Source organism: Phalacrocorax carbo, chromosome 3, assembly GCF_963921805.1.
Source record: "Phalacrocorax carbo chromosome 3, bPhaCar2.1, whole genome shotgun sequence".
Taxonomy (NCBI): Eukaryota; Metazoa; Chordata; class Aves; order Suliformes; family Phalacrocoracidae; genus Phalacrocorax; species Phalacrocorax carbo.
Window position 1 is genome coordinate 116451850 of NC_087515.1, and position 72089 is coordinate 116523938.

A 72089-nucleotide genomic window follows, 5' to 3' on the forward strand; every position below is an offset into this window, starting at 1 on the left:
GATATATTGCTGTGTTCCAAAGCAATCATACAATGTCATAAGGTAAATTAACCTGTGTAAACCCCAAAAATCTGTCTACTCTCAGCAATTGCACTGGTGGCATATAAAACCTGGTAGAAAAATGTACCATCGTAAGAGCCTGTAGACAATTGGGATTTTGATAAGTTTGCCATTGATGATATGCTTTTGTTTGCTAAGCAGTAGCTTTTCTCAGTGGTACTATATGTATACATACCCATATGTACTTTTAAAACAAAAAGATACATTAAGATTTTCAGGAATGACATAAAAAATATATATAATATTGCACTGAGGTAATTTGCTCTCTCTTAAAGGCCAGTTCTAAGAAATGTTTCACTGGTAGGAGTGGATAATAACAACTTTTTTTTTTTTAAGGGGTAAGAGTAAAGTATAGAGTAAGAATAAAGAGTAAATTAAACTCATTTATTTAACAAAACCCCATGGTCCTGACCTAGCTCCCTCTATGACAGACTGCACACAACCGTATAGCGTTGCAGTAGGCCACGTGTCTGCATCTGATGGCCCTGTGGCCCAGAGGTAACATTTTAATAGAGTTTTTCTCCTGGTTCAGAGTGCCTGCAGCACGGCCGGGAACAGCAGATACAGGACAGCCTACCCAGCATGAGCAAGAGTAAGGGGTGCTTGCAGATGCGGAAATGGGTGGGGCAGAGGGAAACAAACTTGGGTTAGATTTAATGTTATTGCCTCACAGGGGGCAAACAGCCCCCAAGATTGCCCTAGGATTTGTCTTGGAAAGATGACAGAGAATCCCAGAAAAAGGCAGGGAAATGACCAGTGCTGCAGCATGGGAAAAGGGTCCCCATGCTTAGCATCCCTCCCAGGTCATGCTTCACTGTGTAGTGCAGATATTTAAAGACACTGTGGAGGAGGAGGCAGCAGCTGTGGATTCAATGTCCTGATAATAAGGGCAATCCACCAGAGCTGAGAAGGTGTATGGATACAGCAGCCTGCATGATGAAAGAGGGCAGAGATTAAGAGAGACGATTTCTCCTGGCTCAAACCCTCCAGACTCCATCCACCATCAACAGGACAATGTGGGGACCCTTATGCTAGTGGCTCAGAGTGACCAGAGGTGGAACAAATAGATGAAACAAAATTAATTAGAGTGGATCATACTAATCAAATTAATACTGTTCACTGTAGAAGTTCCTTGGACGCTTCTGTATTGCAACATTCATTCCATCCATTCCAAAAGTATGTAATCTATCAGATGAGAAGTCTTCTGTTCCCAGGATCATTCATAGCTTCTGGGAATTATATCAAATATGATTAAAGTAGAATTAAAAAGATAACTATGGTAGGACTATGTATGATAAGATATTATGTTATATTATATTACATTATAGTTCATTTAATTACATTCTCAGCATCAAGCATAGTCTCATCTCACTAGGATGAGTCTTAATAGCCGTAAACTTTATTTTAACAGTAGAGCTAACAAGCTGTGTTGGATTAAGGTAGAGACTGTAGTTATTCCTCAATACCAATATATCTAGAAATCATCATTAGAGTATTTTATCACTTAATCAGATTAGTCCAGAAATCAAATCAACTTAAATGTGAATAAGATACCTTTATTTCAAAACAGGAATATTCAGGAGGAGTTGATGAATTAATTTCATGTGTAGACAAGCTCCCAAGAAGCCAGTAAAAAAGCAAAGAAGGGTTGGACTAGATGATCCCTGAGGTCCCTTCCAACCTGTGATTCTGTGATTCTGTGATTCTGTGATTCGAAGAGTGTCAAACAGTGTGCTGAAAGGAGTGGAAGAAAACATTAAATAGAAATATAAATGGAATCTGACAGGAAGTTGAGTCTGAGTATTTATAGGTGACAGGGTGTTAATGCATTATGCAAAAGGAAACACAAAGCTGGTTTCTTTTTCTGCATGCTGCACAAAAACCTGTTTAGTAGAAGCATATTCTATCTATCTACAGTGCTGTGTTTCTTCTCCAGCTAAAATGGAGTAGCCTTAAGAAATGAAGTCCAGATCATCTTTATTATCCTGCGTAATGCCTCAGGGCACTGGGGGAAGGCCAGTGAGTGTAATTCCAGAGAAGATGATGCCTGCAACAACATGATCATTATAATGCTTTTTGCCCTTCTAGAGGTGACTTTTGCTGGCCTGTCTTTGGAAGCAGACCTTTTTATTAACAAAGATGAGTCTTTCAGATAATGCCTGAAGGGTTAATGCTTTATGAACCACAAGTGCAGGTAGAGCTTTACAGCTGCTTGGCAGTAGAAAAGCAGGATCCTAATGTCTGAAATTGTGTGGCCAGTTACTAATGGATCAAAAAAACCACCACTATAAGCAAATCTTCTTAATGTCCTTGCAACATAAAACTAGGCTTTATATGTTGTGATAAATGACTTAGAAATTAAAAGCTCCCAATGTGAGTCTACCTGGTCTGTTATGTTCTTCATGTCATATGAAAGATGCTGTAGTCTCATGCGCAGCTGTTGCTCTGATACACACAGTGGTTTTAGGTGGGTTGCAGAAAGCCATCCAGTCCTCCTTCTCCCTGGTGGCAACCTATGGCAACCACTAGTGCAGCTCTCAGATCTGAGTTGCTCAGGAAAGGATCGCCACAGTTTTTGATGTGAATTCACAATACAGGTAATCTGAAATCAATTTGACCCTGAACTATAGTTTGGAAAAGCTATCAGAAAACTACTGCCAGCTAATAATAATCAGGTATTTTTTCAACCTATGTGATATCCTGTAGAGCTTTTTACTTTCACTAACCTTAAGGTGATCATCTTCTTAATAGGAAATATGGATGTTACAGCTTTTCAGCATGTTTACATCCCATATGTTTAACTACGTGAAAGTATACTGTAGCATTTATAAATGCAAACTTCCATTTATCCAGAGGCAGTTTGTCCAGCTTGCAGATTAGACACTGGAGCTTGTTCTTCTTGGACTATTAATTATGAGTCCAAGCATAGCCTCCTGTAAATGCATTTATATTGCTTCCAAGGCTAGCAGCATAACCATTTAGCAAAGCCCAAGACAACTGCCTGTGGATAACAGACCTTTTATCATGGCAGTAAGCTGTGTTCCTGGAAGCTAGAGTTTTAGAGGTTACAGTGAAAAGCCACATGGCTCTATTCCATGTCAGTTCTTATCCGAAAACATTTATTAATTTTGCCTGAACACAAGCTCTGCAGGAGATATGCTAAAACTCCTGCAGAACCTTTTGGGTGTTATGTCTAGAAAAAAAAAAATTATGCAGAATTCAGGGTACAATTCTAAACCACATATCAAGTTAGAAGTACAGACAAAGAAAAACAGTTTGTATTTTCCAGACTGAACAAAATCATATTGTCTTACAAGTACTTAGCCTTAAACCCAAAATCCTTTCAAAGAACAAGGTTTCATGTTTCATATTCACTTTTTTGTGCTGTGGTCCTGCTTGCTTTTATCATTCTCAGAAATACATTGTCTTCCAGAAGGGAATATTACAGAATCAGAGAATGGCAGGGGTTGGAAGGGACCTCTGGAGATCATCTTGTCCAACCCCCCTGCTTGAGCAGGCACACATAGAGCAGGGGGCACAGGAACGCGTCCAGGCAGGGTTTAAATGTTTCCAGGGAAGGAGACTCCACAGCCTCCCTGGGCAGCCTGTGCCACTGCTCTGGCACCCGCACAGGAAAGAAGTTTTGTCTCACATTGAGGTGGACCTTCCTGTGTTCCAGTTTGTGCCCATTGCCCCTTGTCCTGTCACTGGGCACCATTGAAAAGAGTCCAGTCCCATCGTCCTGACACCCTCCCTTTAGATATTTGTAGGTATTGATGAAATTGCCCCCTCAGTCTTCTCTTCTCCAGGCTAAACAAACCCAAGTCTCTCAGCCTTTCCTCATAAGGGAGATGCTCCAATCCCTTGATCATCTTCGTAGCTCTCTGCTAGACTTGCTCAAGCAGTTACTTCTTAAACTGGGGGCCCAAAACTGGACACAGTACTCTAAATGTGGCCTCACTAGGGCAGAGTAGAGAGGGAGGATAACCTCTCTTGATCTGCTGGCCACAGTCCTTTTCATGCATCCCAGGATATCCTTGGCCTTCTTGGCCACAAGGGCATGTTGCTGGCTCATGGTCAGCTTGTTGTCCACCAGCACTCCCAGGTCCTTCTCAGCGGAGCTGCTTTCCTGTAGTTCAGCCCCCAGCCTGTACTGGTGCATGGGGTTGTTCCTCACCAGGTGCAGGACCTTACACTTGCTCTTGTTGAATTTCATGAGGTTCTCCTCGGCCCAGCTCTCCAGCCTGTCCAGGTCTCGCTGGATGGCAGCACAGCCTTCTGGTGTGTCAGCCACTCCTCCCAGCTTCGTGTCATCAGTGAACTTGCTGAGGTTACACTCTGTCCCATCATCCAGGTCATTGATGACTATGTTGAACAGGGCTGGACCCAGCACAGACCCCTGGGGAACACCTCTAGTTATGGGCCTCCAACCAGACCCTGCTCCGTTGATTGCGACCCTCTGAGTGCTGCTGTTCAGCCTGTTATCTCTCCACCTCACTGTCCATTCATCCAACCCACACTTCCTTAGCTTGCCTGTGAAAATGCTATGGGAGACATGGTCGAATGCCTTACTGAAGTCAAGGTAAACAACATCCACCGCTCTCCCTTCATTGACTGAGCCAGTCACATCATCATAGAAGGCTATCATGTTGGTCAAGCATGATCTTCCTTTGGTGAATCCATGTTAACTGTCTCTGATAAAGTTCTTGCCATCTTGTCCTCATATCTCTTAATAAATTGCATTTTTGTTAATGTACCAGCATTAGTATGTAGATAAATCGCAGTTTTCCAAAAGCACCATGACATGCCTGTTCCTTAGAATCTACCCTTCTCCAGTCTAACCATAACCAAAGTATACTGACTAATGTGTATCAAGTCTATGTAGTTGCTTCCCTCCAAACACTGCAGCATTAAGTAATCATGTCATTACAGGAAATATCTAGCTTTTATAAAAGATGTAAGCTTTGAGCTCTCCTGCTATTGGAGAAAAGGCCTAGAAATATGCTGAGATGCACCTAAAGGATGCAAAAACTAGACTGTAAATAAAATGAGGGATACTCACACCTTGTTTTATGAGTACTACCACCACCACATAAAAATTCTGTCATTTGAAGCTGCTTTTTATGCTGGGGTCATTAATTTTGGATGTAAGGTTGTATGCTTGAGAATATGCACCACACAGGTATAGTTTCAGAGCCAAGATGAAAGGACTTATGTCCTTGAAAAATTTATTTGTGGTAGTCCTTGTAAAACTTATTTGTGGTAAGAAGCTTGCAGCCAACCTCACACGGTAGAGTGTGAAGCCTGGAGCTGTAGAAAGCTACCAGCCTCTACAGTCTTTGAGTCTTTGAGGTTTATTAATGTGAATATCATAGAATTAGTCCTCTAAGATTGCTGTCTCCTTTAGCTGATCTCCTTCTCCAGCTTACTCTTCCGTTCTCTTGCTTTGATAATTCTGTTCACAAAGCAGTCTCATGAAGCATGCAAAAAACATGCATATAATAAAGCTGTCTTGAGTAGTTGCTTGGTAACTCTATGTATTAAAATGTTTCTAATATTCAAGAAATACATGGATTACAATAATAAAAATACAGGAATACAGCAGGGAATCACTAACAGCTGTTAGAGATTTAACACCCACACCCAGATGCTTCAAAAAAAACATATTGTACCAATAAACAATGGATTATTAGCTGTTTGAGTAATTGCTTTGGATTCAGCATAATGATACTCTCTGATATGATGAATTTTCAAAAACCTTTTGTATTTTTTCATGACTACTCCTTACTATAAATATGTAACAACAGATTATAAAACTTGAGGTAACAGATTCTAAAATTGTTCTCCAATAGCAAGGTTTGAGAATCTACATATAAGAAAAATAACAGGCATTCATACTGAATTCACACGTCCTATTCAGGACCTGTTGCTTTGTGTTTGATTTTCCATACACAGATCATAGCAAACGTCTCTGCAAGGAACTCCAAGGGGGAAAATGTCTTGAAAAGATGCAGTACTTCTGAGTGTGTGTGCTTTTTTAAAAACTAGTTTTGTACTGAAACAAACTTTCTTTAAGAGCGTAAACACAGGATTCGTAGGATTTAATGTTCATAGACAGAATCTTCCTTCCAAAACCACCAGAAAGGGTATTTGGGTTTCTCTCATACTACCTAAAAGATGAATTATTGTAGCATTTACCTGCAATGACTGTACTGGAGCCTTGCCTTACTGTGGAACTGCAGTGGAAGCCAGCTACAGTCTGAGATGGGAAGTGAGAGCGACTCTGGAGGCTGGAGGTTAGGACAGTCCCCTGAGAAGCCAAACACCAGCCTTCTAATCCATGCTCCAAAGACTATTAAAGTATGTTTATACAAACCTGAACAGATCAGGCAGGAAAGGCTAAGAGGATATTGTATCCTAATGGCCAAGACATTACTGCAAATTTTAAAAAGAGCCCTAAACTGGAGGTGGAAATCAAACTCTAGTCAATTTTCTGACTTTTGAATTGCTATAGGAAGAGGGAAATTATCATTACATTTATTGGGTGACCATAGTAAGTGGAATTCAGTTACCTATAGAGTTATCTAGTGCCATTTCAGATGGTTAGGGCCATCCTGTAACGTCTGCAGCTGCAATCTAGAAGGAAAGGCATGTGTCTTATACAGGTCCTGTGTCCTATCTATTAGCCCCTTGTAGATGCATTGTGGTCTTCTTAAGACACCTCATACGCCCTAGACATCTAAGTATGCACTGTTGTATTGAGCTGGAGATGTCTGATTTCCTATTACACCTGATGGAAATCTAGACAAATACACTCAGTGGAGCCTATGTAGGACTTCAGCCCTTCTAAAGTGGGTCTTATGTACCCCAGGGCATCTCAGATGACACAATATGCCTGTGCTACTGACGAGCTTCTTCTGGTTGTGCAGCCAATAGCTCCATTCTGCCTGTTACTATAGTGTCCTCCAAGCTCCACCGTCTGTACTGACTACATGTCTGCAATGAGAACTCACTACATTTAGGTATTATACTCAGACCGAATCATGACTGATCTGTGCATGTCCACTGGGTCAAGCACTTCACGAAGCATCAGGGTAAAATATAAACCTTGAAATTTCAGTAATGGCCTCATCATGAAACAGGTTTCAGGACTTTTGCAATATTATGATATGTTCCACAAGAAAGGAACACATCAAAGGAGTTTAGGTGATTTCAGGAAGTGATGAATACTTATTTTCTGGGACTTCAGTGCCACAGTCCTTCATGGAAAACAACTTTTTGTATATTTTATTAACATATTTGCAAAAATATCCAGTAGAGGTTTCTTCCCCAAAGGGCATTATCTTTATTTATAAATATTAATTAATTAATTCATTCATTATTATCAGGACAGGGAAGTGAATTGAAAACTAGCTGAATAGGAGAGCTCAGAGAGTCATAGCACAGAGTCTGGTTGGAGGCCTGTCACTAGCGGTGTTCCCCGGGGGTCTGTGCTGGGTCCAGCCCTGTTCAACATAGTCATCAATGACCTGGATGATGGGACAGAGTGTAACCTCAGCAAGTTCACTGATGACACGAAGCTGGGAGGAGTGGCTGACACACCAGAAGGCTGTGCTGCCGTCCAGCGAGACCTGGACAAGCTGGAGAGCTGGGCCCAGGGGAACCTCATGGAATTCAACAAGAGCAAGGGCAAGGTCCTGCACCTGGTGAGGAACAACCCCATGCACCAGTACAGGCTGGGGGCTGAACTACTGGAAAGTGGCTCCGCTAAGTCTCAGGAGAGTAGGACTGGACTCTTTTCAGTAGTACCCAATGACAGGACAAGGGGCAATGGGCACAAACTGGAACACAGGAAGGTCCACCTCAATGTGAGACAAAACTTCTTTCCTGTGCGGGTGCCAGAGCAGGGGCACAGGCTGCCCAGGGAGGCTGTGGGGTCCCTTCCCTGGAGACATTCAAACCCTGCCTGGACGCGTTCCTGTGCCCCCTGCTCTATGTGTGCCTGCTCAAGCAGGGGGGTTGGACTAGATGGTCTCCAGAGTTTCCTTTCCAACCCCTACCATTCTGTGATTCCATGATTCTGTGATCTTCTATCTTAGCATATCTGGTAATAGTAATAACAAAACCAAAACCAAATAACAAATAAATACAAAAAAATATTCCTGTTGTCTTTTAGAGAGTATCCCATAGGTGATGATACCTCACAGTTACTAATTTTTCTCCGATGGCTTTTTCCTAGTTGTAGATCCAGGTTTTACAGTAGGAAGATAGCCTTAACCTCTACTAACACTTTCAGGAGGGTAGATGGTGGGGAGGCTTCTGGTTTGGGTTCAGTTTTCAAAGGCCATATTAGGAAATATCACTGTCTGAATGAATTTTTCTATTTTTGTCTGTTATGTTTGCTGCCTGGAGGAAAAGCACTTGGGGGTGTTGGTTGACAGCCGGCTGAACGTGAGCCAGCGGTGTGCCCAGGCGGCCAAGAAGGCCAATGGCATCCCGGCTTGTATCAGGAACAGTGTGGCCAGCAGGAGCAGGGAGGTGATCGTGCCCCTGTACTCAGCACTGGTGAGGCCGCACCTCAAGTACTGTGTTCAGGTTTGGGCCCCTCACTACAAGGACACTGAGGTGCTGGACTGTGTCCAGAGAAGGGCAACAAAGTTGGTGAAGGGTCTCGAGAACAAGTCTTCTGTGGAGCAGCTGAGGGAGCTGCGGTTGTTTAGTCCGGAGAAGAGACTGAGGGGAGACCTTATCTCTCTCTACAACTACCTGAAAGGAGGTTGTAGCGAGGCAGGGGTCAGAGTCTTCTCCCTAGTAACAAGCAATAGGATGAGAGGAAATGGCCTCAAGCTGCGCCAGGGGAAGTTTAGGTTGGACATTAGGAAAAACTTCTTCACTGAAAGGGTTGTGAAGCATTGGAACAGGCTGCCCAGGGAGGTGGTGGAGTCTCCATCCCTGGAGGTATTTAAAAGAAGGGTAGACATGGTGCTTGAGGATATGGTTTAGTGGTGGACTTGGCAGTGATAGGTTAGTGGTTGGACTCGATGATCTTAAGGATCTTTTCCAACCTTAACGATTCTATGATTCTATGATGAACACATATTTAGTGGGAAGCATAGCCACAGAAGTGAACTGAATGAAGTCCCTAGAATCCCTCTACTAAATGCAGAGAAAGCGTACCTTCTCTCAATGTATTTAGCCATTTTGAGCTATGTGGCTCAGACAATTGGGATGATTTCTATTCTGAAAATATGTATATGTGTGGTCTCCATTCAGATGCCTAAACTCAGGATGTCTAGCACCATTTGGGTTGTCCTACTCTCTCCAAACATCTGCATGGGGTTGACAAATGCAACACATGACTTGGCGGAGACTTCCATGCTTCTATAGCAGCAGTTTGAGGCTTGTCTAAGCTAGATCAAATAGACATGAATACTTATGTTCAGATAAATTAATTACATCTGTCATCTCTCTGTTTTGGATAGAGAGCAAGGCATTCAAGTCAGGCAAAATAAAGCCGATCAAAACCACACAGAATCAAGAGAAACTGATGTGATGGATAGCAATGTTGTGCAGATGTGGTAAAAGTTTTGTAACATAGACTTCTGCATTCTGTCCTGTATCCTTTTCCAGAATTATCTGATTACTTTGGGGTAATAAATTGTCCTTTACTACAAAAATAAAAGAAAAAAAGAAAAAAAATAGCACTGCAACCGGTGAATATTGTGAAGAATAGTATTTTGAGTCAACCATCGGAATAATCTCCCCAGGGGAGTGGTTGACTCGGCCACGTTGGACACCTTCAAGAGTCGTCTGGACAGGGTGCTGGGCCATCTTGTCTAGACTCTGCTCTTCCTAGAAAGGTTGGACTAGATGATCCCTGAGGTCCCTTCCAGCCTGTGATTCTGTGATTCTGAGTTTCCTTCACAGAAATATGTCAGTAATATCAGAAATGTAGAATGCTTTCTAAATGTCACCCGTCCCCTTTTCTGACATTTCTTAATAATCCTTTCCCTTTTCATTATTATTCACTGTTAATAAATAGTACATTTGCAATGCCATCAGCATTAGGCCTTCCATAATGCTGAATAGGACGTAACATAGTAGACAACGAGAAATAGAGACCCAGATGGTGTATCTGAAGGGTAAAGGGAAAAAAGAAGACAGAAATATAAACAATACTTAACTATCACATGTAGTCACCCTTTAGAGGAGAGGCGCTATGGAAATATAGAATGCTACAGCAAAAAGAAGTCACCTTAGCTATCTGAACTCTCATAAAGATTTAGTGTGCATTTACAGGGGCACAAAAATCTAATGTTTTATGTTTTTCTGCATATTAACTGTTAAAATATTCTACTGCTCCATTTTCCTCCTTCTTGTAATAGAGTCTAATGATGTTATGTATACGAGAAGTTATGGACCAGATGATGACACTATGTAGAAGAAAATACAGAATTTGCTGTAACAGTACTGAATTTCCGTCTGGAGCTGCTAGAGTTCAAAGCACAACGACCACAACACATTGTGAAAATTGTTTTCTTTTATGGATCAAGTGATGAGAAATGCATACTTGCACAACTCATATTACAAAATAGATTGCTTAGATTACAATATATAGAATTGAATGTCAAAACTATGGCTTTTATTTTCTGGGGAAATCTAATTGTCATATTTTATACATAATAGCCATAAAATCAATCATAATGCAGTATAAAAGTTAGCTATTTTATACTTTTTAAATTATTAACAAGTAAGAAAATTACCTTTGGTAACTTTAGCAGCCTATTAGAATCAAGGAATTAATATTATTTTAGCAATTACCTTAGGTGGTTCTACCTTAATAAAAAACTTTGATTATATTTATAAAAGTATTTTTGTTACATGACTACAGAAAATGCAAGGACTATCGATCTTATACTCAATTTTATTTAGGAATAGCTGACAAGTGGGAATTTATTCTGCTTGTGCTTGCCTTTTATTGTCATATTTACAAAGTGTTTAGTTGTTTGAGTTTACCTTTTCATCAGTATGCCATGTACAGTCATCATATAAGCTATGGCTTGTCTAACTGCTATCAGTGTAGATAAAGATATTTATACTCATATATTTAATCTGACACAGAGAAGGTAGATTTAATTAACAGCTCATAAATCATATCATATTGCCAATCTGGTATAGCTATACCAGAAGGCTTTGATCTAATCTGAATTTCTATGTGCACCAAGTCTAGCTTCCTCCTTTTTCCCCTAATTACAAATTGCTTTAGTACTGTGACAGATATAATAAATCATATACTCGTAGTAAAAGGCACTGAATAACTTGATTTCTGCTTGCACCTTCACAATTCAACACCTTGATTTTACTCTGAAATTGTTAACAGATTTCACAGAAGATCTTCATTGCAAATGGAAGTTGGATGACTCTTGTCTGCAACACAAACTCCATACACATCATTGACAGCAACATAGATAGCCCTTCTAGTTTGTCCAGAATAGTTTATTTGGTACACTTCAGATGGCTGTGGACAGAGAAAGAAAAATCCCCCAAACATAACCACAAACACTGGAAAATTCAGTTTTATGTTTGTAAGTCATGCAGAATGTTTTTTTTTTTCTACTTCTGCAGTGGAAGCCAAAGAGTTCATTTGACATTAATTAATTATTTCTAATCACCTTCTCTCCTTCTCTAGAAATCCATGCTCATACTCTCTTCAATACTCAGCCCAGCTGGGGTCTAAACAACCTTAAGAAATCTGGAACATTGCTTTAAACAGAACGGAGAATTCTGTAGCCAACCTGTAAGGCTAACTTTGGTCTTCTCAGTCCTGATTATGTGTACCAATCAGAACATCATCACTATTCTTATTAGAATTAGCTGTGATGTCTGAAAGCTGTCAAAACTGTTAATAATTAAAACCAGAGATAATAATAACATTCTGAAATCTTTGACCCCCCCCAACGACCCTTTGCTGAGGGAACTGCTGGGTAATATACTGTAGTTCTGCAAAAAAAGATTTAATCTACTGAGGAAACAGAAATCATAAATCTTTCTTGATCTATGTCAAGGAAAATAATTGCTTTTTTTTTCTTTTTAATTTCTTCTACCATGGTTTATATATCCATGATATCTGACATTGAAGCTATAAGTCATTTATCAGAGACAGAGAGAAATTATAGGAAAGGAAGTAGGACAACATTCTATCTTTAAAGTGCAAACAGACAGTTGCTTTCTGTAGTTTGTGTCAAATTTACTGAATAATAAGAGAAGTACTGCTTCATGTTTCCTTGGTTACAAATCTCTCTACTTAAGGCATTAGAATTTGAAAATCAAGCACAGAATAAAAACATATGGTTTAATATACTCCAGGGTGAATTTCTGAATCTTCTTCTACAACAGGGTAAAATATATTTATGTGTTGAACCCCAGTCAGTGAGATCCTTATTCTTCACAAATCAGGGGTCTAAGCATTTTCATTAAGTTTAAGGTATGAGAATATAGAAATGGAGCTGCCAAGGTTTTCTGCCTTTTTGGATGATCTGTACGTTTTCAGATGTTCTGTCCCTGAGATCTAGGAGTCACTACTGTTCCTAATGGGTCCAACTTATAATATGGTTATTCCAATGTGAACTTTAATCAACTTCTTTCTGTGGCAGAAGTAGATGAAAACATGATCAACCCCCTGTCTCAGCCAACAGGATGGTTTTGTGTGATCAAGGAAATAGATAGCCAAATCAGGAAAACAACTGGTAGATCATCAAGAAGTCCCACCCAAAGTGTTCAGAACAAGCAGATTGTGAGCTCCAACAACAGTGAGGCAAATCAGAAATCAACAGCAAATTAAAAAAAAGTTATCTGATCATCAGTGAGGTGTTCTTTAGCCAGTCCTGCAGCTAAGGACACTGACGAGTAGCTGGGATAACAAAAAATGGCTGAAAAATTACTCCAGGGAGAGAAGTCCCACAGCCATGCACCAGGATCCGGGGCCTTCTTTCCATCCTCTGGGGAATGCATGAAGCAGAGGAGAGCCCAGGGAAGCCTCACAACCCTGCACCAGGACTATGCACAGCACAGCAAGAACCACTACGCGTACTGCCAAGCCTCCCTGCAGGACGGCACCATCTCTCATGTGGAACAAGGAGGTTGTGCAGGAGACTCTTTGTTAACCCAGCTGGCTCCTCTCCTTCACTGCACCATCTCTACCACAGCACAGGGAAGTCATGCATGTTGTTAATAAAACTGCATATATCTGTGATTGAAGTGCTTTAGTATGCAAATCTATTTACCCTCCACACTGTCATTTGATTTTTATATATGACATATGTAGGTGGACTCCCTGGGGCAAAGGGGAGTCAGGAGAAGCAGATCTTAATACAGTTGCAACCTTGAGTAAACCAGTGAAAGGAAATGGATGGTGATGCACTATGGTCCTTTTTGGAGCTGAATACTACAGCACTAACATCTGAGTGAGGAATCTGCAACTAAAATGTGCTGACATTGTGCCTACTTGCACTTTGAGAGGAAGAAAAGACAATTTAGAGAATCTTTTCACTGCAGTTATTTACATTAGCATGATCTGTTCAATACAAACTAAAATTTTCCCACTGTTTTGCACATAAATTATTTTAATTATTTTTTATTTAGTTGCAAAACACTTAATGGAAAAAGTTTCTCAGATTCTCCATGATTTAGATAAAGTATATAATTCAGCAGGGACAAAATGCCAAATGAAACAGAAATTATCAGTGTGATGTAAAACAATCTGCCTTTCGCTTATCTTAGCTGACCCTTACATGCTGGCTGTAGAGTGCTGAGCATTACCTTTGATCCCCCAGTATCTTATTGGCATTTGTAGCCTTGTGCAGAGACCAGTAATTTGCAGTAAATCTCCTCACACAGGGTTATATCCAGAATGTTCTTATCTGAATAATGCAGTGAATACTGATGACAAAATACTCAGCTTTCATGCTTGGCAATAAAAGACTAACTATTGCATAACTGCCCTTCAAAAGATAAAGGCCAAATCAACAGGTAGGAGAAAGAAAAAATAAGGAATTTAGCTGAAAGATTAGTACCTACGAAGAACTAAAAGAAAAAAAACTCACAAAAGATAATTACTTAAAACACAATTATATCCTTTTGTTCTCCTGATTCCCCTTTTTTCCTTACCTGTTTGATGTGGCAAATCAAACCTCTAACAGCACACATACCCCTTGTACCATTCTGTTTTTTTGGTTTCACCTACACCTAGAAGAATGAACGTCTTCTGATCCCACTAACAAGTAGCTTGAATATTCTTCATTTTTTTCAGGCCCCAGCGAGGGAATGTGGCATGAGAGCAGAAGCTGCTGTGGTGCTCTTCACTTTCATCCTATAAAAAATTAGACTGCTGTTAATGAAATATTTGTGAGTCTTGTAACAGAAGTACATTTTTAATCAAGTGAACCTTATTCTTCTACAAATCATTTCCAAGAGTAGGTCTTCCCTCTCTTCTCGTTTGCTCTATCTGCACAAATAAAATAGGTCAGGCACGTTCTTGGTCATGACGCAGTCCATGTCCTTACTGCTGGCCTTCCTTATTCCCATAAAAGAGAGGGTTCAAATCCAAAATTTCTGTTGCTCACAGTCCTGGGAGGTGCTAAACTGGAAACATGCTCAGGCAATGTCTGAGGGAGCACTAATAAGCTGGAGCCAAAACCATGCCATAGACCACAGCAGTGTGAGAGTATGGATTGATTACATGGCAGAGCTCAGGCCCATTCCCTGTTCAGTTTAGTAGTGTAGACACAGGCACCGAGAAGAGATGGGAGAGCCAGGGAACCAGATGTTACAGAGTACACAAAGCAGCACGCTTTTTTGCGAAGACAGTTTCAGATAGGTTTTGGTACTGTTGAACATCAGATCCATAGATTTAAAGAATGTTTAAGTGGAATCTCTATAGCAAACATCAGAATTTTGAAGTTTTTGTCCTTAAAGGAAAGAAAAATTTAAAGAATCTAACTGTTAGGACAAGCAGAATGGAAAAGAAGTGAGTCACATTTATTAAACATTTAATTTGAAAGAAGTTTGAAATGTCAAAATGGAATAGTCGAGAAGAAGCAACAAGGTCAAACATGTTACATGTCAGAACAAAACTAGGATGATTTGTATTGCCTGTTCTCTTGAGAAGTTATAACCAAAATAGAAATGTTCATGCAAAAGCTCCCATTCTTCATTGGAAAATGATTTGGCTAAATTTTTATTAACCCTTTTAAGGACTCTTCTTCAATATTTTCCTCCATGATTCCACTATATCTGGTACAGAGGGAAGGATGGGTCATCCAGCAAATGGGGGTGACATTTAAAATAATTGTTGAACACTTCTGATAGAGTCATCACTGCTTCTCTTCATGTTACTTTTGGTTTTGGGGGAAGGAATACCAATTCTAGGTTATTACTGTGTATCCTTTTTTCTGTGTGTAGGAAATGCATCACACATCAAACACACACAGAGCCTAATTCAAAATTGCTGTCATCAATTTGTGCAGTATGTTGGCACAATCTCAAATTCATTTTACAGAACAGCTTTGCTCACAATGCACCGGAATGAGGAATACTCATGTAATGTCTTAACCTACTCTTAGATTTTTAATTTAGATGTGCCAGGAGATCTGACATAGCCTCCAGGTGCCACAGAAGATCATCCTGCATCTGTACGTGCTGACAAAGAAACACCCAATTGTAGGTTTTTTAACATCAAACTAAATCCTGCTCATAACTGCTAGTTGATAAATATATATCCAGTCTCTAGAAACAACATTCATTAAACAAAAAGCATGAGACACAAACAATTCAAACACTGTTAAACACAGACCAAGTTAGTTAATTAGTTAATGGCTAGAACAATAATGTAAAGATGTTTAAGATAATGCAATAATGCTCTAAGATATTTATGAAAGCAAAAATTAATATAGATATTTAAAATAATACTTTTTTCTTCTGGGATAATATATGACAATCTTACTTTTATTTTCTTATTAGCTTTTATACTAAGGAGTCTAAATTTAATAAGTGATTTGAATCAGGAAGTCTGGTACTAATGATATCCTAAAAAACACAACTTTGCCAGCGTAAGCTGTGACTACACTTCAAGTTATGATATGCTTTTAGAGGAAATCTGGCCTAAGGGAAATCGCTTCCTGCAGACCAACATTCCTGAAGTCTTTATTCTGCAAACATCTAAAAATGTAGGGTGTAATCTTGGCTTCTCTAAAAATAACAAGCATTTTACCCTGCAGCTTCCTACAGCCAAAAATCCACCTGCAATTTTGTGTCAGAGTGAGCTGCTGCCATGCGATGAACATGTTCTGCAGTAGACAAAATTATGATTAGTCTTGATAGAATCATAGACAAATTTAGTGGAGCTATGTTTAGGACTGCAGAGATTATCAATTCCCCTGCACTCACAGCATGGCAAAACTAAACTGATTTGGGTTGCAAATATCTCTGCTGGATGCAGAGATTCCCCCTTCACTCTCCCTGCTTACCCTGCAAATAAAAGATTGGGGATTTTAAGAGTAGTCCTACTTATTCAAGTAGATACAAGAAAGAATCTTTATTTAGTGCACATCCACTATTACTTGCATCAGTAAATCATACCGTTTGTTTGGCCTGACCTCATATGTTACATGTATCTGTCATTAATTACAGATATGATATGAATGTATTCTATTGCTATCATGTAAAAATAAAATGAACTGAATTTACTAAGAAATAGAAAACAAAGAAAAGGCAAGATATATGAGTGAACTTGTGTAAAATGTAGCTTTATATATGGCAGAGGTATACTGTGTGGGTTTGCAGGCATAGTGAAATAATAAGGTAATTAACCTGTCATTTAATTTGAAATTCATGGTTGTATCCACTTACTCCTGCAGTTCTGCAATGTTAAAATTATATCATTTTATAGATATTCTAAATTTCCACATTTGACTGACTGACTTACTACTGTCTATGGATATAGAGTAACAAACGAGAGGCAGATTGTGTCATAAGTGGATTGCAAGGTGAAAAGCCTCAGCCACATGTGTCATTTGCATTCACTGCTATGCTGGGAAAATGATGAAAATACCCTACATTTGGAAACTCCTAATTCAAAGCACAGCCTTCTGATGCTGTATGCTATAATAGCAAGGGATTTCCGGAGTTATGCACTCCTGACAAGAAAATACCTTAGAGTTTTCTATCTTAAAAATAAGTATGTAACAAAAGAACAGGATAACAATTGGCAATACTGTGTTGCATTTATATTATATTCAGGAAAGCTTTGCACTGTTGTATTAGAAACTGCAGAAGCACCTGTAAATGACTGGCTGAAATGAATTCATGAAACTTCAGTAGGAAAGACCCTAATTGGATTGGAAACGCTTGCGAATTTAGATGTTAATTTTGAGGGTTTTGGTATTCATAGAAGCTACTCTTTTGAATTATAGCATCTCCTCCTCCCTATTATCACACTCGTTATGGCTGAGGTGCTTTTGCAAGACAATTTAGAAATGATACTGTAGGAAAACACAAACTCTTTCTAAGGAATGCTGCTGATGGTGAGTTGCTTCCTCTACCATCTGAGATTTCCATGATTAATTTTTATTCAAGTTATTCAGAATTCAGACCTTGATTTTTTTCATCTATTCTGCTTGAATAGATCCTTAAAAATGGTATTGGACAACTATTTAATATTTCTTAGAGTTAATAATTAAGGGATCCTTCAGGTTTAAAATACTTTCAGCACCCATTCTCCCCCATCACTTTGCTTTCCCTCTCCAACCCCACAGCGAGAATATTAATGTCACTGAGCTGTTGTAATATAAACTATAGCTGAGAGATATTTATACCATATCTCATTTTTCTTGCACATAGGAGGACAGTCAAGTTAACATCTGGCAGAGAGAATTACTTGGAAGAGTACCATATGCCTTAAACACAGACTGGGTAAGATGAAGATGATGCTGGTTGACAGTAAGAACATTTTGAGGAACTTGAATAAGTGAAGATGTCCATCTCTTACTGAAGAGATGCTTTTTAACCAGAGCACTCACTGTAAACCCAGGCAAAGGAGAACAGAAGTGACTTCTCTCACCTTTTAGTTGCCAGAAGACTCTAGATATTTTTTTCGCCACAGTGGCAAGCTTCCCTGTGGTTAATTTTGCCTACGCTATTCTAAATTTTAACAACTAACAAATTGTTCCAAACTGAGTGATGAATGCTGCCATTTCATTCAAAAAACTTTAGGATTCAGTTACTGTTTTCTGAGTGGGGAAACACGGTGAAGCCACACTGAAAGTCATACTCTATGCCCTAAAATAGTGGCATCTCCTTTTCCAAATGAAGTCCAAAGTGCAGGTTATTAAAAATATATTGCATGACTTAATTTATTATTGGGCAGACATACATTGGCTACTTCTCCCTTTCAGAGATGAAATATGTGCGAGTCAGAAGCAGTGAAGTCTCAGCAGTAGCCTCTCACACAGATACAGCTGCAATGAGCATATTACAACTGCGTGGCAATAAACATCTAAACAATCATGTTTCATTCCATATAAGTTCCCAGGTGCTGTGCAGGGTTAGGCACACCTGTAAATTTAATGTGTTTCTTCTTTTTATAAAAGCATTGACCTTTATAGATATAAATAAAATGCAGTGAATACTTCCCTAATTTCAGGACCAGATCAACTATTTAATTGATTTTCCCTTGTAAAATTAACAGCCTTTTCATAACAGTGTGCTTCGTGTATTTATAATGCATTGCTCTTCATGAAAAAAAAAGATTTACAAAGGTTTAGAAACTAAACATCTCCAAGGTAATTTCTGTTAAGTCCCAGAATAGCAAAATATTTAGTTATTGACAGCGATTCTTGTCCTTGAAATCTCAGCATTTTAGGCTTATTCACTGTAGGAACCAGAAGAAATTGGCGAGTAGTTATTGTTCTTTGTTCAGTTTCCATAGAAGCAATAATAACAAGTTGTTTGGTTTGGGGTTTTGATTTTTTTTGTGTGGTTTTTTTTTTTTTTGGTTGGTGTTTTTTTTTCCCATTTTTACAAACCTCTCCTTTCCCTTCACAATACTGGAAGTTTCTGGAGATCATAACTCATCTGCCTGAACATACAATTGCCCTGCTTCTGCCTAGGAGAAGCTGTGTTGCAACGAAAATTGTTTGAGTATTTATAGGCATGTGCTTGAGAATGTATCATTGCATCATAACGGTCTTGTGTTGTGACATGGTGAAGTTTACCATACAAAATAAATTGATACTACTTATGAAACTATTACGATGCAAGCATACTTCTCCCAGGCACTAACTAATGTTCCAGTTGCTTTTTCTCCCTCTGTTAAGGAAGAAGCATTGTTGTCTGATGTTATATCACAGGAAAAAGTTTAATGAGACTCTGCAGCTTTACAGCCATTCCCAAAATACTATCTGACAAATGTCAAATAAGAGCAGCAGTGCTCTCAGTCTGACTTCTACAAAGCACGGCCAGTACCTGTCAGCATCAATCCTGTTCCATGTGGAGGTCTGAGGTGAGCCACATCCTATGCCCTGGTTTTTCATGAAAAAAAAAACCCCAAAACACCAGACCAGGAATCAAACAGCGATCAACCCCCCAGTTTGTTTCTTGACCTGATCCTGAGTGGAGCAGCTCTGTTTCACCCTCTCCTGGAGTTTACACTAAAGCACGACTGGACATTGAATATCTCCTTTTCAGAGGTATCTTGGGCAGTAGTCAGCCCTTGTTAGATATTGCAGGGGGTATGTGAGAAGTTGCCACTTTGTGTATACCTCTGAAAAGTGAGGGAGAGAAGGTTGATGACCTGGAAAAGGAAAGGAGCACAGCAGGAGTGGAAACCTACTTCCTCCAGGGCAAGAGAGGTAAAGCTGGAGAACGTTTTCTCTAGAAAAGGAGAAACCCCCTTGCTGTGGAGAAAGGTAACAGAGGTCACCTCTCCTGAGCTCTGCTCGATGCCAGACTTGAAGGAACTGCTCTTTCTATGAACGGTCTAAACACAGTGAGCTCCCAGTGTTCTCAGGATATCCAAGAAACATGCTGGATAATTATCATAACTTTCTTTTTGTTGGTTCTCTCTGTCTGTCTAGATTTTTACTTAACACCTGCATTGAGGTGAGCTCAATTTTCTTTCCCATAATTTAAATCTCTCCACATGTTTGCTTTTGTTTGATTTTGTTTTCTCTGTAAGCATTATGAAACGGAAGTGTTTAACTTTGCTAACACAGGCACGGCCACCACACAGATTTTTAGGGAGCCAATTCATTGTCAATGGAAGGCTGAGTTTGGTAATTTACAGCAAGAACTGCTGGGGCAAATAGCAGTGTCTACTTTCATTGTATCTTTTAGCTCTAAGGCAAAGCGAGTGGCATTTTTAATAGTATAAGCACCCAAACTAAGAAAATACATGCTAAAATCCCCACGTTCTATGTGATAAGATGTCGTTCATTTGCTTAATATCATGGTCAATGAAAAAATAGTGGTAAGAGACTGTGATTTCTATATGTGTATACTTTTAATGATATGTGAATACTGAAATATCACAACAGCTTCTCACCAGGTAAGCTCTGTATTCCTTGTTTTCTTTTCCTCAGATATTAGTCTGCAGTCTGAGGAAGAACCAGTTGCTACCTCTGTTGCGTTGGCTGACATGCAAAAGAATCATAGAATCACAGAACCACAGAGTAGTAGGGGTTGGAAAGGAACTCTGGAGATCATCTTGTCCAACCCCTCTGCTTGAGCAGGCACACCCAGAGCAGGGGGCACAGGAACGCGTCCAGTCAAGGTTTGAATGTCTCCAGGGAAGGGACTCCACAACCTCCCTGGGCAGCCTGTGCCACTGCTCTGGCACCCGCACAGGAAAGAAGTTTTGTCTCACATTGAGGTGGACCTTCCTGTGTTCCAGTTTGTGCCCATTGCCCCTTGTCCTGTCACTGGGCACCATTGAAAAGAGTCCAGTCCCATCGTCCTGACACCCTCCCTTTAGATATTTGTAGGTATTGATGAAATTGCCCCCTCAGTCTTCTCCTCTCCAGACTGAACAAACCCAAGTCTCTCAGCCTTTCCTCATAAGGGAGATGCTCCAATCCCTTGATCATCTTCGTAGCTCTCTGCTAGACTTGCTCAAGCAGTTCCACATCCTTCTTAAACTGGGGGCCCAAAACTGGACACAGTACTCTAAATGTGGCCTCACTAGGGCAGAGTAGAGAGGGAGGATAACCTCTCTTGATCTGCTGGCCACAGTCCTTTTCATGCATCCCAGGATATCCTTGTTCTTCTTGGCCACAAGGGCACACTGTAGGCTCAGGGTCAGCTTGTTGTCCACTGTTGGCTCAGCGGAGCAGCTCTCCAGCAGGTCACCCCCAGCCTTTACTGGTGCATGGGGTTGTTCCTCCCCGGGGGCAGGACCTTGCACTTGCTCTTGTTGAATTTCATGAGGTTCCCCTGGGCCCAGCTCTCCAGCCTGTCCAGGTCTTGCTGGATGGCAGCACAGCCTCTGGCATGTCAGCCTCAAAGGTGCCTTTTGCAACTTTCTGTACAATTTTTAATGAGGAACTGAAGACTGCTTTCTCTTGCTAGAATGAAACTAATCTTTTAAAAATCTCTTTGACCACAACAATTCTAAAAATGAATTTTGGTAAATATTATGTGCTTTTCTTTCAATTTCCTTTGAAATCAGTGAGACAATTTTGGAGGTGCAAACAAATCCTTCCCATCACCCTCTTCAGAGCAAGATTTGTAATCTCAGGAGTCAGGATGCATTGTACATCGACCTTCAGAAAGTTACTTAAGGACTAGTAGTGTTAATATCAGTGCTCGGTGAGCAGTAGTGTCCCTCAGGGGTCCGTACTGGGACCCACACTGTTTAATATCTTCATCAATGACATCGACAGTTGGATCGAGTGCACCCTCAGCAAGTTTGCAGATGACACCAAGCTGAGCAGTGCAGCTGACATGCCAGGAGGATGGGATGTCATCCAGAGAGACCTGGACAATCTGGAGAGGTGGGCCTGTGTGAACCATATGAGGTTCAACAAGGCCAAGAGCAGGGTCCTGCCCATGGGTCAGGGCAACCCCCAGTATCAATACAGGCTGGGGGGTGAAGAGATTGAGAGCAGCCCTGCAGAGAAGGACTTGGGCGTACTGGTGGATGAAAAGCTGGACATGAGCCAGCAATGTGCGCTCACAACCCAGAAGGCCAACCGTATCCTGGGCTGCATCAAAAGCAGCATGGCCAGCAGGTCAAGGGAGGGGATTCTGCCCCTCTGCTTAACTCTGGTGAGAGCCCGCCTGGAGTCCTGGAGTCCTGCATCCAGCTCTGGAGCCCTCAGCACAGGAAGGACATGGACCTGTTGGAGCGGGTCCAGAGGAGGGTCACAAAGATGATCCGAGGGCTGGAGCACCTCTGCTGTGAGGACAGGTTGAGAGAGTTGAGGTTGTTCATCCTGGAGAAGAGAAGGCTGTGTGGAGCCCTTGTTGCACCTTTCAGTACTTAAAGGGGGCTTATAGGAAAGATGGGGACAAACTTTTGAGCAGGGCCTGTTTCAATAGGACAAGGAATAATGGTTTTAAACTAAAAGAGGGTAGATTTAGACTGGATATGAGGAAGAGATTTTTTACAGTGAGGGTGTTGGAACATTGGCACAGGTTGCCCAGAGAGGTGGTAGATGCCCCATCCCTGGAAACATTGAAGGTCAAGTTGGACAGGTATCTCAACAACCTGATCTGGTTGAAGATGTCCCTGCTCATTGCAGGGGGTTTGGACTAGATGACCTTTCAAGGTCCCTTCCATTCTTAGCTATTCTTTGATTCTATGATTCTGTAAGTCTCCTCTTTGGCTACCCTTTTTTCATGTTTTCCAGTTTTCATTTAGAAACTTTGTTCCATATTTTACAGATGAGATATGAAAACTAGGAGTTGAAATAATTTGTTTTCCAAGGTAGGAAGAGAATCATAAACCTTTAAATGTTATGATCCCCTGACGTTAATTGCACCTCATACGTATCTCGGTATAACTGAAGTGGAGCAGCCAACCTCTGAGCTGATCTGTGAAAAAAATGTCAGACCCCTTTTAGTAATCCTCTATCCATTTTAAATTTTAAATTGCCAGGGAAAAGATGACATTTGCAGCAGAACCCTTAGGATTGTTTTAAATTCAGAAAGCATAGATATTGACTGCCATTTGAAATGGGACATCCACCTTGAAATGGTTGTATGGGAGACCAGTGCACTCTAGTGCTTCAGGTGCCCATGTTTAACCAGCTAAAATGAGCGCCTTGTGTCATCCAATTAAAAATGTTTTTTGTGTGAAAAGAGAATGCATATTCTAAAAATAAAAAATATCTTAATCTTACATGTGTTCCAGAGCTCCATTTTATGTAGGTTAGCAAATTTTCCATTCTTTCATGTTACGGATGTGAACTGTGATGGTATGCAATGAGAATAATAATGTTCTCAGACTTGATCTATGTAGTATTTAATGAATAGATGTAACATGGTCTGTGGTCAGATCACAATGCCTTGTGTGGCAGTCAGCTCTGTTGGCACAGGGTAGAATTCAGTAGAGGAAGAAGATTTGCAATAGCTACTCAGATTACAAACCCGCTTAGGGTTGATCTGTAAGTTAATATTTAAATAAACAAACCAAAGATGATGAAGGGAATGGAATGGGCATGTGGATATAAATCCTCTTTCATTTATAAGGCAAGTGAAGATTTTGTCCTCCTTTGAAACCACCAGACTAAAACCTGAAACTTTTCTTATACTGACTAGTACTTATGTTAAAGAAGTTAAAGAAATCAACTACATGTGGACCAAAGGCAAGGACTGCTCTGCATAGTGGCAGGAGCAGAGTCTGTAATTTTAAAAAAGATTTTGTATGATTTCATATCTCTGGAATACATTCCAAAATTAAAACACATTAAGAACTATAGCATAACTTACTGATACCTAGTATGTGCTTTTCTCAAAGTAGCGCTGAAGCTCTGAAGTACTTCAAAGCACAAGTTTAATATGTGCAGTTTAGGGACTAGTGAGCATCAGGAGGGAACTTTCAGTGAAAGACAAGCTGCTCATATGTCCCCTTTGAAAACCTCAGTGGAATCCAAAACACATCCTGCTTCAGTGAGTAATTTCCCTGAAGCTAATGGCTTTATTGACAATTGCATCTACATCAATTCTTCTGGTTTGTTTGAAATGGCTCATATAAGCCGAATGTATTATATGCACTTAAACTAGTTGTATTTGTGTAATAGCTTAGGCAAATACTCATGTACCCTGTAGCCATGGTTTAAAAGGGAAACAGGAGAAGGCATTCAGCATCACTAGTTCAAAGGATCATGCCCTGAGTGAAATCCAAGTAAGAGTCGAATGTTTGTGGAAAGAAGGAAAAGTGAAGCTCAGGTCAAATCTCAAGCACTATTATTAAACATGGGCAACAGGTAACTCAGGATATTTCCTGTTCATTTGGATGGGAAGTCTCACATAAAGTCACCAATATCAGTAAAAGTTCAACAGACTGACCTTTCTCTATTTTCACATCATTGTTGCAACTGCATACCGTGGAAAATAATCAATGCTCTCCCATTATTCAGACAGTCCAACCCAGGCAACACATTAGCTCAGTCTTCTTAACTTGCTATTATTCCTTTAAATTAATTTTTTTGCTTTCTTTCTGAAATCTTTTTCTATCTGCTAAGAGTAACTTTATTATTTTGGGTCATAATGTCAATATTAGAAAAATCTTCAATAAAATATCCTCCTTTAACTGTCAGAGTTCAGCACACATGGAAGTAATTAAATTTAGACAATGACTAGTCAGATTTCCCCAGCTTCCTCTAGCCAATTATAATCATCAATCTAAAGAGCAAATCCTGGTTTAGAATCTCTGACATTCCAGTGCAGGACTGTGAATCAATAATTCGTCTCAAATCCCTGACAGTCAAACCAGGCTCTTGCAAAGTGCTGCAGATTTGGGAGACATATGACTACATTGAATGCTTTTGTGAATCTCTTGCTGGGAAAAAAGAGAAATGGCAAGCGCAAGCTGTTGAATAAGCAATTCTATCTTCAAGGAAATAGGTGTCTGTAATTAAAAACCAAATACCTAGTGCCCAGTCAGCTGTTCTTAAATCAAGTTTTAACCTATGAAAACAAGAGAAAAACAAAGGCTGGCACAGAAACCAAACTTCTCTAAAATTTCCTCACAAATTATGTTTCCTAATGTCTTCAGCTTAATTTTTTCCCCCTTTCATTAGCTGACTGGAATATTTAATCTATTTCTGTTTCGTAAATATTGAGGAAAAAAATGGTGGAAGAGCAAAAAGTTGTTTGCATGTGTAAAATGAAGATAATTTCACAAACAATAGCAAATATGCAATTTTCCATAATTAGAAATCAGATAATTCTGCAAATATTCCTAAAGATAGTCTTATTATATGCAGTTAATAGGAAGAGAAATGCAAGGAAGTGCTGTGCCTTGCCTAGGATGACCCAGTAGGTAAAGGCAAGTTCATGGGAAGAGAGCTCACCTCACTGGTGACCCAGCTTGGTCTCCAGTCAAACATATTTCTTGCTTTGTTCTCCTATATATGGTTTGGGGTTTGCTACTGTGACCACTTTGGCCTGCAGTTGTGCCAAAAGGAACAGCCTCCACTTTGTCTTCATATGCTAAAACAGCCTTCCCAGGGCTGTCCCTGAACCTCCTTGGTGTTTACTGCTGTGCTTCATTGCATATTTCATTCTCAGATGTGGACAGAGTCACAGAAACATGGTAATTTTCTTGTTATCACAGGGCTCTACTCCCATTTATGTTTGCCAGGAATTCCAGTGGAGAAGATAGGATTAAATTGTCCCATTTCTTTAAGCCTTTCCTCAGAAATTGAAATCTTCCTACTGCTGCAAAACAAAGCAATAAAACCCAAAACCCTTCACATGACAGGTGCTCTGGCAGTCAGACATCTGGCCCACATATTTCTGTGGCCTCAGTTATAACCTTTGGCAATGAATTTCACATCAACCATTACAAAGATGTTGCCCTTACACAAATCAAAAAGAAACAGAATGGGTATCCAAAGGGCTAGAGAATTGTTTTAGAGAAGGAAGTGCTGGGGAGGAGACAAGGCTAACAGAAGTTGAGAAACAGAGAATGAAAAAGAAAGGAGAGAGAAGGAAAAAAAACCCACCCCAAACCAAGAGATAATATTCCTCACCATGAATCTGAATGGAGATATATGCTACCTCTGCCTAGTAACACTGCTGATGAGAAATATATGGGCATTTAAAAATGTCAATCACAACACAAAGAAGCAAGCCGCCAAACAGCAACACATGGCTAGGACTTTGTCCATCACAACCTTTCATTAACATCATGTTGGCATCCTATGACTTTTAGGACAACTCAGACTGTACATCTACTCTCCCGCTCCACAGGCCACTGTGATTTACCCCACATTTGTGGATGTATTCCATATCCATGCACAGTCACCCAAAGTAAGTGAGCATGCAAAATTTAGTGCCAGATCCTGGATCTGCAATCCACTTTGTCAGTTCTTACCTAAATAGGCACCTTGAAAGCAGCAGTTGTGCCATCACATACACAAAGATTACATATAATTGCAAGACATGCAATCAGAAATGCTCTGAGAGGCTTTAGGCTCATCAACTTTTCTTCTACTTTTCAAAAAAAAGAACATAATGGTAAAGCCAATTGGGCAAATTAAGATGTTAGGAATGCTGTGAGGAAGTGAAAGATGGCAGAATCTTGCCTTACAGAGTGAATATCTGCAAAATAATTGCTGCTCTCACTTCTGATAGCGTCCTGGATTCTTTTTTAACCATACTGGAAGTCATCCAGTCTATATATTAACTTGGGAAAATCTCTCATTACTCTTCCTCTATTTTTTGCTTTTTTTTTTTTTCTTTTCAACCTAAATACATAGCTGAGACTACTAATGTTTAGATTTTCTTTTTTGGGGGTGGAAGAGTTACATTAGAGAAACCAGAAAAAATCCAGCAATCACTAAGCCGTTACTAAGTTACTGAGCTACAGTACTATCTAATATGCAGCTCTGGAATAAATGTGAGGTTTATTTTGACAAAGATATTTTTTAAAATCTGAAGATTTTAAAAAAATTTATATTATGTATCATCTATTCCAAATCTTATGCAGCAGAATACTCAAAGCTGGAAGTGTTTATCCGGCTTTGCTGGGAAGACAAATCAGGTGAGTTTATATAGCTTTTTATATTTTAGAACGCCATTGACCTCAAAATATTTGGCAAGATTTCATAAAAGATTAATAAAAAACAAGGTTCTTACCACTTTTAGAGGTGAAGCGATAGAAACATTTTGACAGGTTAAGCCACACTCATAGAGTGAGTCAAAGCTAGGATCGGAACTCAGAAAAATTGACTCTATTTCTCCATTTTTTTCCATTTCTCTACCAAATGTTACCCACAGGACTTTATAATATTTGCAGGCTGATTTTGGCTAAACATTAAATGAGTTCTTGGGTGATGATACTTATACTTAAGGATAACCTTTGTCTAACTGGATCACAAAGAAAAGGGATTATTTCAAATAACTACATAATGTTCTATCAGGATCACTTTTTCTTCAAGCAAAATTCCTTTGTGGTATATTGAATGGGTGAAATGAAATATCAAGCTCATCCAGTCTTCAATATGTAGCCTTGTGCTACAGCAATGTGAGGAAAAAGCTGAAGGCTTACTGGCAGCAATATAATCTCCCTAATACTGAGATTGATCTAGTCTGCAGTGAAAGGGATGGCTGTGGTGCATACAAATGAAGGAGCAGTGCATTTGGAAAGATTGCAGCGAGTCTGATCTGTCTGTCAGCAAAAGAGTGAGGCTGTTCACTAAATATCACAGCCTTCAGCTTAAGAAACCATGTACAGGAGGCAAAAAGAAGGAAACATGAAGGATGAGTGAAAAGAAGCAACTGTGTTGTCCTTGCATACTCTGATTAAAACACAATAGAGGAAATCATTCAAAGTTCAATGGATAGACAAGAGAGTCAAGACTGATAGACAAGGGCTCAGTCAAGAACCTTTTGTCCTTCACCCTGGTGCTGCCGGATCTGTGAGAAGCGGAATGAAACCATAACATGTTAAACTATTTCAAATATGATTCTTTTTTCTATTCTTGCTGGGAATCATCATGAGATGCTTCTTGAAGGTGTTACAAAGCCCATCCATTTCTCTGTATGTTTGGCCAAGTGGTTGTAGTCAACAAACTGGCAGCAGATTCTGAGGAATTTCTTAGCATATTTAGAAATTGTTAAGAAGCCTAATTGTTTCCAAGCTGTATATAGAAAATACTCAGTGAGGACCATTATCTTACTCTTTTTTGAATTACTACATCGCAACTTTTAGAAGTTTTTTTTTAAAGAAAAAAAATATTTTTCTTTCCCCATATAAAAAATGGAGTAAAAGATGTGCAAGTGCCTATAATGACTGCAAAATCGTCTGGTCATATCTTTATCCCTTAGCACCCACCACGCCAGCACTGAAAAAATGAATTTGATCCCATATGTGAGTCACGCAGCTGAACTTTTGCATGGCTTGGAAAACTTATACGGATAATAGACCAGTGTTGTGATGTGCTGCCTACGCTGTAGCAGGAACACTGTAATTCAGAGGATGGTTCTGTGGGATTCCTCCATTGCTCCTGTTATGCCCTGGCATGTGTCTGATGCCAAATTAAAAATGGAATGACTGATGCCACTGAGTACAAAACCAAATACCTCTTCAGGGACATGAAGGAAAACAGAAAACAATTAGTGCAGAACTATAACATATTCACTGGCTAATGTGGGTACAGAACCAGGCTCCCAGGCGTAAAGCTTAAATTCACAGGCACCTAAAATGAGACTTGAGTACCATTTCAGAGTTATCCAGATTCTTATATAGAGACAATTAACTGTACCAAGAACCAACCTTACAGTTGATCAGACAACTGGAGTAGCTCCCTGTGACATGGAACAGTAGTTCCCAAATTTCTAGCATGCTATTCTTACAGTACCTAATGCAGCAATCCATCTGGATATGACATCCGCATTTTCTCAGGAGAAGGGAGCACTACTGTTTTCCTGAAAAGCAGGTTTGTTCACGTGATGTGCAAAACACTAAACTACACACAGAGCAGAGGTATTTTATTCAATTCATTTTTGTGCATAGAAGGGTGCTAGGTGGTAACGCCACAAAGCTAGCACACTGCACCAAGAAACTACAAAGTATTTATACAGTTAAAGGTGTCACTAACAGCCAGTATTCATGCACCCTAGCTAATAATTGGTTAGTTTCTTTCTCATTTCAACTTAAAGGTGCAGCTCCCTTTAAATTTACCATGCATGATCAGAGAGTAAGGGGCTTGTTTGAGTAGGGGTGTTTCTGGCCTACAGGTGTGATTTTAGTATTTTAGTGAGGATAGGACACCTAAAGGACACTTAGTTTTAGTTCTTATCAACATGCCAATTAGCTGTCCTCCTTGACTATATACTTTCTCACCCAGGTTTCGGCATCTTCTGAAACAGGATGTTCCCTTTTATCAGTCTGTCAGTTCTTCTTCAAGGATATAGTCATAAAACTAATGCTTCCCTATCTCTCAGCTCCATTCTCTGGCTGCCAGATTCTGTTTTGCCAGGCTCACATGGTTCAGGTTCATTGTTATTGCTTAGCGGAAAATTCCATTCCATAAATCACAATACAGTAGGCAGCATGAGACTGGTGTTGTATGGTAGACTCAAATATGCATGATAGAAGACGAGGAAAAGAGAGCTGAAGCAGGCTTGTCCTTGAGCATGTAAACTTGCAAATACAGTGGTGCTGCTCACAGAGAAAATTGCTGCCACCTGAGAAAACTATACTTGTGATCCATTTTCCTTGTAATAAAAATGCATTCTCTACTCGCAAGATTTTTCTTTGTTACTAGGCAGAGGTGGGCTCTAGAGGTGGGTTACTAGACAGAGGTAGGTATAGAGTTGCAAGCTCTCAAGAGGTCTCCAATGAGGACAAAAAATCCCTGTCAACCAGCACACACATGATACTCTCTCCTAAGAGCTGGACAGCATGTATAGTTTTCAGTTCTCAAATGGTTAACAGCAAATGTTTTTAATAGGCACATATGGAGTGCCCTGTCTTTCAGCTTATTGATCACGACCCAGAACACATTGATGCAAACCGTGATGTAAATCCAACAGTAAAAGTATGGGTCAATCCTGCAGTTCCCTGTGGATGGCATTCTTTTTCCACAGTGATTTCCTATTTATTAGGCAAAGGAATCTATGACTTTAGACAGGAAGGTTTTGGGGAATGATAGGTGTAATACCAGTAAACATGACAGCAGAAATCAGACCGGAAATTTTTTCTGTTATGCTTTCTTCTGGCTCTGTCCCCCTTGTCTTTCCCCACCCACACAAGTCTCATGTGTGTGTTTTTAGCACATTCATACTTTCTGGGCAGGGAGTGATGAGCAGCAGACTCCTTTCCAGGTCTGGTCTTATGGTCTCTCATGTACAATCTGTCCCTCACTACCTCTGGAGAGGTGTTTGTGAGAGACTGTGGCTTCTGACAGTGCTTTCACTTCCATTCAATTTCTTTGCTGATTTTCTTTGTTATTCCCTGTCTTGTATGATAGGCTAATCAAGAAGAAACAGAAACACTGAAACTACAGAGGAACTGATTGTTATTTAGATGTCTGTTACCTTCAGTGGGCTTTCCATGTATGTCTTCTTTATACTTGTTGAACCACTTCTTTTTTGTTATATCTTTTTCTAGTCTCTATACAAACAACAAATTTCTCTGAGTTTGTACTGATACAAACTAATGAAGAATTCACATTGCTGATTTGAAATTATTGAAATTGTCTTGTTCAACCTTGATTTGTGTATTTTGTGAGGTTTAAAAGTCAAAGCAAGTTTTAAACTATATTACATTCACATTGGTATAAAGACATCTTCACAAAAAATTATGAAAGCTGCTCATTCCTGCCTGCTATCACTGATGGCCACCACAGAGTTCCTGCATATATATATACACACACACACACTGTGCTGTTTTACCAGCATGGTATCATTTATAGCTTAAAATTTTGACTGATTATTAATAAATCACCAATAAATGTCAATACATTTTTAAACTTTTAAAGCTACATACTCATTACAGTATACCAATATACATTCAGTCATTTCACACCCATCATTTCAAATGGCTTCACAAATGAGCACAACCAAGCATGAGTGCCAGCAGCCATAGGCCAAAACCATGACAGAAACTGCGTAAAAATTAAGCAATATGGACAATTGTATGTTACTGCTTGGGCCTGTGCCCTTGGTTCATTTAGTGTAGAACTAGACGGGAATCCAACCTAGTGTAGTGCAATTAAAATATTACAGGAGCTTCTTGCATGACTTTCGTTCTGAAATACTTCCATCTCCTTCCCGAAAGAGAACTGGGCAGATAGCCTCCTTAGTTTCCCATCCATTTTAGGTACAAAAGTTCACAGGGATGTGATTCTCAGAAATACTCTTGTATCAACCATTTTTACCAGCTCATTCAACATTCTTCAGTGCAGCTGTACTTTGAAGTGTCTAATTCTCCCCAGACTGTGTTCAGGGAATGAAGGCATGGAATCATCAAACTTTGGTTTTTGCTCCATGGTGATGCTGGAGGTGAGTGGAAGGATGCCCAGTCTAAGTTTTTTACTTAATCTGGACCTAATGACTCTACAAAATCTGACAGAAGACTTCACTGATGAACAATAGAGTCCTCTGTCTTCTAGCCTTTGTCACACAAAATGTTTTATCCTCTTTCAATGAAAAATAATATAGCATAGTATTTCTAAAAGAAGGACGCTTGAAATATTTAGCAAGTGAAACTGCGTTTTGCAATAATGTCAAGAAAATGAAAAAGCTGGAAGCAGATTGAAAGTTTCCCAGCCAGGAAAAGTTATACATAAAAACACAAGCATCATGTCACCCCCTGACACGAAACTGCCTCATGAACTGTATTTCCTGAGTGCAATCAAAATAATAATAAAAAGCCCTCTTTGTCAAACTGGGTTCTACTGCATGCCATCTTCTGACTTCAGAACTACAGTAATTATTTAGTTTAGCTGTAATCTCTGAAGGGTTCCTTGATCAGTGAGCATGTAGGACCAGTGGTGGGTTGCAGATGTTTTTTGCACTGATATTTCAGGAGCCCTTGGAAGAAAACTTTGACACTTAGAAGACTTTAAGAAAGCTACTTAGCAGGGTTATTATTGCTGAAGGTGAACTATATGGATCTAAATATTGGAAATTATAGATTTTTTGGTTTTATAGTTTAAAAGGTTTTTTTAAAAACTGCAGAAATCAAAAGGACTGATGTTAAGAAAGTGGTAAAAGTTTGGCTGTCATAACAACTGAGTTCACTGAGTAGAGAAGTCAGAACAATCTAATTTTTCCCAGTGTGCAAAACCTTTGGGGTAGTTTTGTTCAACAGGCAAGTAACAGTGAGTCAATACCTAAAAAAGAAGGAAAATAAAATAATATCAGGGTTAAACATATATGTTAAAGTCAATATCTCAAATTCTAACTTAGACAAAACTCCTTTAGATTTCTGATCTTACTGGTTTATGATTAGGATTTTAAAGATTTTATTCTAAGAATCTGTGCAAAATTATTTTGGAACCAAAGAACAGAAAAGTCTGATACTGTGCACCTGAATTTTCTTTAAAGAATGAGGTGATGCCTCCACTGAAATAATTTAATGTTTTACCCAGACAAAGGGGCTTGAATTTAATATTGACTGGGGGTCTTGTCCTGAGATCAGGTAAATTATATTGACTATATTGACTTCACTGTCACAGTGCAAATTTACCCTCATGGAAATTGAGTCATCACCTACAAGTTTAGTTAATCTTGTACCAAATATTTACTCAAAGGATAATAATAAAAACATTTGAATTCAACAGGAGTAATTGATTTCCTGGAATAAAAGGCTGCAGGTATGCCTAGAGTTTTCATATAACTTGCTTCCCTCTGTGACTCAGTTCCCACTGAAAATCAGTCTAAATTCAGCCCTTGGACTCCATGCCAATATCTCAGTTAACCATTAATCCACTCTAATGATAAACAAAAACTTTGCTTGCTTTTTTTTCGATAGACAATTTAGTAGTGCATTAAATGGGGTTATAACACACGCCATAAATTGTCCTGTTTGCTGTATTTTGTTTGCTCACTCTTACAAGTGACTATCTTTCCTGCTTGCAACTCTTCTGTGCTGCATATAGAACAGGGAGGATTTACAGGAGGGCAGCTTTCACTGCTCTGATAGTGCTAGCCAACTTGCACTTCATTCTACAAGACACAGAGCAGCTGAGCCCACTGCAACAATTTTATCCCCAACAGGGGAGCCCTGGGGGACCCAAATGTTGCATTATACTGCCTAGGCTGTCAGTTACTCATGACCTTTCCAAACAGTGAACACGCAGGCTGAATTTACCCTGTCTCAGGCAGAATTCTGTTGGGCCTTAGTTACTTTTCTTACATAATTTACTTCTTTTCAACAAGTCTTTCTGTGATTGCAGTGGCACCTAACAGTACATAGTGACTCAACGTGGTAGCACACACATGACTCATCAGATCTGCTAAGGCGACTTCCAGTCCATCAAGGTAATGCACATTATCCCTTTCATCACCCCATGTAAATAAATACAAATCAATCACTCATGTATTTTTTCATCCCTGGTATCTGTTTTTATCTGTTTCTGTAAGTCCCTCACTCACAACAACACAGGATGCAGTAAATCTTTTTTATTCTGAATTATTTTCTTGCTGAAGATATACTTGCTACTTAAAATCTCAGTATCTCCCTCTGTGTGACCACTCATGCATCATCTCACCTCATTTCATGCAGGGGAAATATTTTTTTGAGAAAATAAATGTCAACAATTACCTTGAGGGAAAAAAAAAAGCAGCTATCTGGTACAGGTGTATCGTACATACCTACAAGAACTGCAGATGCATTTGCAGTATAATTGTGCTTCACTAAGTTTAACGCAGATGAAAGGGAAATAGCATATTCTTTGCTATTTCCTGGGGGAACATCAGAAAAGTCACTCACAGGGTAGCCTGTCAGACCTCCAGCCTAAAGACAAGGTCCCAGGAATGATCACAGATAATATTTCTTATTATCAGCTGATGCTGTCAAGACAGCACAGACTTTGGGTTTTAATCACCTTCTGGACAAATTTCTGAGGTGGGTGGATTCTCAGGCTTTTGGAATTTACAGCAGCAAAACACATTTACAGGGTAAAAGTAAACTTTAAAGATAAAGTTTAAGTAAAAAAATAATGTTAATTTAGTAGCTATCAATATGCGCTTGCAGAGGAAAAGAAAAGTAGTTAGTGCATTTTCAGGGCTGCTAGGAATATCAGTAGATACTTTATTTAGTGCTGAGCAGTGCTGTCATACACATACAAGAAAAAACACAGCACTTATTCACAGACAAGAACCCACAGTTATTCCCATTACTTCCTGTGACACCTCAAAAGCTTGAGATGTCTGGCATACAGCATAGGGAAAAGGCAGTGTTTGGAGAGAAGGAACAGGTACTGTCTTCCTCTGTGGTTTGGTGTAGTGCAGCAAACCCTGAGCCCGCCGATCAGGGCCAACCCTCCAGCAGGTTACCCACGGCAAACACCACCTCTGAACACCAGGCTGGGCTGAATTATGCTTCAGGTTACTGACCCTGATCAGAAATTAGCTCACATTCCTTGGGGCACCTAAAACATTGGTAGTTATGATGAGATCTAAATTCAAGAGAGTGATAAGAAATTCAGACCATCTGTTGTACAATATTAACAGATCCTGTCCCATCAGTAGGAATAAGTCCTGATGCCAAAGAAATGAAGTAGCCATCTCAAAGATAGTTTAAGTTAGACTGTTCTAGTCAGTGTAGGGAGAGAAGTGCCTCTTCTCTCCTATTAAGGTAGGAGTCTTGTTCTTTGCAAAAAGGTTTATCTCCTTCCATTAATTAGAGAGAAATACTAGATGACTAAATTAAATCTTTAATTTGTAGTTGGCTAAATTTCAGATTGACAATTCCTGCTGTAATATTATAAAAAATTTGCATCTTACTCCTTCTTTCGTTTCTGTATTTTGCTTATTTCAGTTATCATTTTTAGTTGATTTACTGGCAGATTTTAAAATACAACACTTTTCCCATTGCTTTCAGTGGCAACAGGTTTTTATGTGTATTTGGACTCCCCTTCAGTAAATCATAGAATCATAGAATAACTTGGACTGGAAGGGACCTTTAGAAGTCATCTAGTCCAACCCCCCTGCAATGAGCAGGGACATCTTCAACTAGATCAGGTGGTTGAGAGACCTGTCCAGTAGGGCATCTACCACCTCTCTGGGCAACCTGTGCCAGTGTTTCAACACCCTCATCATAAAAATTTTTCTCCTTACATCCAGTCTAAATCTACCTCTTTTAGTTTAAAACCATCACCTCTTGTACTGTCACAACAGGCCTTGCTAAAGCGGTTGTCCCCTCTTTCCTATAAGCCCCCTTTAAGTACTGAAAGGTGCAACAAGGGCTCCACACAGCCTTCTCTTCTCCAGGATGAACAACCTCAACTCTCTCAACCTGTCCTCACAGCAGAGGTGCTCCAGCCCTCGGATCATCTTTGTGACCCTCCTCTGGACCTGCTCCAACAGGTCCATGTCCTTCCTGTGCTGAGGGCTCCAGAGCTGGATGCAGGACTCCAGGCAGGCTCTCACGAGAGCAGAGCAGAGGGGCAGAATCCCCTCCCTCAGCCTGCTGGCCACGCTGCTTTTGATGCAGCCCAGGATACGGTTGGCCTTCTGGGTTGTGAGCGCACATTGCTGGCTCATGTCCAGCTTTTCATCCCCCAGTACGCCCAAGTCCTTCTCTGCAGGGCTGCTCTCAATCTCTTCACCCCCCAGCCTGTATTGATACTGGGGGTTGCCCTGACCCATGGGCAGGACCCTGCTCTTGGCCTTGTTGAACCTCATATGGTTCACACAGGCCCACCTCTCCAGATTGTCCAGGTCTCTCTGGATGACATCCCATCCTCCTGGCATGTCAGCTGCACTGCTCAGCTTGGTGTCATCTGCAAACTTGCTGAGGGTGCACTCGATCCAACTGTCGATGTCATTGATGAAGATATTAAAAGTACTGGTCTCAGTACAGATGAATGAAAAGAAATAGTACTTTTGCAGTACCAAAGCTAACATGCCTCTCACGTCTTCCTTCATTTTCTACTCAGTGAATGGCTTCTATCATTACAATGCTTGCCATTTATAAAACATTTTAGAAATTTCCTAAATTAACATTTACAATGTTGTGCCTATTATTCTGTTTATGCACAACTGAGGATTCTAATAGATGAACGGGCACTATAAAGCCACTGTCAATGGGGAATTTAGATGACAGTATATATTTAGTGCTCTAACAAGTTTGGAGGACATCTTACACAAATGCACATTTGGATGAGCAGCAGCTAGTATAATAAACCAAGGATTCCGTTAATTGTTGTTCCAGTCTAATTAGGGGACACAAATACTTGTTTTATCAACAAAATTGCAGGATAACTCAAAGCAGCACAGGTAGATTGAAAACACTGTAGAATTAATTGCTTTGACTTCAGAAGGGCATCTGGCTCCATATGTTACAAGCAAACCGACCAACCTGCTGTGTAACCGTTGTTGGCAATTATTATTGAACTTGCTATAAAACAGACTCAGTTGCTGTATTACCACTTTATTTCATAAAGAAGCATGCACATAAAATCTGAAGACATTAATATAAGGAGACACTAATCTCTGTCAGAGGACTTGCAGCTGGGTGGGATGACTGAGCGGACAGATTAGTATTGGTTGGTGCTACAGTCTCAGCTCTGCCATCCACCAGTGTCATTCCACTACTGAAGGAACCAGCTCTATTCGCAATGCTCGTGTACATAAGTGTTTGCATAAATTAGGTTTTATTCACATAAACATGTGTTGAAGGAGTGGGTTATGATCTGTGAGGTATTTCTTAGGAATGGTTTGTTAAAAGAGATCATGAACTCTTGGAGTCTCACATCTCTAGCAATTTAAAAGCCAAAAGTTTAATTTAAGCTCATCATCAATGCTGTTTTTACAGTCAGCCAGGGAGAAGCACTTCTGGAAGCTATATACGTGGCATCCTGATCTCTAGACTTCGATGGGAAAATCACTCGCTGGAGACGCCTATACCTGGAGGTATTTAAAAGACATGTAGATGTGGCACTTCAGGGCATGGCTGAGGAGACATGGTGTTGTTGCGTTGATGGTTGGACTTGATGATCCTAGAGGTCTTTTCCAATCTTAGTAACTCTATGATCTTATGACTGACTGTTGAGGGAGCTTATATTATTTGCTTAGACTAGATGCCTAGCTATCTGAGAGCTGATGGTGGGTAAGATGAATCCCTAAATGTGCAAACATGGAGGGATAAAATATACATAGTAATTTTTCAGTGTTATTAAGGCAAATTTCTATAGATATTTAATAACAAAAACTTGCAGCTGAGGTTATCTAAAGAGAATATTGACAAAGATTTTCCACTATAAGGAAGTATTTTCAACTGTTCCTATCTCTGTCCACCTCAATGATGTGAGCTGAAACTTTCCATGAATACTTTTGAAGTTTCAACAAAAAAATTATTGTCTAAAATGAAATTTACAAAATTATATTCCATTCTCCATATTAAAAAAACTTCAGTATGTCATGACGTTTTTACTAAATGTCTATTGCCTTCTTTAGGAAAAGCTATGTAATATTCTACATTACATAGTATTATTCCACACTTTACACTGTGTCATGTCATGGTTCAGCCTCAGCTGGCAACTGAACACCACGCAGCCGCTCGCTCACTCCCCCCCCACCCCTGTGGGATGGGGAAGAGAACCGGACGAGCAAAAGAACTTGTGGGTTGAGATAAGCACAGTTTAATGATTACAATAAGATAATAATGGTAATAATGATTATGATAATAATGACAACAATGTTAATATAATAAAATGTAAAAGGGAAAAAAAGAAAAAAATAACAGAAGCACAAACGATACAACCGCTCACGACCCGCCGACCGACGCTGCCCGTCCCCGAGCCGTGATTGCTCCCCCCCTCCCCCGGCCAGCCCCTCCCAGGTAACATACTGGGCATGACGTTACATGATATGGAATATCCCTTTGGTCAGTTTGAATCCACTCTCTTAGCTGTGCCCCCTCCCCTCCCGGCTGCTTGTGCACCCGGCAGAGCATGGGAGGCTGGAAAAGTCCTTGGCTAGTACAAGCACTGCCCAGCAACAACTAAAACATCAGTGTGTTATCTCAACATTGTTTCATGCTAAGTCCAAAGCACAGCACTGTGTCAGCTAGAGTGAAGAAAATTAACCCTATCCTAGCTAAAACCATGGCAGTCAGTGTTAGGTATGTCATTGACTGCTACCACAAAAATAAAAATCTCTGTGTTGACAAACTGGATTTTGACATTTTGTAACTTTGAGCACTTGCATTTGTAACTATGTTACTTTATGAATGGAGGTTTTGCTGCCTCATAAATGGAAATATTGATGGTAGTTTTTATTACTTAAATTATAAAACAATGTAACTACTAGTGGCAGGTTCTTAGATTTCGTAAGGCAGAACTGTGATGAATATCAATCTCGGACATGTAATTTCAGTAGGATCTACATCACAGACTTTTGAAAGATATTCAGTCTTCATTTAAAACTACAACAAATGGTATAGGGCTAGTTTTTGCAATTAATTATCCTTGATTAAACTTTTATGTTTCAATATTAATCTGAATCCCTTCACCTTCATTTTTCAAACACTAGATTTCATTATAGGCTTTCCGTTGGAGTATTAACCATTACTACAAATCTCTCCTTGTTGAGGTGCTATGTTAGCCAGTTCTTTCAACAGCAGTAATTTTCAATTCCACATCCAAAGGTCCTCTTCATCTTTGCAAACTATAGAACTAGAAAATGCGATTGTCATGGGTTAGCTGGCAGCTCAGCCCCACACAGCCGCTCGCTCACTCCCCCACCGGTAGATGGGGAAGAGAATCAGGAGGGTAACGCTCGTGGGTTGGGATAAGAACAGTTTAATAATTAAAATTAAAAGAAACAACAACAGAAATGCAATGTAAAGGAGAACAATGGGAGGTGCAAAGCCCGGGGGGGTGGTGGGGGTGGAAGAGGGGGGGAAGGGAACGAACCGCCGAAGCAAACCGCATGCGACGCAGCTGCCCGCCGACCCGACGCCGCGCCGCTCCCGCGCCCCGCCCCCCTGCCCCCCCATATACTGGTCATGGTGTCACGTGGTATGGGATGAACCTGCCATTGGCCAGTCGGGGTCAGCAGCCCCCGCCATGGCCCCGCCCCTCCCAGCCCCCCACCACCACCACGCGGCAGAGCACAGAGCACGGGAAGCTGGAAAGGTAGCCGACCCCCCATGGTGAGGAGAATTAACCCCTTCTCAGCCAAAACCAGCACAGCGATGTTGCAAAAATTTCCCATTTTTCTGAAGAAGCTGAAAACGCTGGGAATATAAACCCCAGTGTGTCTACAGAGCTAATTCCATTGCACACCAGAAGGTATCCTGTTCCAGCAGACTTTTACATTTGTTACCTGTCATGCCCTTATTGTTCTATTTAAAATGTAAAATGGGCCCTTATTGTTCTATTTAAACTTCCTGTTTCAAAATCTTCAGTGTAGGTAGCAAATTAGTCACTATGAGAATTATTTGTTTCAGAATCAGTGTTTAAGTCCCATGTCTACATTTTAAACTATTATCCGTTAATTACTGAATTACATTGTGTTTTCAAAAATGAAAGCATCTTACAAATCATAAATGATTCTTGACAAAAGAACATAAAGTAATTAAATAGCAAGACTTGGCTTGCCAAGGTACCAGTGCAGATCACCCACTAAACATGGAAGAAGAGCCAATATGCAAATCAGAAAATACCTAGAAAAAAGTAAAGGAGCTGGTGATTCTTTATTCACATGTGAGCAGGAGACCGAGAGCAACATCCAACAGGGGACAGAGCAGCTCTCTGTCTACCAGGGATTCAAGTACTCTACCTCTGTATTTAACTCATTTTGTTTGTTATTATATGTTTACTCATGGTGGATATTTTCACCTAACTCTGTCTAGGAATTTTGCATTATTCTCTATCTCCTTCATTTTCAGAGGAAAATAAGGAGAGTAGGGGACACTGGATTTTGATGTTGCTGACTCCTTGACATAGGGAAGTTGTAATCTATTTTGTGATTCCAGCCTGAGTCTGGCGACTGAGCCTAGCAAATAAGTAAATCTCTAGACATAATATTATAAAGATGTTTCATGAAGCACAATATTTATTTCATTTTGAAGCAATGGGACACTAAGTCTTTTCAATACACCTGAATATATTGACCTAAGTCAAGCTGAATTAAGGTTAAAAAAAGAACTGTTCTCATTCTATTGCCCGTGCACAGTGGCCAAGGTCTTTCTTTTATATGTGGATTTACTTGACAGTTATTAATGCTGACCTCTGCAGCAGTGAGGTTTCCTCTTTAATTAGATGGGGTTTTATTCTTACCAAAACTTACAACAGTATGCTTTGACATTTTTCTTTCTTACCTTTAGATTTGATAAGATAACTGTATCTTTACTAGTATTTCACTTACTGAGGAAGAAAAAAATTGTTATTTTAACTACAGGTTCAAAACCACCAGACAATACTTGTCAGTGCACCTTCCAGTTCTTCCTGACTGTGAGGTACATACAACTTCACAGCAAGGAGCAAGGAAATCAGCAAGCTGCAAATGGCTAAAAGCCCAGAAACTGAGAAAAAACTAAATTGGCAGAGATTTCAACATTTGTTGCTTATCTATTCTATAAATATCCATTGGAAAGGTGACAGTTTCTCCAGACACTAAAGTATCTGCTATTTGGTTTTATATTTATGTCTAGTTGAGACTCAAATCCATTAGGATTATGGTATTACCAAAAATAATGTTATAGAGAGTGCCATCTCTGTTACTGAAAAGGTTACTATCTTTTTACCCTTTTTCCTTGTGTGAAAATACTCTAAATGACTGGTCATAGATGCTAGCCATAGGGAACTATTTTTATTAAAATAGGAGGGCTGTGGAAGTGTATAATATTGAAGAAGAAAAAAAAATAAACTTTTTCTCTGTAGCCCTGTAATTTACCCTAAACTAAGGTTAAAAAAAAAAAAAAGAAAAAAAGTCAGATTGCTTTTTTAATACTACTGCTCAGTTAGAATGAAATATGTCTATATTGCACAATGGAGTGTTGCTCCAACAAGATCAAACCAACCACATTTTAACATCCACACAGTGCCATGGTGCTGGAAGCAGTTTTTACAAATTTTCGTTGGGTGTTGTACCATGTTGGTACAACTGCTTTGTTTGTGTTTCCCAGGACCAGCTCTGCTGAAACTCTCTTGAAGTCTCTGGATTGCACACATTTCTGCAGTGTCTGCAGCTGAGACTACATGACCAGAGGTGACCTGGCAGTGACTGCTGAAGTCTGAAGGTAATGGTAAATGCCTGACACACAGTTTATAGATTGGTTGTTTTACCCCTTTAAAAATTGGAAGTCTTAAATGTTAAATATAGGTCCATGGTTTTTCCAAGATTTTTCCATGTAGATGCTAAAATTGGGTGAAATTTAAAGTAAGAGGAAGTCCAAAAATAAAAAGAAAGGTAAAACATGAAACATTTAATGCTTTTTGTTCCTATTTCTTGGCAAGCCAGACACATGTATTATACTGTACACTTTCATATGCTAGTGAAAGAACCTCAAAGAAAAAAATTACTGTGTATTCTTCTCTACCAGGTTAGTGCTGCCAGACACAAGTTTATACATACGTACAGTCACTGCCCTTGCAGGCTGTTTGTGTTCAGGCTGTCTACAGAGCCCATCCTTTCCTGTAGCAGAAAAGAGAAGGAACCTGTACAGCTTCTTTGCCTGGCTTTGGTGGCATGGTGTCACCGCAAAGGAAACATGTTTTTGGAAGTACGTGAGGCAGCTACTTCCCAAATATCTGCAAGCCCAAACGCGTTGCATGTAAACATGCCCATGACTGCAGCCTAAAGAACAGGGCAAACCTTATCAGTACCAGCTGAGTCCCTACAACTGATTGCAAAGGTAGATTTGATGTACTGCAAAGATGCCAGCAATATAGAGTGACATCTAAATCTGGCTTTGAGTTTTACTTAAAGGCTGCTTTCCTATGTGCTTTATGCTAAACAAAGCCTTATGTTATCATAACTCAGAAATAGTTAAAGCAGACATGATCCGAATTTTTGGTTCCCATTGTTTGTTCAAAAATACAATGAGAAATAGCATATGAGGTTGAGATGGAGCTAAAAAAGAGCATGGGAAAATCGTGTGAACTGAAGGATGATGAACAGCATATGTGTTTATTGTCTAGGAAGGGCCAATATCAATAGCATTTGCTGTTCTAATTGGAGTAAGATAGTAGTGACACAGACATTGTTCAGCATCTGTGGCACAGAGATACTCTACTGTACTCCTGTATATCAAATGAATTAATGGAGAAACATGTTCCTCTCCAAGTATTACAGGAGGAGAATCAGAAGTGAAGTGATTTAAGCATAACCATACTACATTAGGCCAGACTCAATTTTCAAGTTTTCAAGTATGAGAGTTGTATAGATGCCAGGGAAATCTTACTCTTTTTCACAAACCAAATAATGGTGCAATGCTAAAGAACATTAAGAGAGAAGATCAAAGTAACAGTTTTTCCTCTGTTGCTTGAGCACTTGGTATTGAAAAGATAATAATAATAAAAACCCACAACCCATTACAACAGTGGGATGTTTTTTGAAAAAAAAAATCATGTAGTTTAACTGGAGTATGTAAGTATTCCCCAGAGTTAATATAAAACTCCTGTACAGAAAGACAAAGAAGTGTGGAGCAGGTGCAGAAGAAGATAAAGTCCCTTTGCTGTGTCTCAACAGCAGTCTCAGAAATTCTCCAGTACCAATGATTCTGGACAAAATTCAGGTGACAAGTGATAAGAGTGAAGCTGGCTGAGTGAGCAGAGGAGATGGCAGTGGATTAGCAATACAAGAATGCCAACAAGCACAAAGGCAGTTTAAAAGAAAATGCTGAGGCATGCACCAAGAGCACTTCTGCAGTGCCATTAGCAAAGCTCCTTGCTTCATCAGAGTGGAAATGCAGCCATGCTCAATGTCTGTACAGAGACCTCTATAGTTTGGTGTTTTCAATGATTTAAACTCTGCTACATTGATTTATATTTTATATACATGATCTTTTGGATCCATTTGTTTGAATAATGTCCTGTCATAGATGGCAGCCTTCCTTTTTAACAGGGAATGGCGTCAGGGTTGTGTTGTTCTGCAAAATGATGGTAATGCAAATAGACCATTCATCTTCTTTCCTAGTGAAATTTATTCTTTTATTCAGAGTATAGCACTGAAGGATGAAGCATGATGTAAAGGTATAGAAGAGACGTGAGGTCTGTTTCTATCTCTGTCACAGTCTTTCTGCACCACGCAGGGAGGTTACATATTAAAATTCTCAACAACAACATGCCATGAAATTTATTGTCCTCTTTGCTGTTTCCAGAACTGGAGCAGGGTATCTCAAGATCTGAAGTAAAATCTGTAGTTTAAAAATACTCATTTCTGCATGTCTCATTTTCCCCATTTGAAAATGAGGGATATTACTTTTCCAAAGCCAATAACTGATTAAATACTTAAACATTCAGGAACAGAAGTGAGAAGTCACAAAATATAAAGTAACTTTCTTCTAATATACATGCTTCTATACAATTAATACCTCACTTGTTTTGTATACCTAATGCAGACTGGTTCATTTCTTCCGTGAGCTGATTGTTAAGTATTATTATCTGAAAATAATGTGCATTGATGTAAAGATAATTTGAATGTCCATGCTATGAAAAAATCTAACTCTTGTATTGTTAACATTCACCAGAATTATCATCTATAAAGTCTATTACTGTATGAGGCAATAAAGACATTCCTAACTCTGCCCTGTTTAGAATCAGAATCTTATATGAAAAATGCGAGGTTAAAATTCCTGAATAGGATCCACTGGTTACTTCTCATCAGTCAAATTATTCCACTTTCAGAGACTATTTAGGCCTTTTTTCTAGAAAGGAATGAAAACAGGAGCACTGTGAAACAACACAGAAAATCTTAGTCAACTATTTTAATGAAAAAAGACCTGTTTGGAAAGAAACACCTGGAACTTAATATGGGAATTAATATTTAAACACTCTAAATATAATAATAATATCTTCAGCAGTGCCTCCTCATCTAACTTCATCAAGATGGCCCAATTTTGCTGATTTTTTCCACTTTCAAGGTGTGAGTTTGCAGAAATAACAGTTAACTATCAACGAGAACGACTGTGCATAACTTGGGTTATGATTTGCACTTGATATATTAAGTGTGTTACAGCTTTGGAGCCTTGTAACTCAAAATAAGAATGGTGGAAGTCTAGAAAATATGTCTGTCATACCATTTACAAAAGTTTACGTATGGGATTTACCAAAGCACTGGCTGGTTTTGCATGGATTTTTTAAAGGTCAAAAGAGGTTTAAAGAATGCCATGCACTCAAAATAATAATAATACTAAAAAATTGCAGTCTGTTAATTTAACTTGAATTCTGTACTTGTCAGCATAGTCATTTCACAGTTTCTTTGATTTCACATGCTGGATTTGTCAGGTGAACGCAGTTCTCTTGGCTACCATTTGTGCTGGCTATTAAATTAGTGCGTACAGTTTCACATGCGGTATTTCTCAATGCCAGTACATGTTTTCAACTCCAATTTTGTGTTTGAGAGCTCTTAACAGTGTTGCCAGGGCTCTATATAAAATATTTAATCACTGAAAATATAAAAATAAAATTCATTCTCTGTTGGGCTTTTATTAGCATTAGTGCTCCTGAGCTGAAAGGAGATGCTATGGGACATATTTTCACAGTGAGCTAGATGGCATCTTAATCTTGCAGTCACACTGAGTGTAATTGGAAACAGGTGGCTAAAGCTCTACATTCTACTTCAAAAATGTAATGTTCTCTCCATTCAGATATGCCTAATAAATTCTTAGATTCATCCTGTTATATTTTACCAGCTGAACTTTGCGAAACGGAAGGCAACATACTGTGTAAAGCCTGTGCATTTATTTACCTAAGCCCACATAGATTGCAGGTAGTTTAGGACCATACAATGTATGCTTACAATATTGTGTATCAGATTTTAAGCCAGAAAACATCACAGTGGCCATCTGTTCTGACCCCCAGCTTTTACTGGCCACAGCGTTTCAGCCAGTCATTTTTGAAGTGGAGAGAATGATTATTCCATCTTACAGAAGGAAAGATGGTCCTGGGGAGGACGCTATTTTGCTCAGAGACTTTTGGTTTATACTTTGTGAAGTGGACAATTAAAAATGAAGTGTTTGTAAGACTATACAAAAGGGAATATGAAACTTCAAATCTCTAGGACTTTGAACACCAAGAAGTATACTATTTTAGACAGATTACTTATAGCCAAAATCTGCATGATTTTGCATTGAAAATGATTTTGTATTGATTTGTTAGCTACATTATGCATCTAACACTGCTCCCTGGCAGTCAGCATGAATTACTGATGTGATCCAGGAAGGCAATTCTTATGTCCCTAACTAAAAAATGCCTTAAGATCAGATGTCTGGGTGAAGAATGCTTCATGTCCTGTGGAGCAGCATCAAGAAACATTTTGAAACAAGATTTTGGATTCTGTAACTGGAATGTTTTTAGATGACTTAAAAAGGTAGACCATGTCCTGAACATTATTGTTAGACAAATACCATTTGCTTCTCATAGAAGCAATCAGAAAGGAATAAAACCAGACTGAAATAATTTAAATCTCAAACAAGAAAAATTATTTGCATTTAAACTCCAGCATATTCATTTTCAAAGACCTGCTTTCAATAACTCATCTTCCTGGGTTATTGAAAAAGAGATTGTAGAAAATGTTAGCAAACTGTCATATGATTAAGCTGGCTGCAAAATGCACTGCAGGGATCTAATTTTGAAGCAACATAAATATACTGCTCCCACCTTTTATATCATAAACTATGATTTAAAGCACTTATTCTGAAGAAAAAGAGACAGGTTGAATGCAAGCCATGTGGTACCAGTTAGACAAAGGGATAGAGGTGCTCCCCGTCCTGTTTTCTTGCTATGGAAATGCAGATGGCTGCCTACTTCTGGGCAACAGATTTCTTTCGAGGTGGCCAAGATCCAGAATTCCAGGTATGTAATTTTAATTAGCCTATGTCCTTTGGTACATCTAGCATGAGTTCAGCGCAGTGAACATGTAGGTTCCACAAACAAGGATGAGCTCACATTGTGCTTATAAGGCCTTGTGCCTTTGCATATTATGCTGTTGACAAAAATTGTTGCTCAAGCCCTTTTATGCTGAGAAATGATGATTAGCACCAATTATCTGAAATTGGTGGATTCATGTACTGATTAAAGCACTGCTCAGTATATCTCTAATGAAAGCCTGCTTCAGCAAATTGACTAAAGCAATCTTTTCAAGCTTCCCAAGGATTTACAATGAAAAAACAAATACACAAACAAAAACCAATTAGTTTTAACCCTGACTGGAAAGCCTTTTATCTGAAAACTGGCTGAGTGGCAGCAAGTAATCTATGCAGTAATAAACACATAGCTAGTTCCTTGTAATTTATTTCAAGGCTGTTTGTGTATACTCAGTTTATCAGTTCAATAAGGACTCAACACTTTCATAAAATATCCACACAAATAATTTCTAAGGAAGACATAATTTTTGTCTTCAGAGAGGTCAAAAAGGAGTCTAAGTAGCTGCTAATGCTTTCTTTTTTAATGAAAAATGCATAATATCTTTTTTTTTTTTTTAATTTGGAAATTAGAGAGAACAATCAAAACTTGCTTTGATGTGGAAAAACTCCCTATGCATTCTATCTCCTAGACAAAACAAACATGGTAATGACAGTCTTCAGAGCTCAAGAATAGACAGAGCAGCAATTTGTAGCTGGGTTGCATAGTTGAGGAAGACTGTTAAGATCTTTAGAAAAGGAATTCTGCTCCCACCGGTTTGTATTGTTTAATTTAGATAACATATTTTGACTTTACCATTTGGAATTAAAATTTACTTTACTGAGATACAGAAGTAGTATATTTTATATAAATATAAATCAAAGTGTCATTTTTTCATCTCAAGAAAACACAAACATGGGTTTCAAAGCTAAACAAGAGATGAAAATTTGTTACCTTTTTTTCCTGTCAAATGTTGAAATAAACATTTTCCATCAAAACACATTTCCATTTGAAATCTACCAGGACTGTATTTTGACTAAAGAAATGCTGCACCAAATAATGCTACACCTCATTTAGATCTCAGCATCTTGTTCATTTAAATGCTCAGATCTAGTTGAAACTGTACTGGCATAAACTGCCCATCTTCCCTCAACTACATCCATCTTAAAATAAAACCAATTCACTATGACCCATTAAGAATAGAAAGTTTATAGAAAGTGGATGTTTCTTCATCTTTTCTATTTTATACCTCTTAAAGATCAGGAAGGACATATTCTTTCCTCTTGGAAAAATAAAAATAAAGGGACAGTGTCCAACTCAAAACTTATGCTTAACTTAGGAACACTTCTTTCACAGTACAGGTACATCGCAGCTGAAACAGTGAAAACACTGTCCTTGTTCTAACTTTACTGAATTATATTTCAAAATTCGATAACACTGATGTTGTCCTCAATCTACCTATTCATGTGAGAAAATAGATCCAAAATAAAATCCTTTTGTGAACCTAGGTCCTAAATTCCTAATCTCCCCTAAGAATGTATGTGAATTTGTGTTCATAAAACACATGTACAATCTTGACCACTGTCCTTATAACGACCTTAGTGTCTTCCATTTAATTTTCTGCAGAAATTCAATTACCACTAATCCACATATTCTAATTTTGTAGTGCATAGGATGCAATAATATTACTACCCCCCAACACCACCCAAAATTAGGAAAATAAAATATGGAGAACTTATTATAGGATTGGCTAACAGAACTCTGAGCTCATGATTTTCAGTTACAGATTTTAAATCATACACGAGTTCTCATTCAATAAGCTTCAAGTTCCAGTTCAGTTTTGATAAATAAACCATTACACCAACTATATTTTGTGATCCTAACAGACTTTATACCAGCTGTGTGAACAATCTTTTCTGCACAAATGTTCCTGATACCCATGCTATTCACATGAGGCATAACGACTAACATTGTTAGGAATGATGCTATCTGAAAAGGCTTTATTATGTTTATACTTATTAGAAATTTGCAGTCAGTGATGGTATCTTAAGAGGCTTAATTATGTTTATATTCATTAGAATTTCACAAAGCTAGCTCTTCTCCAATTACGAACAATTTACAACTTCTATTATTATTTTTCATCCAGAGCTCTGCCTCATCCAGGTCAAAGCCCTTGCAGAGTCATACTGTTTAGCCAGTTGTCCAGAGGTGTCACTAGATGATCATTTGGTTAAGTCTCGTAGTCCAGGAGGAACCATAACCAAATTTTTTGCCCCTGAACTTTTCTCATAAGTGCAAATAATGCTGTTCTAATGCTAACAATGCTTAGACATAAATATCTTCTGTAGATAATACTTTAATCTTCACTGCTGACAGACAGCAAACAGCATTATACTGCATACAGAGGTGTTACTGCAAATTTCTTCATAATTGCTGATTATTTTTATGGTGCTACATAACTGTACTTCAGAACATAACTTTCACTTAAAAGTCTGAAACTCTAGGATTCTGTAACAACTTCAGTATGTGTCACCTCTTCAACAATCCCCTTCTCACTGCCACCTGTTGATGTGATAGCACCTGTGCCAGTTACAGAGGCTGTTCAAAGGAACAGCAATATCAGAGAGATGGTTTCATTTTACTAGCTGGAAAAAAAAGCATGGAGTTATGCAGACCATTAACTTTCTTCAGGACACCAGTCCTCATTTTGGGGACATCTATGTTCACTACAAGCACAGTAGTGGTAATTTTTAACAAAGCATTTTAATTTGCAGTAGCTGAGAAAGAAAAGTAGAAAGAAGAAAGATTAAAAGAAAAAAGAAAGTTTTTACAATCTGTCAAAATTTTGGCTTTCTATGTTCTGATTATCTTCAGCCAGAACTAGTACTGTCTCAGTTAAACATTGGGAAGAAACTACAGGATCATGTATTCTTTTGTTAGGAGGAGATGCTAGGAAAACTAGTTGTTATAGCTAAATATCTAGGCATCCAAAATAAAGAATATGGTTTTATTTTCAGTCCTTTGATTTATAGTAAAGCCTCTTTCTCTGCTAAGTACCAAAATTCCTGATATCAGGGTCCTCATCTGTCTAATGGATATTAATGACAATTTACGTAATATTATTAAAAATTATCACATCTGGGGCCTTTCAGGAAATAAAAGCCTCAAGAGTTTCCTGTGGAACTGGAGTTTCTCTGTTGAAGTACCTAAGCTGTCCTACAGAACAAATAATATAAATTGAGTTTAATACAAAAATAAACACCCAGAGCTGAGGGACCGGGAGCAGTTTGTGATACCTGGAGGGCGTAGTTTAAGCTTAAGGTGCAATAAAAAACAATACACATTATTACCACTTCTGTCTACATTCAAAGTCTCTAAGGAAGTGTCTCTGATCCATGCATTATTTTGATACAGAATAGTTGTACTGACACAGATAGAGCCCAGAGTGAATATAATTAAATTACCCAGAAAAGGATGGAGTTGCAACTGGCCCTTCAGTCATGACATACATTGAAAATTGTGGTGACATCGTACTGCAGGAGGAACATCCCTTCCCCCACTCTGGCCAAAGAATTGAATGAAATTTAAAAATCAAGGCTCTAGATTAATTATTAAAATGTCCAGTAATAGAATTCTTTGGGGTATGTCTACTGCAACAGAACATCAGAACTCACACTGAGTACTACTTATGGTGAATTATTCAAAAGTTTTTTGGTCAAATGCATGGTCAGAAGTTCACAGACTGTTTAGGTTGAGTTCTCAAAACCTGGGCTATTTACATAAAACACAGGAAAAATTATAGCTTGTGCTTTTAGTTTACAAGCTATAAATTTAGTGTCATAGTCTTTCCAAATAGGATGTAAGCAATTCTCTTCAAGATGCAACAAATGTAGAAGCTGATGCTAAAGAGAGAAATGTATTTTGAACATCAAAGAAAGTTAAACCTCCAGTCAAGGAAACACAGAGAAAGTAAAATGATCAGAACTAGGTCTACAGTCTCTGAGCAAAGTACAATTTACCCTAAATTACCCCAAAATAATTTCATAATAGTAAGAAGAATTCTGATGTGACTTCAATACAATCTGTACTCCCTAGGCATTTAGTTCTAGATTTCTCTAAAGCAATGTATTTTCTTAATTATATTTCATATAACTATTTTAAAAAGTAGAGCACTTGCATGGTGATACAGACTCTACATTTGGTGTAAGTGTATATAGCCTGTGCTGGCAAAAAGTTCAAGTGTTAAAACAAATTTTAATTAGCAAAATCTAAAGCAAAATGAAAAAAAGATATTGTCTCATTACCGAAAATGCTAATGCGTATGTAATAATATAATTTAGTTACAAACCACATGATTCAGCCACATCCACAGCTATGTTTGAAAATCACAGTTTTTATATATAAAGAAGTATTGCTAAAACAATATATAAAGGAGTAAATCTAAAATAAAAGAGCAACAACCATTAAATCACTTTCATTGCCTACATTCATAGGAAGTTACAGATTCCCCCACTGGGCTTTTCATTTGCACAACAGGAAAAAACTATCCCAAATCAAAGAACCATCAGAAGTTGTTTTAAATCAAACTGAAGAAATACAGATCACCAGCACTTGCTCATGCAGGAATTTTCACTGAAACAGCAGCTGCTTGAACCAGCTGCCCCAGGACCCTGCCCTGCCCACAGCCCAGGCCAGCCCCGGGCCGTCACCCGTCTCCCCACAGCCCTGCCCTGGGCCCACCCGTGCGCCCACGGCATGGCCCAGCCTTGTCCCATCCCCGGGGAGATGCCTGATGCCCGGGCCTGGGGATGCCACCAGTGCCTGGCTGCGGGTGGGACGGGCCTGGCTGCCGGGCCCTGCCGTGCTGGGGGAGGCCCCATGGCTCCCAGCACTGGGGAGCCACACGGCATGCAGCGATGGCTGCGGCTTTCAGCGTGATCGCTAACTGCACACAGCGGAGGCACCACTTGTAACAGAGGGCAGGGCTACTCTGGCTTTACTCAGCTGTTGCAATATCAAACAAATACGTTATTATCCCTCCACCCCCATTTTTGCTGCCTATTACTGTTTGCATGGCTGCTGTGCCAAGCATGGTGCCAGTACAGTCTTGTTGACAAGTGTTCAATCTGCTCTTAACGCGTTGCTCTTTTTTAACACAGACTGAGCTCCCGAGTGTGATCGCATCGCCCTGTCCCAGCCAGGTCTGCACATGAAAGTCAGAACAGCCTGTTCCAAAGAGCGAGAAGTATTGAAGTCCTGAGCCTCTCATCACCTGGCGTGACAAGTTCCTGACTAGAGCTGTGAAAAGGTCTGGGTTTAAAAGATTGTCAGATGTTGATGCAAAAATTGGAGACAGTAGCTCAGAGCCAACTTCTTAAAAATAAGATATAATTTTAGGAAATATCTCTTTGCAACTTAAGGTACCATCCTGCAGACTATAGCTAGGTATGCATTCCCTTCTTCGTGAACCCATATCCAGTTTTCAAGATAAAATGGATCTCTTCAGATATTTTCCAAGTGTTAAACAGAAAAATCTGAACAGAACAGAGATCAAAAGTGTTAAGAATAATATGGGGCATTATAAAACTAAGATTAGTAAAAATTTATATCTGCCAATGAAGTGAAATGAAGCCTGACAGAAAACAGAAATAATAAGAACGAATATTTGCAATTTTTATTAATAGGCTAGATGAACTAAAGTCTTCATGCAACTGAAATGAAATTTGGTTCCACAGACCTATCTGATACTGGGAGGAATCAGATAGTGAAAACCCTTATGGCAGTTTTCTTTACTCATTTGAGCAGAGAACAGCAGCTGTGTTATCAAATTTATCATCTGGCAACCTATAACGTATTCAGATTTATGAAGTAAATGTGCACCTCTCCATTAAATTAAATTAAATGTTTGCTTGATTGTAATTCATTAAGATAGCAATTAGAGGTCAGTGGGTGAGATAAGTAAAGGAATTTTTGGTTACCACATTTATTTTTGTGGGAAGAAAGTAGTTTTATAAACCTAGCAGCACAGGATATAGTTTTGGACTTTAATAAAAGAGACAACCTTTAGCCCTACATGCCTCTTGAGTAGCAAGTAGATGGTAACTGTTTAATATTAATTTATGCAGCTTTGATTAGCTGCAGAAAACTGCATAGTGCAAAACCAATCGTTATATTTGTAGTGACAAGAGGGAGCAGGGGTTTAGAGGTGGCTACTCCCCTAAAGACTCATTTGGTTGCAAATATGTTGCCAACAGAATTTGCAAACTCCAGCCTTCCCCTGCTAATTGCTGTTGCCCTCTCCTCCTCCTCGCTGCCCCCTTTGCTTCCTGTTACTAACTCCACTGACCTGAGAGCTGAGCTGTTTGTATCAGCATGCCTGTAAGTGCTTCAGTCAGAATAAGCTTAAAAAATAAAAAGGTCTTTGCTAGCTCAGCTTATTTTGACTGCAGCAGTTTAGGAACTGTTCATAGGATCAGGAGGAGGTTACTTATGCAGTGACTGGGTGAGGGCAGTAACTTGTCAAGCTGCTGGAACTAATTGGGGGTCTCCCCTTGGTAAACAGTGTCATGCAATGACTCCTCTCAGCCTGAAGTCTCTTGTATGAAGCATAGTTTGGACACAAAAAAGCATGTATTTACTGGGTTCTGCTCACCCCCCACCCCACCCCCCACACTCTGCCTTTTTTTTAAAGATGGAGATAAAAAGTTCCAAAAATAGTCTGGTTTTGCTCCAAAAGATTTCCAGAAAAAATTATTTGTTCATTGCAAATTACCTGTGTGAAAACATGCAATGTCCACCAGCTCTGCTTCTGTAAATCAGGATTATTTTCTATAAATAATGTGGATGTTTCCAAAACTAAATCCAGGATAATATGATAAAACTGGCACTAAGCACAATGCTATAGAGTCCCAGAGCTATCTTACATGAGATTTCATGTTAGCAATATACTTCATCCTAAAATCCATAGGAAAGACACATTAATTTTTGCTAAAGAATTAAATGATTCTGAGAATACAGAAGATTTTCTTTTTCTTCTACATCGTTATAGTAGATGCTACAGAATTATCAGGAAGGAATAAGTACACAATATCCAGCCACTTGTTTACTAAAAACTAGTAACTTGAGTGATGTGACTCTTCAGGGGTTCACAGAGCTGCAAGAAAAATATTACAGTTATGGAAGTGCAATTTTTATTTTTTCCACATAAATCAAACAGAACTGATTTCATCTCTGCTACCTTGTAACTTCTCTGGCTTGGGGGAAACTGCACACAATTCAAACATAGGAAAAATAGGAGAAACGTGAACCAGGTTAACACACTTTATGTAATGCAGGAAAAGGGAGAAGCAGGGAAGAAACCAAAAGAATAAATAGAAAGGTTTTTAGAACTCTTCAATTTCTTTTTTTGTTTAATAATCCTTGTTATGAAAATAGGAGTGAAAAAAGAAAATATGGAAGAAAGGAAGGGGGGAGGAGGATTTCTTTAATGGCTGACTGATAGAGGTATCTTTCAGTGTAAGCCTCTCTGATCACACCAGAAACAAGAGGTATCCTAAATGCATACTGTTCTGTAAATAATTTCCCAATCCACACCACTTTCATTCTTTCTATAAAGCATGCTTAACCTAGAAAAAATAAATAGTCTCATATATGCTGGCCTTAATTTAATGAACTTCAGTAGGTATTCAGGCCTCTGAGTCAGATCACACCCTTCAACGATTTCCTGATCAGTGATATTACCCAGATGGAGCCTGTGAGCCTCTCTTTCTCCATCAAGCACGCGTGGCAGTTGTACGCTAGCCTTGTTTCCCCAAATGGTTCATTGTATGTTCCTTTGGGCTGTTATGCTCTTGGAAAACACTCCTGTCTGCCTAAGGACCCTCTGCATTAATGGGGTGTCAAAGGGAAGCACGCAGGGAAGCACATGGGAGCATTTATGCAAGACGTTTTGCAGGGAGTCATAGGGGAGGACAATTATGTATCTAAATTAAGGCTCTATAATATGGATACCTTCAGCCAGCTGAGAGAGGAAAGAAAGGTGATTATCTCAGGGGCAGGAATCACTTTCTAAAGAGGAATTCCTCACATGTCCTCATCAATACTGTGGTGTCTGAGATTACATGATATGGGTCCAGGAATGAGTTGCCTCTCATCTAACTTCAGGCATTTGCTGGATTAGATGAATGACCAATGCCTGTTTCCCTCCACTGACATTAAAGGTAAATCTGTTTGGAATTCAGTATGCAGTAGCAGATGTTTATCTGTTGATAGGACCTTTATTGATTTTTATGGGTTAATGGGTGATTTGAGGACCGAAAAGGATAACTAAAACCGAATTAAACAGAAAAAAATAATCCAGCAATGCTGGACCACTGATTTGAGGACTCTCAGGACTCTCTCCTTTATTCTTTGGTCTCAAATATGCACAGAGGTATTTTACTTAAAGTAAAAAACAAAATGGGGGTCCTGCTTTCAAGTGTAGTAGATGGTAAGGGGTGAGAGGAGGGAGATGGAAATTTTAAATTGTTCCATTTTCCTCCATATTTATAACACCCTCAAACTGCAAAGATTAATCTTAAAATTTTTTAAATTTTTGTTTTTCTAAAGGCAAAATAGAACATGAAAATGCACACTTAGAATAAATGAACCAAATAGCCTGCAGGCCTACTGTGGATCTTATAAGTGATTGGTTTTGCTGGAGTTCAAAGCACTGACTTTCAGTTTATTGAAATGCTAATGAAATCTTGATTATAATATAAAATGTCATTTTTTCCTCTAAAACATTATTAATGCCATTTCAGAGATTAATGTTGCAACCAGAATGCTTCATTTTTCATTAATCTACCAGTTCAGAGCTGAATTTACTTATAAATCTGCCCCTTCATCGAGTTTATATCTCATTGCTCCACTGAGTTTAAATTCTATCTAAAATTTTATGACAGCAAAACTATATTACTGCAATTAAAATCTCAATAAAACAGCCCATAGCACCATTTTCACTACTGTTCATACCATGCTGGCAAGATACAAGGATTAAAGTGGGCCCTTTTATGATTCAACGCTGCACAGGGAGAATCCAGGCAGTGTTGGAACAGAAAGATTTGATCACATTAATCAACAAAACTAGACCAAAAGCAAAATGGATATGGAATCCCATTAATCATGAAATTAATTTTTATTAATACAGTACCTTCTTTTCTGCTTTCCTGTCACTGGTAGGCCATGTATTGAGGATTAGTTTTGTTGCTCTTTCTGTATTGCCTGTTGTTCTGCAGTCGCCATCATAACATCTGAGTTCCTGCCCGTAGTCCTTTAAGAAACTGAACTGCCATTTGCTACATATTTTTCTCTCATAATCTCTCTAAGCAGAAGAAATGTAGCTAGCAGTGTGTTTTATTCTAGAAAACTGAACTTTTCAGCAAAGAAGGTGATATTCTTCCCTGTGCTTAGTACTTAATTCTATGCAGATTGCAGCTTTCAGAATTACTACCTGCTATAAATCCTACCTTACTGTTGGCAATGTCAATACAGGTTGATAAAGTTTTAGCTGTATTGTATTTCCTCAGAGTGGGCTTGGGAAAATCACTTTACATTTTGTTAGATCTATTCCAGTGTTTGTCTCACTCTAGAGAGGTCTGACTTCTCACTTTCTCTGTCTCTTACTGTAGTGAAAATGGTTTGAAATCCCAGGCAATCTATGTGAGAGATGAGAAGGACTGTTTAAGAGCCAAGACTTGGTTACCAAGACTAGCATATCAACACAATGATTCACCAAAATCACTGACTTCTTGTTCTGTGGGTGGAGTGTCTTTTAACAGCTATTGCTACTTGATCATTCCCCACTCTACCTTCCTGATCAACAGCTAATATAAAATATACGTGCACACATCTAAATATTCTGATGAGTTTAATCTGTTCTAGATTTAATAAAGCTCACCAGAATGTCAGCAAAACCTGGGTAGTGAAATACAGGGAGTATCTTTATAGAATGTAAAGCAGTTTTGCAATATCCAGCGTATCCACATTTTGTCTCAGATGCTGAATTTTAAGATTTTCCTGCATGTATTAATGGATAGGTAAAAAGTACCCTGATATTACTCAGTCTGAAGTCAGTAGATGACTCAGTGGGATGCGTTGGGAAAGTAAAGAATATCTGATGGAGTTATATTCTTGTCTGTCTTCCAAGTCAGAAAACTGAAAGGTTTATCCTAGTTTTAGCGTATAAGAGTAAAGAATTAAGAGCTTATGTTTTTCAACTGCATTAAGTCTAATATTCCACTCTAAATTCCTGGTGGATAGGGTTCTTCATCTAATCGTGGTAATTTACAATTCATTATAATGAAAACTCTAACAGTAATAATGTTTTAACAACAGAAAAAGTAATTTTTCATGAACTTTAACCTAATTTCTTTTTTGTTCAAAGCTTTTTCTTTATGCCAACCAATAAATGGTCCCACTGATGTACCAAATCTGCCCTTCATGAACTTTCAAGGTTCTGATTTAGGTTTATGCAAAAGTGTTGAAACTCACACTAATCTGAGAGAATAACAAGTAATTTTGCTGCTAACAACTGTAGGAAATTATTTATGTTGCTATTATCTGGGAGAGAAAGAGTATTGCCAAGGTTAACTTCTGAGGCATGGAGTTATTGTGGAGGGCATTACCCACTTGCTTTTTAAATGTAAATCTTTCATCTGGGCAGGGTGAATTACTGTGCAGCTTTTAATTCTCATTTATTTCAAAATGTCTTGAATGTATGTGAGCATTCAGTGGTTTTTTTGCCTTCATCTTCCTTTTCTATTCCTCATTCTTAGGTGCTTGTACTGTGCTGTATTCTCAGTCATGACTTCTGCCTTGCATCCAGCAAACTTTTATTCAGCAACTTTGCATTTCATAGGACTGTTTGGATATCTGAAACTGGACATATAGGTGTTCCTGTTGGCAGCCCAAATAACCAAGGGATACATGGGAATGAAAGGAAAAGGACTCCTGCCTTGGTCCATAGTGTAGTGATCGACTTGCTTTATACTTCCAGCGTAGCGTGCCTTGCAGCTCCTTTGTGCTGCACGAACAGGGATTAGGAGTCTGAATAAATTGTGACCCTACTTGTACACTATTTTTATGGCCTCTCTATTCTGTGACTGTATCAGACAACAAACCTGTAGTCTACCACTGGTATTTCCTGCACATAAGCAACATTCCTGATTCTGTATAACACGCATATTACTTTCCCTTCCACTTTGCTTAATCCTGTCCCAAAGCACTATCCTAAGGACAAGTAATGTGAACTACTGAGGTTTTCATTGTGTTAATTCGATCCTAGAGAATATGTAACTGTGTCTTTTGAATTAGTCTCTGTAATTTTGCTATAATAATAGCCACACCAATTTTGAAACCAGAGAAGAAAACTGCAGATCAAGAAAATGAGGAAAGCAAGCAGATAAATGGAGAAATCAGGCTGGGTTATTAGAGGCCTGATAACATGATTTTGAAGACTATCAAAATCTTAATTGCATGAAGCAGGAAATGGTAATGAAAGAATCTGATGGAGTGTTGAAGTTTGAAGGGGAAAAAACCTGCTAGGTTTTTAATAACCTGTGCTAAAATCTACTGACTCAGAGGGATTAACAGTGATAGTTTTGCAAGAGAAGCATTAAAGCTTAGGGTAAAACATAGAGCAAATGAATTCTGAGGAGACGACCAGAAAATATGTGATGAGTGGCCTTTATTTCTGAGTGATGAAGTAGAAGAAATTCACACTGAACTTAGCATCTCCTCCCAGACAATAAAAATGCATGCAAGTAGATAAGTAGATCAAAGAGATGGGATTACTTTACATGGGTCCTTCTAACCTGCTAAGTATGTACACTACAAAGCTATACAGAGTTCATCTCAATTAAAGCTCAAGTAGCAGATTCTCAGCAGCACGTAACTTTCTGACATATTGCTGTTACTGTTTTTAATTGATAGATATCTGTCAATAAGCTAATTCCAAGAGCGCTTTCCGCAATGTCTCTAGCAACAGTGTCAGTTTTCTGTCAACAGTGTAGCTGCAGAAACGGCACACATTTGTTAATTCTGGCAGCACTGCACATGCCGGGAATATCTGAAACATATGATCCCATCTGGTCCCCCCAGTTAAGCAGGAATGGGTTAAGACAATACTTTGATGACAGACTTCTATAAAGAATTTAGAGCCTTCAACACAGTGGTGTGAGCTGCTTAGATGATATTCTTTTTTTGGATTCAGTAACAGATGTGCATTGAAATAGCAGGGTTTATTCTGCCTGGTCAATCTGTGCACACAATATTCCTCTGCAATCTTGTTTCAGAGGTGCAATGAAGGAGACACCCTCATTTTTTTTAATCCCCACCCTCTTTGCAGCATGAAAAAGCACCATGATTTTAAAACTAAAATAGAGCATCATCATGAGAAATTTCCACAGAGGCACAAGTTCTCTCACACAGGCTGTCTCTCAGGTCCTTTCCTCTCCAACAGCTTGTGTTATTCATCTAAGTAACCAACACACGGTCATGCCCTGGGTGACCATTAGAACCACATGACTGTCTTCTCATTGCTTCAGCGCCTGCTCATAGCTAACACCTTTGGCAATTAAATGTACTGATTTGTGAAGTTTTTAATCATGCATTTCTCAGAAACAGAAAGGAATAATACCTTCAGTTTGAGGTCAGCCAGCTTTCAGTTGCTATGACTTCCATGCCTACGACTACTTAGCATTTCCTTGCTAGGTGGGGCTAAATGCTGAATTCAAGACTGAGCCAGTGGAGCTGAGGCTACACAGCAGAAGTTATTTTTGCAGAGGCAGACTAATAATATATTATAGTCATATATTTTAGTCATATGGCTATACGAATCTTTACAGGGTTCCTCTCATCCCAGTGCGACAGAAGGGAGGCTGCTGTGGGTCCATGTTCCCTGTGTGCCAGTGAGGCCAAGCATGTATTCCTAGCTGGTGTATATGCACATGCACACATGGCCAAACACACAGACCAGCACAGAGACAGGTCAGTGCCTTTATCAGCACCCACTTATACACCCACAGCACTCACAGAGATACGAACATCACAGATGGCCTCATCCCGTTCCTCCTCCCAGGGCAATTGGGATTGGAGTCAGGATATATGCATGCCCTCACTCTTGGTTCACACGCACACATCTGTGGGTTCCTTGAATACTAACTCAGATTTCAAATCCATCTAATATCTGTGGCCCATTCCCACACACCGACTGAGGCTTTGGGTGTTTCCCTATATGGATCTATTCCTACTCACCAGCTGGTCCAACCTGAAGTTCATGAGCAGTTTGCACACAAAGGTTCAGGAAGTGACTTGCACAGAAAATAGAATGGATTTAATAAGAAATTACAACAGGCTGTGGTAATCAGCTACCATGTTTGTCAGGCTTTTGCTTACAGATGACTTGTGCTTTTTATTCCCTTTCTTAATCCCTGACCCAACTTGATCCCTCCCTTCCCCTACTTTGGATCCTTTCCCTAAATATTTTGCACATTCCCACAATCTCCTGGAGACACCCCATAGTTTTATACCATCTTCAAATTCTCTCTGCTCCACCTCAAAATCTGCTTTTGCCTACATTCCAGAATAAGTCCTGTACCCCTTTGGAAAATAATCCCCCCTAATTTGTATGGCATTCCAGAAACAGACCTTCTTTCCTGAGTCATCTTGGCAGATGGGACAAGCAACAATGATCTAATCGTTCTACATGACACTCTTAGGAGTAGCTGGCTTGGTGTGCTCCATATTCACTGATCAGGTTACTTGTTGGGTACCTGCGATAGTTCCTTGGATACTTGCTGAGTCTTTGTTTTCTCTGATTAGCTTTTTAATCACGCAACCTTGTAAAAACAACTAGTCTCACCTGCCGTCATGCAAATATATTGAAATTTACAATATATATGTTGTGTTCTTACATGAAAGAAAATAAACTTATCATCTTGAGGAGTATTTTGTTTACTTCTTTTCATGCACAATTTTCCAAGAACTCTTTGTCTTAAAATATCCAAGACATTTTGAAAATCTTGTTGATGTAAAAGTCTTTGTCAGTGTAGAAAGATATTCTGATGGTCACTATTTCTATTTCTGGACTCTTCAAAATCTTTGGAAATAGCAATTACAAAATCAATGCATTTTCAGTTTTGAGTTTAATTTGTATTAGATTTATTTATCAACACAATCTCCTATATGAATTAGTTATTTTTATAATCATAACACACATAAAATGCATCTATGTTTGTAAAACACATATATATTCTCTGCATCATAGAAGATAGAATGATAGAATCAAATCTAACTGCTTCCAAAAAAGAGAAAATGCTCACACCTTTCCAATGCTTTTCATAAGTCTGCTGAAATACAACACAAATACAAGGCTGTGACTGCACAAGTTCAATCTGTAAAGGGTGGAATAATGTATGAACGTAGAAAGTGAAAGAGATGACAGCACCACAAATGACAGCCATATATCAAAACACTGTTCTCATGACTACTGTACATCATCTTGAAACTCTCCTTCCCTTATACACTACTAATGCAATAACAGCAAACTTTGTTTAGGATGGAAAGGCAATCTTATTTTATCTTGCAAGCCTGACAAATCAGTCAACTTGTTTTTAAGGTTCTTAATGCAAAAATCTTTCAGCACATGTTTTTTTAATTTATGCAGTGCTTCAGGATTCAGAAACAGAAAAAAGACCGCGGTGTGATCCTCAGTGAATAACTGATATGCTCACATGCATTAGGTCAATGAAAGCTCTGTAGAATTTATGCTGGCATAAAGTTGACTAAATTTAGCTGAATCATCACTTCATTAGGTATTCCTTCTTATTGCTACACTAGATGTAAATTATCACAGGCATTTAAAAAAATTATATCCTTTTCACTGACACATCTTTTGAATTTCATGCTTAATGTTTTTGTCTGATAAAACTGTTGTGGTTTCCACTGGAGACGTATAGTCTTTAGAGGCTTAGAGGAAAAAGAAAGGGTTATAGCAACATTCTTCTTAAAAAGAAAAGATTTTGTCTACAAAGTGATATCTAAATTATGTCCTTCATACTTATGTTCAGTGTCAGAATTCAGCATCAGATTCAGTTCAAAATTAAAATGTCTAAATTTAGTTCTATATGCATAGGTGCCTGTAGATATGTAGATATGCCACATATCTAAATCCCTACGGAGTCAATGAATATATAGTTACTACTATAAGTGTACCGTAGAACTCTGCTAGAAGTTGACCCTAAAGTAAATACCTAGGTTTTTGATGCCCACCTATAGGCACTAAATTCTACATGACATGCTCTAGCACAACCAAGGCATCCTTGTGATGCTGGGGCATCTAGTACAGGACACTTGTATCCTTTGGGATCAGCAACACAAAGACTGACAGTATACTTCAGAGTATCTCAAATTCCACTAACTGCTCACATGTGGGCAACTGAACAAAGCCTCAGATCTCTTTTGACTGCAATGGTTACCAAGCCTGTAGACAATGATGTGTGGAGAGCTACATTTAGCTCTCTGATTTGTGACTTCAGTGATTACAGTGAGTGCTGCAGCGAGTTCCTCCTCCTACATGATTTTCTATAAAGTGGTCTGGTCCTACTGCATACATTTATTTTTAGTATCTTGGATTGTATGCAAATAATGGAATTCAATATAGTTAGAGATTACCATCAAATCTACTGTTTGGGAAACTGGATTCCCAAAGTTATCCTGAATTTTTCGGCTGCCATCTTAGACTCCTATGTCTATGACTTAGATGCACAAAATCCTTTTCAGCTACCATTCAGTTCTAGAAGCAGCAGAAGGTCTCCAGTTTCCAGAATATTAGATGGAAGTCGTATGAAGACCTTGCTTTTGATGGTATACATCAGCTTCATGCCTACCTCTTCAAAACTATAAACAGTATTTTTTCTGCCCAAATCCGCTGACAGACTCAATGCAGAAAGGTCCTCAGAGCACCCATGGCTAACAGGCTCCACGCACATGACTGGAGTGAAGGTGACCTATTTTGTCCAATATACTCAATGATTAAAACACTCATCAAGAAAGTTAGAGATCCTGCTTCATTCCTGTCTTGATATTACTGGAATTCAAACCCCCATCACACATTACTTGAGAGATCACTAATCACTGCTTCCTCTTGCAGTATCTTTAAGAAGATACTTAAAACCTAGCACTTACCTTGCTAAATATCTCTTGAACCCTGTTGAGATGATTCCCTATTCCCAGCACTAGATTTGTAGGCTCTGTTCTTAGATGCCTCTCACCTTACAGATTCTGTAAATTAGGGAGGTAGTCACTGTTGCACAGTATAGATCTTTTTTTTTTTTGTGTGTGCCCCAAGTTTTCTTTTGTAGCTAGATGAATTACATATTTTAGTTTGGTTTAGTAGTCTTATGCCACAGAAATTAAACACTGGAGAAGCCATTTTGCACCATTTTCCCTCCTCAAATCAGTACAACATTATTCCTTAGTGAGATCTTCACAGTGTGTTTCCAGCTATAAATTATTCTTTCATTATACTTGTAAAATTGATTCATTCCAATATGCCTAACTATTCTTCTATGAAAAATATTCTGAGTATTTACATATATAGAACTGAAGAATTAAAGACAAGTAACTTTTCTAATTTAAATTCTCATGTTAGTTAGGAAAAAAAGTCCTAAGGAAACCTCTAATGAACTACATATACTTGTTTGCATATCTTGGAAGTATGCCTTTGGTTTTAGATAAAGGATACACAGGAACTTGAACAGATGAGGTTTTCCAAAGAGTATTAGCTTCTTTCCAAAATGAAACGAGTTTTTAATTCTTCACAGATCAATGATTGACATGCTTGAGTTTTAGTCTGTAATCATTTTAGTCTTTTTTTCCCTCTTGCAGCACAATGCTTGATAGAATTGTACTGAAAAAAAATATGAACAAACAATTCCTGTATTCAGAAACAGTTTTTCAAGACAAAATGGGTTTTTATCTCTGGCATAATGTAGAAAAGAGAAAGCACATAAGTCACCCAGTGAGCGAATGATATACTGGTGACCTTTGCAATACACTAATGGTTACATGTTTATCAAACTAAGACTAAATTAGTAAAATACATCTCAAACAAATCTGTAGGGGGTTAGTATTACATGTGAAATTTTTGTAATTTTCTTTAACCAGCATGTGAGAAACAGACAAATTTTTCCATTTGAGGAAATATATTCAGTGACTGGGAAAACTCATTCTGGAAGAGAGCATGTCGGCTGATAGGAGGGAGGGAAAACATTAGTTATCTATTTTTTACAATCATCACTGCCGTAATACTTCTTAAAATTCAGAAGAGAAGAGAATAATGTCTTTGACTGTTCATTGTCACAAATGTATGTAGACAGACAATCAAGAGTTCCACATGGATCCTGCTTGTCATGAGTATATATTGCAAATACAGCTACATTTGTAATGGCACAGAGAGATTGCAAAGATTCCTCTTAGAAGCTTAGCAATGGAGCTATGACAGCTGAAACAGTCCAAAGAAGACAGCTCCTTTAGATCCCTACAGATTCAGTATGAAGGGCTGGACTGATAGCTCGAAAAAGACCCACGAGTCAGCTTGATCCAGCTTCACTGAAATATGTCAGAATGCCAGTATACATTGGGTCTTAATTGCAGCTGGGTTTAGTTTTGATACGGAAAAACAAATGTAGAAAATCCATAGATAAAATTAAAAAACCAAAATGTTAAAACTATGAAATAAAGAGAGCATGTTAAGACCCATTTTGTATTATGAGTACCTACCATCATGGTGTTCAGTTGCCTGAATAGATGCATTCAGTACAATTTAATCTCCTAGAGTCCTGAAAGGATTTTCCCAGGCCCCTCCAAGCCCCTATACTATGTACATAGTTTTAGTGTAGATGCCTAGTTTTTCACAAATTATATCAACCCCAAGGGTAAGATTAATTAAATGTACCTCTGGGCATTTAAACATTAGATAACTAGCCTAACCTGGTCACCTAGACAGTAGCAGTAGAGAAATAGGGAACTCAGGTGGGAAACTCATAACATCTGAAGATATGTATTTTAGAAGGGTGGGAAGAATTCTCTTTTTCTCTCCAGGGAGACAAATCCCTAAATTAGACAAATTTTATATAGCTAAACTTAGGTGAGATAAACCAGTATGCTAATCTAATCTAACCTAATCTAGTCTAATATAAACTATTCTAAACCAATCTTCATGTTCCCTGGTGGTCTAGTGGTTAGGATTCGGCACTCTCACTGCCGCGGCCCGGGTTCGATTCCCGGTCAGGGAAACAGTCCATTGTGGAGTGTCCAGTCTGTGGGACATGAGGAATGTGCAATGGGATACTTCCCACTGTATCTATTTCTCATTACTGAAGTCCCTTCTTACCAACATTCACAACTCATACCTACATACTTAAAAAATCTCCATATCTAACATACATATTTATATAAACTCATCAACTACCATCCTCTGTCCCTTAACAGATATTATTCTCTATCTCCCATGGGCTTCCACCACTCCTCCAAATGTTTATAAGAACAGGCAATGACTTGGACCCCATCTGTCAAGACAGGTGCTCAGCACAGGAGAAGCAGCATATTCAAGTATTGGGTGCCAGGGGTCTGTGCATTCGTCAATGACCTGGACGAAGGGACAGAGTGTAACCTCAGCAAGTTCACTGATGATACCAAGCTGGGAGGAGTGGCTGATACACCGGAAGGCTGTGCTGCCATCCAGTGGGACCTGGACAGGCTGGAGAGCTGGGCCAAAGGGAACCTGATGAAATTCAACAAGAGCAAGTGCAAGGTCCTGCACCTGGTGAGGAACAACCCCATGCACCAGTACAGGCTGGGGGCTGAACTACTGGAAAGTGGCTCTGCTGAGAAGGAAGGACCTGGGAGTGCTGGTGGACAACAAGCTGACCATGAGCCAGCAACATGTCCTTGTGGCCAAGAAGGCCAAGGATATCCTGGGCTGCATGAAAAGGACTGTGGCCAGCAGGTCGAGAGAGGTTATCCTCTCCTCTACTCTGCCCTAGTGAGGCCACATTTGGAGTTCTGTGTCCAGTTCTGCCATCCCCAGTTCAAGAAGGACAGGGAACTGCTTGAGCAAGTCTAGCAGAGAGCTACCAAGATGCTCAGGGGACTGGAGCATCTCCCTTATGAGGAAAGGCTGAGAGAATTGGGTTTGTTTAGCCTGGAGAAGACTGAGGGGGCAATTTCATCAATACTTATAAATACCTCAAGGGTGGGTGTCAGGAAGATGGGACTGGACTCTTTTCAGAAGTGCCCAATGACAGGACAAGGGGCAAGGGCACAAGCTGGAACACAGGAAGGTCCACCTCAATGTGAGACAAAACTTCTTTCCTGTGCGGGTGCCAGAGCAGGGACACAGGCTGCCCAGGAAGGTGGTGGAGTCTCCTTCCCTGGAGACATTCAAACCCTGCCTGGATGCATTCCTGTGCCCCCTGCTCTACGTGTGCCTTCTCAAGCAGGGGGGTTGGACAAGATGATCTCCAGAGTTTCCTTCCAACCCCTACCATTCTGTGGTTCTGTGCCAAAACCAGCCTGTTTTGAGTCATTGTTGTACTTACCCAATTCCTTGTGAAGCTCACTCTGTGTCGGCTCAGGTTGTTCCTGCGACAGTACTTCCTGCGACATACAATTCATATCACAGATTATTTTTCCCCCAAGGTTAAATCACCTTGAGGCACATGCCAGATCTCCCAATCCTTCTGCATTACTCACCAAGTACACCCAGGACCTTGAGCGAAGACAAACCTGTGAATGGGTTTGACTTTCCTCAAGGGAGGATCAACTCACAGTGCCTTCCCCAGACACTTCCCAATGCACACTTGTGCTGGTTTTGGCTGAGACAGAGGTAATTTTCTTCAGAATAGCTGGTATGGTGTCATGTTTTGGATGTGTGCTGAAAACAGTGCTGATAACACAGAGATACTTTAGTTACTGCTGAGCCGGGCTTACACAGCGTCAAAGCCTTTTCTGCCCCTCACCCCACCCCACCAGCAAGTGGGCTGGGGGTGCACAAGAAGCTGGGTGGGGCCACAGCTGGGACAGCTGACCCCCAGCTGACCAAAGGCATATTCCACACCATATGATGTCCTGGTCAGCAATAAAAGCTGGGGGAAGAAGGTAGAAGGGGAGACATTCGGAGTTATGGTGTTTGTCTTCCCAAGACACTGCTACACATGATGGAGCCCTGCTTTGCTGGAGACAGCTGAGCGCCTGCCTGCTGATAGGAAGTAGTGAGCAAATTCCTTATTTTGTTTTGCTTGAGCAGGTGGCTTTTCCTTTACCTATTAAATTACTTTTATCCCAACCCATGAGTTTTCATGCTTTTATCCTTCCGATTCTCTTCCCCATCCCACCAGGGAGAAATAAGCGAGCAGCTGTGTGGGGCTGAGCTGCCTATTGGGCTTAAACCAGAACAGTACTATGGGGACCTTATCTCCTCCCACTGTACATAGGGGGTTTGTTTAGGTAGGAACAGGATGGTTAGAAGATCCCCTGGTGTTAATCATCCAAGTGGCTTCTGCTAAATTTATATCCCAGTGCTTCCATGACCCATTGCCTAGTGCTATCAACACAGTCTTTAACAGTCTGTTATATCTCTCAATTTTTCCAGAGGCTTGTAGGTGATCAGGGGTGTGATACACCAAGTCAATGCCATGTCTCTTGGTTATGAAGAGCTTATGACGTTATTTCAGAAATAAGTCCCATTGACAGACTCAATTCTTTCTGGGGTACCATGTCACTACAAATTAGCCTTTAAAGGCATAAGACACAGTTTCAAGCAATGGTATGATTTAGAGGCTATGTTTCTAGTGACCCGGTAGTTGCTTCCACCGTGGTGAGTAATTAGCGCTTGCCTTGGTGTGTTCTAGAACGTGGTCCAATATAGTCAATTTGCCAGGCCTCACCATACTGAAAACTCAGCCACCACCCTCCATTCCAGGGACAATTTGCTTGTGTGGCTCACTTGATTGTGGCACATGTTTCACATTCATGAATGACCTGTGTGTTTGCCTGCATGGTCAGGTCCACCCCTTGATCTTGAGCCCAACTGTATGTTGCATCTCCCTAGATGTCCTGTTGTTTCATGGGTCCATCAAGCTACCAATAGCTCACTCTTACGCTCCCAGCCCCGGTCCACATGAGCCACTTCAATTCGGACATCCTTGGCTACCTGTTCATTGTTCCGATATTCTTCAGTGGCATGTTTTTTGATCATGTGAGCATCTACATGACCTACCTTTAGCGGTAAGTCATGATACATCATGGTATGTGACGAAAAAACAGTATTCTAATGAACTGTTAGGTATGCTGCCTATTTTTCACATCTCTCTGCTTTTCTTGGTCTGTTTATTTGGCTTGTAAAATTGCTGTTTGGAAGACGAACTGATCTTTGCTTCTTTATCATGTTTGTGCTTTATGACTCCTTTGCAGATGGCTTGCAGGCAAGAACCATTTACAATAAATCAATTAAATGTCAGTTTTTATGCTTCGGCAGTTCCTATTCCACATTTTGCAGCAAACTGTGTCAAGATGAAGCTGAACCTTGAGTGTGACGTAGCCTTAGGTTCTGAGATTAGGCCTTGAACTGTGCCATGACATTGTGAAGGCTGTCTTTATGGAGGTGGGTCTCATCTTTCATATTGTTTTTCTGTTCCTGAACCCTGGGGCATAGGATGATTTTCCAAAAATGTCATCACATCCAACATTCTTCTGCTTTTATAAGCTAATCACCCATACTGTTACATCTTTCTAAGATGTATTGTCATAATTTAGTTGGTCTTTATCATTAGTTCATATTTTATTTTGGAAACCTTGGTGACTTATTTGTGACTGGAATAAATAGGACCAGCTTCCTTTTCATCACTCAGTTCACTCACCAGCAAATTTTATTGCCTAAAATTTTTGGCCAGTGCAACATGACAGAAGCATCTAGTTTTGCTATTCTTTTGCGCAATTCATAGTGTTGGAAGAAATTACATAGTCTTATTTCTTTATTTGCCATATGTTAAAAACTTAAGATTTAAACAAAAATAATTTATATTTTCTGTTGTTTTCCTTATTCATGATATTATTCAGTTTCTGTAGTCCTATCAGTACAATGGTAGAAATAATACATGTAACTGAATTGACTTGAACAAAGGCTTTTGCATTAGCAGATTGTTAGCTTTTTGGAGTTATATCAGTTATTGTCATTCATACAATCTAATGCCTCTTCTTGCAAACTTTTCTTTCTTAAACACCATAGCTACAAACAAATTCTTCAGAATCTGTTTTGGTTTAGCTTTTCTAATAGATATTTGTGGGTTTTAGTTTTTTTTTTTTCACAACTGTTTTTATTTGAAACCTTCTATACTTGTTCATTGGAGATAACTAGTCTTCTTCCTTTCTAGGGTTTTGTCTATATGTTGCATATAGCAACTGGGGGAAGAGCTACACTGTCCATGAATCTTTGAGCTTTCCATTGTCACTCCAAAGTCCATAGTTTCTCCACTTCTATGAGTCAATCCAAAGCCAGTCTTAACAGTAAGAGTAGCACTTAACATTACTGCTTGTCTTCTATTACTGGACTGTACAATTTCTTTGGAAAACTTTTGCATATCAATCATAGAATAACAAAATAAGATGTGAGCATTCTGCTCCCTTTTATATTACTAAAAATTCCCTAATTTCTTTGACAGTTCTCTATTATCCTTCCATAAAGTACCCTAGTGAAGAGCACCAAAGCATCAAAATGAGTACAGTTAATGATGACTAGCAATTTATTCTCAAGCTTTGTATAGAATTCAAAATACATAATCTTCCTTCTCTGAAATCTCATACTTTTAATTTTTGTTTCTTGTCTTCAGTTTCTTCCAGACAATAATCTGGCTAAGAATTCTGTGGTACTATCAATAAATTGCAGTTTGACAAGTATTTTTTCTTCAGTTAGACAATTAAAACCACTGTAGTTACTACTTTCTCTGCTTTTCAAGTATTATTTCAGAAATGGTGTAGACAATCATATTTTGGTCACCTTCAGAAGTTTGTTACACTTTATCAATAGCAGGTGATTTCAGCTATTGGGGAACAATACAGTATCTATTAAAATAGTCCTGATTTATTCACAAACTCTTGAAAAAATACCTATGTTATGCATTAATTGTCACTGTAAGTGTATTCTCCTATTCCTTTTTGATGGTAATGATCATTTGCTTTGCCACTCATAAAGGTTCTGATGTTTCTGATGCTTTAATATTAACATCTTAGGCTGCACCTTCAGGTTCATTAATCTTGTGTCTCCATTTCCCCTCACTATTATATCTGTGTTTTCTACACTGAGCTTGAGAGATTCCGTTTTTTGCCTCCAGTATTCTTCACATGCCTGAATTACGTTTTCCAGAAACCTTATATTTTGTCAATTTTCAAACTCTTTCCCTCTGGTTAATATTTGTCTAATGAATTCCTAGGTTTAGATTTATTCTTTTCTTTGCTAATATCATATTATGAGTTTCTCTGCTGGAACATATGATCTAATTATGATTGTCTTCTATCAAAAATGGCCACTGTATGTCACTCACTTCACGTAAATATACGTCTTTTGGTTATCACATACATCTTCTCCAGTCTCAGTAGGCTCACTCTTCTTTGTTGCTTTTCCCCTGGGCTGCCACTTTTACATCTTTATGAGCACATTTGTGAGGGCATTCCATCCCTAAAACAGTGGTTACCCTGTTTTTATAATATAAACAGGCATTTTATAAAACCTTCAATGTGTAGAGGAGTTAATTATTGTATTTTATGGGATCTACTTATTATTCAAAGCTTATTATTATTCATTTTGTTTGTAAGAAATCAAATATACTGACTAGGCCATTGCTCTGGTACATTCTAACAAACAAAGCACATAAAATGTTTTTCGAAGCAGCAGTCTATTTTGACTTATTATATAGAAATAGGCCTTTTTTTAACACCTGCATGTAAAATTTGAAGTACCCATGGCTTTGTTCCAAGTTTTCCACACTATGGTAATAGAGTAATATTTATGTAATGAGACCTCACACAGTTCATACAGAAACCACAAAACATTTCATTAAGATACAGTATCACAAGGTAAACCAGCTGTTAAGAGATGGCCCTAGAGCTGACCCCAAAAATCAGAAGACTGAAAAAGGTTAAAGCAATTATGAAACTATGTGGTTCACTAGTCAAGACATTTCACCGACAGCTTGTAAGCCTAATAAAATACATATGGGATTACGCAGTCAGGTGTAAATTTATCACAGTTCATTTGACGTGGCTTTTTTGAGCAACCATGTGGAGCCAAAATATTCAAACCCTGCATGTAAACACCTACATCACAGTAGATTATTATCATCAGATCAACTTTATTTCAGCATGTTTTTATTCTGAGATTGTGGCTATTTAGCTTACTGAAATAAAGCAAAAATTTTAGTTTCTGTTTTACATATTTTTTGTTTCCATTACCATAATACTCCAAATACCCTATTACTGCATAAAACTTCCAAATTTTCTGATTAATATATATCTTACCATCTTAAATAGCTTATTGAAGGTCATGCAAGAAGTAAATTGTACCTCAAACTGAAACGGTTATACTTTTCCCGAGTCCATATACTGTGATTAGACGCCTATCTGAGGTGTAGCACTCAGGAAATGTGTCACTGATGTCATAAGAAATACAAAGGCATTTACAGTCTGTGTTCCTTTCAAAAATAAAAACTAACTGAAGAGCAAGCCAGTGACAAAGGAGCTTTATGGAACCTATGCTTGCTTAGAAGGACAAAATGTGGCATATAAGAGGATAGACCACTGTCTCTGTGTTGCACTGATGTTCTCATTAGCCATTTTTTCCCTGACAGTTACCTCTTTCTTCAAATACACAACCTCTTACAGATGTATTTATACACAAGCGTAAAGAAAGACGAGCATATGACATCATATGACTAAAGTGACATCATGTGACTAACATGTGACACCAAAATAATGAACTTGAAAAGACACTAGATTTGTTTCTTTTTGTTTAATTAATCAGTGTATTGAAGTAAATTTGCCATAAGACTAAATGGGTGTCTGCATAAGAATGTCAAAGATAACTGGAGCTCAACTCCGGTACAGGGATACTTACAGAAATTAGATTAGATGGTGAGGCCTAAAATCCTTCATCTGCCAAAGCAGAAATATACATCTTTCAACCAGGGCTTCAGAAATATAGTTGAGTTTGGAACTTCTTGGGTAAAAAAGTTGCCTTATTTAGAATGCTCATGTTTGTCCATATGTCAAACATTCAGAACTGCTCAAAACTAAAGACCTTAAAATACCAACTGGAAATTGTGATGAAATTTCCACAATGCTTTAAAAGTGGCATATGGATTTTGAACTTCTGTAATCAGATACAGATGCTTTTAAAGATGTATGACAGATGTCTTGGTTTTTAAAAGATCTTGGGTAATATATTCTTTACACCAATGATTAGATTTTAAT

General features: G+C 39.0%; 1 long non-coding RNA gene and 1 other non-coding gene across 2 annotated transcripts; one reads left to right on the forward strand and one right to left on the reverse strand.

Moving 5' to 3' along the window:
- Positions 1–1168: 1168 nt before the first annotated feature.
- Positions 1169–15317, reverse strand: LOC135312896 (uncharacterized). Its single transcript, XR_010372518.1, has 3 exons — positions 14227–15317; positions 1615–1794; positions 1169–1289 (listed from the first exon to the last, which is right to left on the reverse strand). It is a non-coding gene; the product is annotated as an uncharacterized LOC135312896 (long non-coding RNA).
- A 49472-nt stretch (positions 15318–64789) lies between these two features.
- Positions 64790–64861, forward strand: TRNAE-CUC (transfer RNA glutamic acid (anticodon CUC)). The gene has a single exon. It is a non-coding gene; the product is annotated as a tRNA-Glu (tRNA).
- Positions 64862–72089: the final 7228 nt, after the last annotated feature.